At 26.1% G+C, this 72,089-nt stretch overlaps 2 protein-coding genes and 2 long non-coding RNA genes across 4 annotated transcripts; 3 read left to right on the forward strand and 1 right to left on the reverse strand.

The window, feature by feature from the left end:
• Nucleotides 1-5,578: 5,578 nt before the first annotated feature.
• Nucleotides 5,579-38,768, forward strand: LOC135927209 (uncharacterized). Its single transcript, XR_010571993.1, has 4 exons — nt 5,579-5,737; nt 36,118-36,262; nt 38,081-38,194; nt 38,447-38,768. It is a non-coding gene; the product is annotated as an uncharacterized LOC135927209 (long non-coding RNA).
• On the forward strand, nt 32,446-34,978 carry LOC135925802 (uncharacterized). The gene is made up of 3 exons (XM_065461293.1): nt 32,446-32,572; nt 32,617-32,681; nt 33,325-34,978. The coding sequence occupies exon 3, from the start codon at nt 33,815-33,817 to the stop codon at nt 34,976-34,978; it is 1,164 nt and encodes a 387-aa protein (XP_065317365.1). The 5' UTR covers nt 32,446-32,572; nt 32,617-32,681; nt 33,325-33,814.
• Nucleotides 38,769-39,166: 398 nt separating the features above from the next.
• LOC135927210 (uncharacterized) lies at nt 39,167-41,625 on the reverse strand. Its single transcript, XR_010571994.1, has 3 exons — nt 41,572-41,625; nt 39,804-39,895; nt 39,167-39,263 (listed from the first exon to the last, which is right to left on the reverse strand). It is a non-coding gene; the product is annotated as an uncharacterized LOC135927210 (long non-coding RNA).
• A 19,958-nt stretch (nt 41,626-61,583) lies between these two features.
• On the forward strand, nt 61,584-71,826 carry LOC135927395 (26S proteasome regulatory subunit 7). Its single transcript, XM_065463366.1, has 12 exons — nt 61,584-61,704; nt 61,751-61,788; nt 61,850-61,931; nt 62,064-62,225; nt 64,369-64,522; nt 65,151-65,223; nt 67,674-67,769; nt 69,482-69,646; nt 70,022-70,109; nt 70,366-70,568; nt 70,776-70,872; nt 71,642-71,826. The coding sequence occupies exons 1-12, from the start codon at nt 61,635-61,637 to the stop codon at nt 71,797-71,799; spliced, it is 1,386 nt and encodes a 461-aa protein (XP_065319438.1). The 5' UTR covers nt 61,584-61,634; the 3' UTR covers nt 71,800-71,826.
• The last annotated feature ends 263 nt before the right edge of the window (nt 71,827-72,089 follow it).

The raw sequence follows: 72,089 nt of genomic DNA on the forward strand, positions 1-72,089 counted from the left end.
GCAATTCTGTTACAGAGAGAAAGGTATTAACAAATGGGAACGTCCTTGAGCACAGAAAATATGAATTCTTTATTATTTTTGCATAATAACTATAATTAATATCAATAAATATTATTTTATAATACGATAAATATTTTGATCATAATTTAAATTGTAAATTCTTTTATAGGCTTTTTATATAATGTGATTTTTTGTAGTGGTGTAGTAGCGATGAAACTGATTCATTTTTTTTATTAGATACTTAAAAAATTTAAAGAATAGGCATATTTTAATTTCATATGGAGCCAGCGTGGTTAAAAATTTTTTATATGAGCGGGGGCAAGACGAAAGACATATGAAAATTATTTACAATTTTATTTTACTTTCTTTCTTTCTCCATGATTGAAATTGCCTTATATTATAACATTTCATCTATTTCGGGCAATCAATGAATAAATATTGCTTCAAGGTTATTGTCCATCACCTTTACTAAATTTAAAAAAAATATAATTAAGTGGCTGATAAATCTCCTTTAAATACTTTTTCAGTGTTTTTTTTAATAAAAATGAATATTAAAAATATTTTAGTAAATTAATTCATAAGCTGATATTTCTCAATTAAAAATTTATTTTTGATTTAAGGATATTTTAAAAAATTAGACTTATCTGGTAATGATGAGTTCAATATCAAAAATTATCACATGAATTTATGGGTATTTTATTAATAAACGAATATTTAAATTTTATATATTGAAACAATATAAAGAATATTTGCGCTTTTTTATGTAAACCATTATATAATTAATAAGTTACATTATAATACTGCCATATACATATTTAAAAAATAAATTTTTATTGAATATCAACTTCCCAACAATTTAGAGATATGCAATGTTTGAGTGTTGTGGACGACATTTTATTTCTCTTTTTGGTTACACATTCCACTGCCTTAAAATACATATAAATTATTCAAATATGATGTTTTACAAAAAAGAGTTATATATAATAGATGGCGCTAAATATTGTATAGATTATTATTACAATTTAACATCACATATATTCTTCAGAATTTGATAATATTAGGTAAACCTAATTAAGAACCAAAATAATATAAGTATGATGAACGTCCAATAATTATAATATAAAGAGAATATTACATAATTTAATAACACAAAAAATTTTGACTATGAATAATAATAAATTTATATATTATAATATAATTCACTAAATTAAAAAAATCAATAATGAATATATATGGCCACTTCCAAACACGACGTTTTTTCAAAGCGATAAATAACAAATTAAGCTTAATAGATGTGTGCTTCCAAACCAAACGATTTTTTCATGCATACGATTTTGCGATTATTTTAATAACAAACTAGCTTGAATTTTTTTAACGATTAAATGGCGTCTGATACAATTGAAATGAATAAGTAATTTTTTTATTCAATAAATTAAATGATTTTAGAGGAAATTTTCTATCTGAATTGATAAATTTTGTAGAAGATCATGACGATTTATGGAACCAATCTAATGATAATTATTCTAATAGATTATTAGTAGATGAACTATGGACTTTATGTGCTAAAAAGTAGAACAAGACTTTATATTGAAAATATTGACTATTTTATAATAATAATTTTTAATTAACAGACTTTTTAATTATGAATTTTAATAATTTATATCTTTATTTAAATAAAATTATTTTTTATCCTTTATTATTTACCAGGCTTGATTCATCCCCAAATGTCTGTAAATTAAAATGGAAGAATTTGAGGGATTCTTATTTAAAGAAAAAGAGAAAGAGAGAAGAAGTGCATTCAGGGGATGCTGCAAAAGCTAGCACTCCAAGGAAATGCTATGATTCACTATCATTTCTTACTACTTCCACCACACCAAGAAAGACACTAAATAATATCACAGATAATATAGAGAATGTAAGACCTGTAAAAAGGGCTAGAGTAACAAAAGACCCAATGGAAAGATATTTTGACAAAATGTTAGAAATTGATAATGACCCAGATAGATTATGGTGCCTGTCTTTGGTTGATAATGTAAAGAAGGTGCCAAATGAAGTTAAGGACGCCATGAAAATTAATGTGCAAACTCTTATTTATAATTATATAACTAATATTATAGTAGAAAATGTTGATGTTTAAATAGTTATGTATTATTTTATAAGTTTAAATTAAAATAAATGATTTATATACACATACATAAGTGATTTATATACACATACAAAAGTAATTTATTAATTTATATACACATACAAAAGTAATTTATTTATTTAATATATAATGATAAAATGTTAAATTAAACATATATTTAAGAATTAAAATAGTCTTTAAATAATTCTCTAATTTCTCTTGAATTAGAACTTGAAGCATTTAAAGATCTACTGATCCCTAAATTTTCAGTAATAGGTAAAATATTAGGTGTATATTCTATTTTATCATAATCAATAATAATATTAAGTAAAAGAGTAATTGTATATATAATTTTATCAGCATTTTCAACTGAACACTCTATAGCTTTAGAAAGTAGGGCAAATTTAGCAGTAGGTATGCCAAATGTGCATTCAATGCACATTCTAGCACTACTTAATTTATAATTATAATATTTTTCTTCTGGGCTGGTATTCTTCGTAGGATAAGGTTCCATAATGTCTCATAATAAAATATCTAGTTATAAGATTCATTTTTAAAAAATCAGCTGTAAAATATAAATCGTTGCTGTGGAAGTATAAAATATTGCGAAAAACGTTTTGAAAAAACGTCGTGTTTGGAAGTGGCCTATCGCGAAAAATATAATAATCTTATAAATTTTTACAATAATGAATACAATTAATATATATGTTGTATTTCTTAATAATATATTTATATTATTATATTCCAACATGAATAATAAATATTCAAAAAAATACATAATTAGTAAATGATTACGAAAAAAAATTTATAATAACAAAAGGACAATATTAAGGCATAGATCATAAAATAATGTAAAATACAAAAAAAATAAATGAAAAGCGAAACCAGCAAATATTCTTCAAAACCTCTTTCATTTCATCATCAGGAGAAATCGAATTAATAAAACAAACATAATTAGCCTTAAGAATGGTTATTTGCTATCCTCTGCCTTAACTAAAAACCTTGCGAAGCTCCCCAGAATTTTTTCTTATTAGGCGGCCAACGTCTTTAAAAATGTTTTTAGCCAAATCACCATATGTAGTTAAGGTGGAACAAATGATGGGTATGAATATGTAATTTGAGGAATAAGCACTATTTGCCGATCTTAAAATTTTGAGCTCTGCTCAGAGCGTCCTTGTTAAAATTAGAGGGGGAGTTAGTGTCCAGATAAGAGAAATCTATATTAAATACGTGTGACCCCATCAGGACGTCTACTATTGAAAAATAAACTCCATTAAGGTGATTTAATTGCATTTCAAGTGTCGAGTTTGCCGACCGGGATTACGATTGCAATGTAAAGGATGCAGTGCCATATTGTTATCATCCGTTAGACATTTGCTGCATTTATATGGTAACGAAAAGGGAATGTTGAGCCTGATACATAAAGCATAGCTGAGCTCATGGTTGTCCAATTCGAGTTTGAGATTGGTAGATGGAATAACATTTAAAAATTCATATACCCGATCTTTGATAAGTTCAATAAATGTGGATCTAGCCAATGGTGAGAGACTCGAAATAAGGTAATCAACGGAGTTTTTCACAAGTGGTAAATCCCAATCATTCTGCTTTACAGAGATCGGAAATAGAGTTGAGGTTGTAACGGATTTTGCCCATTCTATCTTAGCTGTATTCAAAAAAGGACCGTGAATCGATAGATATTGGTCAATTAATATAAGTGCCTGAATGTGGCTGGCAAGGCACATATTGAGATCGACAATGGAGATTCTATACCAAGGCCGCCATGTTTGGAAGGAAGTGTGGCTTGATGCCAAGCTTTGTCTGTAAATTTGATATTTAAGCAGTCGCTAGGGATGACTTTTATTCTGGTTTCGAATCTCACTAAATGCTCCCTCTCTAAAAATAATGGGTTAGATCGAAGGGCATAAAGGATTTTAGGGATGTTGAATAAATTCCGAATTTAAAAAAAAGGCCTTGTGAGCCGAAATACAAGGAAGAATGCGTTTTAAATTTTCAAAGATATCACCCATATCGCTAAAAAAAATTCATTGACTCCTAACCAATGGGAGAGCCCAAATGTGATAGATTTTTCAAGGGGCATGCTTAAAACCAAAAATGTTTTGCGGAATTGTATTAATATCGCAGTATTCAGTTTTGATTTGATTAATTACGAGTCCGAGGCTGTCAGTAGAAGTCTTGATAATATTGATGGGCTTTATTACCTCTGCAGATTCGCCAGAGATGACCCCATTATCAATATATCATAAGTGTAAGGGTAGCGTGCAGTCATTGTTTATTTTAGTAATCAAATCATGGATACCAAGGAAAAATAATATGGAGCCTAGGGGATCACCTTGCTGAATACCCTCGGATTATGATATGATGGCCATACGAAATGTGATGGTTTCTTATAAGACGAGAGAATACAGTTTGTAAAAAGTGGGAAATTGTGGGAAATTGTGAGATTATTACTTGTCTATGAATGCTATTGTAAGCATTTGTAAAATATTTTTACAAGATATTGGGCCGTTGTAGTATTTTGAGCATGCGATATATCTGCAGCTGCTTCACAGCCTGAGCTCGTACCAACCCCAAACAGCAACGGAAGAAGTGTATTAGATGTGCAGAAATTCTGCTAGCTATTATCTTGAACATAATCTTCTATATAAAGCATCAACAGCAATGGCCTAATATCACCATTCTTTTTTCTAAGGGCGACAAGATTGGCTCCAAAAAAAGGGCCCTTGCAAAATCTGGGACCTCACCATAAATGACCTTGTTGCATAATTGAGTTATTTTATCCAATAAAGAGGTTTGACTGTTGAGGATGGGAGTAGTTAAATCTTAAAGATATAAAGGTTTGATACCTTCAAATCCTGAACTAGTTTATCAATTTTATATGGGATGTGAATATTTGTAAAATCATCGTTGGTAAGATTTAGATTTTATAAAATTTGATTTTTGGTAAACTCATTATTACGCATTGCGTTTTATGAGTTATTTTTTATTTTATAATTTAGATTTATAAAATTTGATTATGGTAAAGTCATTACATTATGCATTGCAAAGTAATTTTTATTTTACATAAATTTTTTTTTAGTTTATGTTATATAACTTTATATTTTAATATACTTTTTTATTTTAGAAGTTTTAAGGCCATTTTTTAGTAAAGATGTTGTAAATTGGATAACGTGATTTTATATGTCATACAATTTTAGATAATGGATTTATGCTGTGTATATAAAAAAATAAATAATATAATATTTTTTATCAGCTTTTGTAAATAAAGAATCGTTTTAAAATCTTACATTTAAATTAAATTCTTTATATTGAGATATATCCCGATAAATTCCTATCAATTCTACCCCACTTGTCAACAGTTTATAATAATGATTCTCAGGCTGATTATGATTTTTATAAATTTTTTTTTAAAAAAATATATTTTTAGATTATGATAGTTCGAATTATTTTAATAGCTTCCCTAATAAAAGGGAAGCTAAATATAATATAATTCATTCGTTTTTGTAATAATTTTATGTTAATAATAGAATGAAAAATTTGTAAATATTTCTAAACTAATTCTGGAAATAATATTCAGGATAGAAACGGAACCACGTAATATTATTAAAATAAGAAATATTTTATTTTGAATAATTACTGTGAATATCAATTTTCGATTATTCCAATAAATTATCGTCATTTAATATATTAACAATTTTTCACATCGTTTGTATTTTTAATTTAACTAATAAAATGTATATTTTTAGCATATGATTTCATTAATAATTATTTATATAAAAAGGTAGAGTTTGTTAAAAAAAATAAATTCACCACCATATAACCAATATTAATTAAGAAATGTTTAAAAATATTATAAACTTTAGAAAAATATTTAAAATTGGAAATGAATAAATGTAAAAAAAAAATTTTTTATTTATAATTTAGACAAATTAGGGAGAAAAAGTGAAAAAAGTTATAATTTCGCCAATATTTAATCGTCTAAATAAATTTTGTTCCATTAATAAATGATTAAATTATTAAGAAATGGATATTTCATATAACTATGAAGTTTTGTTTTAATTAGATAATCCTAATTTAGTATAATAACTAGTTCTGTATACATTTCTAAAAATTCATTGAAAAATACCGAACGACCTTTAAAAAAGGGAATGCTCACGATCAAATTTCGTATCAAAAATAATAAGAACGCCATGCATCATTTTTTTTAAGCCAACTTTCGTTTTTACATCATTATTAATAACTAGTTAAAATGAATATTTCGAGGTTTATATAAAAATCTTAGAATATTAACAAAAAATTTGGACTCAAAATTGATTAAAAATCCTTGAAATCTCAAAAACCACTTTATCCAAAGTGAATTAAATTTTGTGTTGAGTTACTGAAATATCCATGTTTTTAAATACAATAAGATTTGTATGAACAAAAATTTCTCAAGATATGAATAATGATATAATTTCAATATAAATAGGAATTTTGGTAATGAAATCGTTTTAATTTGTTATTCACGGTGGATAAGAATCGAATAATTTATTATAAAAATGGCATATTTTTATTCATATATCACTGATAAAATTTCACACTTTAAAAAAAATCATTTAAATTATTCTAATTTAAATAAATCGTTAAGAAAATCATTCAAATCATAAATATCTAAATATAAAAAAAGCGATTATTTAAAACACAGCCTTATTTCTTATATGGATATTCTCAAGGGTTAAGAATATCTTATGTTAAATATACTTAATAAATAATAAAATATATAATTATATAACGAAAGAATATTATAGACCTTAATAAAGATTTTAATTACATTTTTTGTCATAACTTTTCTACAAATAAAAATAGAATTAAAATTAACAATATAATAAAAAGATTAAATGGATAATAAAATAAATTGTGTATATCTATCTAATAAGCAATTTATAAATATTAGATTTCCACTTTTAAATATTTTAAAATAAAATAAATAATCATATGATAGATGGCGTTAAATATTATACCTATAAAATTTCCAATTTCACAAAACTTAGATTCTCCAGAATTTGTCAATATTGGGTAAATCGAATTAAGAAATTCCCAATATAAGTAGGACAAACGTCCAATAATCAGATAATTTATTAATAAAAAAAATATATGACTATGATTAATAACTTAATTATATGTTATAATAATATTTTTATTAGTTTAAATAAAAGTATCCTGGTCACGGCACCACTTTTATAATAAATATTGTCGAACAAACTTACTAATAAATTCGATGTAATTTTTAGTTTTTCTCATTATAATTATTTTCATCTTTCAGCTAAATATTTCAATTTCATGATTAGAAAATTTCAGAGTTGTAAAATAGATCTAGATACAGATACATCGTCTAAAATAATATCTAGATACAGATATTTTAATCAAAAATCTATCTAGATATAGATAAGATACCACATATTTATATCTAGATTGTATCTAGATCCTTTAACAACTCTGGAAAATATTATCTATTTTTGATTATTAAAATAAATTATTATCTTTAAATATTACTAATTATTTACATTAGAGATCTGCAAAAGTAGGGCCGGGTCGGGCCTTAGAAATTTTTTAAAATATATATCTAAATTTATCAATTTTATGTTGAATTTTTTTATGTAAATAAAAATATGTGATTTTATTTATAGAAAGTAGATGCCACATAACATATATCGTTTATTTTGCGTAATTATAAAAATTAATTTTTATATTTAAATAAATTCGGGCCGGGCCAAACTTTATAAAATTATTTCTGGGATGGCCGGATTTTAAAAATTAGGCCCGATGCAGATCACTAATTCACATTATAAAAACTTATATCTAATATAATCCATGAAACAAAAATATTAATTTTAATTTAAGTACATTTCATTAAAAAAGTACTTGTTAAATATATATAAGTAACGTAAAATTTATCCTTTAAAGCCATATATTATACTTTCATATTTTGGTTAAAGTTTATGTCTTTCATATTTAGCTATAATTAATTCAAAATCAGTTGATAATTTATATTATCATTTGAGTATTTTAGTAATGAATTTCAAAATCAGCTGATAATTGTGAAATTATCATTTCGGGAATATAGTTCAGTGATATTTGTAAACATTTAAATTTATGCCTTTTGTATATAGCTATAAATTCAAAATCATCTGATAATTAATATTATCATTTTAGGATTATAGTACAATGTGATAATTGATGACCTTTAACTACAAATGATATTTAGAGTTTAACATAATTTGAGATCAAAATTTTAGTTATCGAATATTATCCCTTGCAAAAACATATGGCTTCTAATGATGTTTAATCTCCCCTCTTGTGGCAATTCATCATTCCTAACTTAAATAAGAATAAACTATCATGCGATTTTAATTCATATGTCAATGATTCCACACCTTAAAAATTCGTATATAAATCATATAAGCCTAATATAAATGTATTCGATTACAATACAGTTATATAGATAATTTGTAATCAATAATTATTTTGACAATTTTATCTCAATTACATTTCGACCTAGATCTTTTTATTTAGAAAATATAATTTAGTTTAAATTCAAAATCTTATGTTTTTAAATAAACTTAATAATTTTTAAAAAAATGTATAATTATGTAAAGAAAGAACAATATATTTATAAATCAATAAATAAAAAAAATAGATATAAACTATTCAAATATAATGTTATACAAAAAAAGAGTCATATATAATAGATGGAGCTAAATATTGTATAGATTATTATTACAATGTAACATTATATATATTCTTCAGAATTTGATAATATTAGGCAAACTTAATTAAGAACCAAAATAATATAAGTATGATAAACGTCCAATAATTATAATATAAAGAGAATTTTACATAATTTAATAACAAATAAAAATTGACTATGAATAGTAAAAAATTTATATGTTATAATTTAATTCACTAAAGTAACAAATGTATGATTTTCCTCTTCAAGGTCGCTTAAAATCATTTATTAGTAAATAAAGAATGAATGAATTAAGTATTTTTCTAAAATTACTTAAACCAAAGATTATTCTAAAAAAATTAATACCATTTGTTTAAAATTTAAATAATATATTAAAAAAATATATCATGTGATTTTTTCCTTAGCCTGATTAATAAAAAGGTATAAAAACCAAAATTAATAAAACACAAGATTTCAAATTATATGAGTAATGTTTGAAATTTTTAAAATATTTGTTTACTATATTTTAAAATATATATATATTCCAAATATGCAACTTTATTTATGACAATTATATTGAGTATGTTAGATTTGTTGGTAAATATGAGAAAATTTAAACAATGAGTTATATTAATTTCGAATCAATATAATTTGAGAAAATGATTAGTATAAATAATAAAGATAAATGAAAATAAAACATATTTAAATTTATGTATTACCAAATTTCCATTGATTTATTATTTTTCATTGGTTGTTGTATTTTGTTGGGTCTAATAGAACTCTAGATCTTTGAGTTTAATTGCTAATAAAGAAATACTTATTATATATTAATATTATATTATAAATTCTACTCCTTCACTACTCATACATTACATTAAAGCATTTATTATAAATAATAAAAAGTTAAAACTTTCAATGACATTTGTAAATACTAAAATTTATAATTTAATGCGAAGAATTACATTTTCATTGTAAAATAATATATATAATAATAAAATACTTGAAAGAAGATCACTATATATGTAAATAAGCTTGTTGATAAATTTGATTTGAATTTGAACATATAAATTTTAAAAGAAAAAGCTAGCAAAAGTAAAAATAGGTTCACTCTGATGTTGTTTATAAAATGCGAAAGATTTTTTGTTTTCAAACTCTAATCTTTTTTTAAAAAAAAACTAAATTAAATTAAATATATATATTTTTTAAAATTATAAATTTGCAAATTTATATTAATAAAAAACAATTTTAAAAATTAAAATTTCAGTGATTTATGGAAATTTGTGTTCACGCCCACTCACGCAGGGGAAAATTTTGGAAAGGCCCGTCACGCCTAATAATTTAAAATTTCTTCAAATTCAGGTCACGGTGGGTCACTGCGGAACTCTGTATATATCATGATACAGAGTTTCTTAAAATCATATTCCGAAATTCAGGTGTACTTGCTTAGCAAGCAAGAATTAAATCGACTAGCCACTCTTGATATTACCATCTTACGGCAGTTAGAATTTTTTTTATCAATATTTAAAAAATGCTCGGAAAATCTGAGTGCCGGTGGAGACAAAAATTATTACAGTTTTTCAACCCTATGAAGGGTATACAACAATAATAGAATCCTTAAAAATCAGGACTGGATGTCTTTTAAAAGAAAGATTCATCATGCAGCCCCTACATAAAGTAGGCTTAATTTTGGCAATTTCAAAAGCCTTAAGTTTTTATCAGAAGAAGAAAAAAACGATATATATAAAACTAGCATAAAAAATGCTAAATGTCATAAAATATGATATAAACAAGTCAATGCCAAAGCCAACTATTAGCTGTCATAATTCGTCCTACACTCACAAGAAACTTAATATTCTAAATGAAACATTTAGAGAATTTCTAGATGATACTGATGAACCCTTACCATCTATCGAAGAAAGCTGCTAGGATGAACTTAAAAGATTCATCGCTCAGAAGACAAATAATAATGATAGTATTTTGAAGTTTTGGAAGCATGAAAATTCGTTTCCTTTTTTGAAAAAATCAGCGAGTAAAATTTTATCCGCCCCTGCAAGTTCGGCATCTAGTGAAAGATTGTTTTCTGTAGCCAATCGCTTGTTGGAGGAAAGGCGTACTCAATTAAAATAAAAAAACATGGATATTATTCTTTTTTTTTGAATAAAAATTTCGATTTATAAATTGTATTTATTTTTTTGTTATGGAATTATAGAAATAAATAGAATAAATTCAAAAAAGAGTATAATTATAGGTTACCAATTTTGAAAAATTTAAAAACACCGTGAATTTTCGGGCGTGACTTGCGTGAATTAAAATATAGCCTTTCGTGAGCGGGTCGGGTCGGGTCAAAAATTTTTTAGTGGTAAGCGTGAGTGGGCGTGAATTTTTTTTATTACCACCGTGAGTGGGCGGGCCGTGAATAAAAAATTAGGCCCGCGCCCACCTCTAATAGGAAACCCGCTCATCATTTTTTTTCTTTCAAATAAGCCAACTTTCGTTTTACTTCATTATTAATAACATTAACAAGGATAATAATAAAGATTTTGAAGTTTATAGGAAAATCATAGCATATTAATAAAAATTTGAGCTAAAAAATGATTAAAATATTCTCGATATCTCAAAAAGCACTTCATCCTATGTAAACTAAATTCACTGTTGAGGTAGTAAAAAAATCCAGAAGATAAAATTTACAGGATTTTAATTAGTATCATTTTCTTTAAATACTATAAGATTCTTGATGAACCACATAAAAATTTCAGAAGAAATGCAAATGAAATAATTTCAATATAAATAGGAATTTTGGTAATGAAATCCTTTTAATTTGTTATTCATGATTAAAATAAAGATTAATATATTTTTTTGATGTTTTATTTTTAAATATAGTAACCTTATTTATTTAATAATTTTTAAAAATATATATAAAATCATGACAAATAAATTGATCACTGAGTTACATAAATATCTAAAATTTAATAAAATGGATTATTTAAAATACTCACTGGAGTTTACTATTAAAAAATAATTTAATAAGTGTCGCTTATTTCTTATATGCATATTCTCAAGGGTTAAGAATCGAATCTTATGTTATAAATATACTTGGTAATTAATAAAATATATAATTATATAAAGAAAGAACAATATATTTGACATTAATAATGCTAAAAAATATTTAGATTTGTATATTGTAAATATAATGATATTTAAATTTATATTTACAATATAGATAGCGCTTAATACTCTATAGATTAAAATTACAATTTAACGCAACTAAAATTCTTCGGAATTTGTTAATATTAGGTATACCTAATTAAAAATTATTCACAGTTTAAGTAGGACAAACATCCAATAATTACAGAAACGATAGTGTTTTAGATAATTTATTACTAAAATATATTAATGACTATGATCAATAACTAATTTATATATTATAATAATATTTTTTAATAGCTTTCCTAAAAAATTAAATAAACCTAGCAGGTATTCATGTTTTTTCCATTCAAATAAAAAAGATATATTTTTTCATACATTTTTCTCTTATTATAACATGTGTTTGCAGTAAAATCTGTTTCTTCAACAAAAAGATCCAAATCAAACTTCATCGATGTAATTCAATTGAACGAATAGAAATAAAGATCACAAATTTAGCAATTTTATCATATTTTTAATCATCTTTTGCATCCATTCTAAATTTCTCTCATTATATCTACATTTTAAAAATTCTGGTTTTCCAAAAATCCGCAAATCTTGAAAGTTAATAAAATATCAGTTCATCATCAGCTCCTTAAGAATAATGTTTCTTGATTGACATGAGCACTTTTTCAAAAAAATATCATTATAAAAATTACATTGATCTATATATACTCTGATATGTAAATACATTATAATCGAACAATATAATCTGAAAATACTCCACAAATAAAGCTTAAAGGAGTATATAAAAAAATGGAGAATTTTTAAAAAGTTACAAGACGATGTATCTATATCTAGATCCATTTAAAAAGTATCTTTTAACAACTCTGTAAATTATTATCAATTATTCACTTTAAAAAAAACTTCTATCATATAATCCATGAAACTAAAAATTAATTTTAATTTAAGTACATATCATACAAATTACTTCTTAAATGTAGATAAGTAACATAAAATTTCATAATATTAAAGTTTATGCCTTTATATATAGCTATAAATTATTCAAAATAAGTTGATAATTTATATTATCATTTGAGTATTTTAGCTATGAATTTCAAAATCAGCTGATAATTGTGATATTATCATTTCAGGATTATAGTTCAGTGATATTTGTAAACATTTAAGTTTGTGCCTTTTGTATATAGCTATAAATTAAAAATCAGCTAATGATTAATATTATCATTTAAGGATTATAGTAACAATGTGATAATTGATGACCTTTAAATAAAAGTGATATTTAGAGTTTAACATAATTAGAGATCAAAATTGATCAAAATTTTAGTTATCGAATATTATCCCTTGCAAAAACATATGGATTCTAATGATGATTCATGTCCCCTCTTGTGGCAAACTATCATTCCTCACTTAAATAAGGTAAACTATCTTTTCATGGTTTCTAACATTTGAATTCATAAATAATAATTATAAGGTAGTAAATAGATTTTGTCAAAAAAAATAAAATTTAAAATCATAAATGGAATTGTATTTTTTATCATTTATAATAATTTATTGACAAATATCCAAATTTCGTCAAAAATAATAAGAACGCCGCTCATAATTTTTATATATAAAAAACAAGTTAAAATAAAATTTAAGCATATTAATGATTAAAATATTCTTGATATCTCAAAAAGTACTCATCCAGAGTAAATTAAATTTTATGTTGTGAAAAAAATCCAGAAGATAAAATTTTCAGGATTTTAAATAGTAACTTTTTTAAATACTATGAGATTCGTATGAACCGCATAAAATTTCTCAAGAAATTTAAATGGTATTTCAATATAATTAAAAATTTTGATAATGAAATCGTTATTTTCATGATTAAAATAAAGATTAATACAATTTTTTAATTTTCTTTTTATATATGGGAACCTAATATTTATTAATTATTTTTAAAATCATATAAGATAGATGAATGTTTTTTTGAAAAATATTATAAAATCATGAAAAATAAATTAATGACTGAGATATAATACTTTAAAATTTTATCCATATTCATTTCTTATTGCGAATATTCTCGGTGAATCGAATTTATACAAATTTATTATAATGGCATATTTTATTCATAAATAACTGATAAAATTTCACACCTTAAAAAAATCATTTAAATCATTCTAATTTAAATAAATCGTTATAAAAATCATTCAAATCATAAATATCTAAACATAAAAAAATCGATTATTTAAAACACTGCCTTATTTCTTATATGGATATTCTCAAGGGTTAAGAATCGAATCTTATGTTTTAAATATACTTAATAATTAATAAAATATATAATTATATAAAGAAAGAACATTATATATGATATGACATTAATAAAGATTTTAATTTCATTTTTTGTCATAACTTTTCTACAAATAAAAATAGAATTAAAAGTAAAACAATATAATAAAAAATTTAAATGGATAATAAAATGAATTGTGTATAAAACCAGAACAAGGCAATATTAAGACTCTCAAAGAAATAAATATTGCTTAAAAATCTAATATTATATTTAAATGTAAGCAATATATTAACTGAATACTTCGCCTGATAGAAATCTTATCTCATGATATGCTTAATACAATCACCCTATATATTTAACAACACAAGAAGGAGTTATAGAATTATAACTTTAAAGAGAAGGCCACATATTTAAAGGCAAAATTCTGTTGCTGACTTAAATAAACAAATATCTTAAATAACAAACCTTCCTATCATCATTACCATGAAAGGAATCTGTCCAACTTGTCACAAACTAATAAATATAAAAAAAGATGACCATCTTTACAAACATGTTACTACAACCCTCCCTTGCTCAGGCTCTAACACACTTTGCACAAAACTTATAGAACCCCCAATCAATACCAAACACATTCAAGTAAATAACAAATCACTTGAAGAATTTATCTTTATTAATAAAACACTAACAATTAAGCACTTCCCAACTAGTGTTAACTACTAACACAGACCATCTCACCAAATTAATTGATAATATTAACTTAGATTTGTCACACACTAATCATTGGAATAATCTCTTCACTTTCCCTTTTAAATGTCTCTCAATCCCAAAAGATAAAAAATATATTTCACTACCTAACCTTATAAAAGACAGACTTAAAAATATGGATAACTTAACAATTCTAGAACACATCAAATATCCCAATATCCCTAATGAAAGTTTCAATAAAACCTATAATAAAATCTCCAAAAAAATAAATGAAGGCGACGTATGTGGTGCCCAAAAATTAATCTCCTCACAAACAAAAGCCCCTACTAATGGCCGACTCTTGCAAACCTAAAATCTCTTCGTCCACGAGTTTCTTATACTATTTTACCAAACCCTCCGCCCAATATCCCTCCTCTCACAATATCAAATCAAGATATACGCGACACTATAAGCGAATTTAATAAATTTTTAGCAGCATGTCCTGATGGTTATAAACCTTCCTACTTCCAAACATTCCTAAAATCTCCCAATTCAAATAGTTTTTTTTAACTCACTTACAACCTTCCTCAATAATATAATCACTAGAGATATCCCCACATTAGCTCATCAAATAATATTTGGAGCTAACTTCATTGCATTTGAAAACCCTAAAGGAGGTATCCGCTCAATTGCTATCGGTTCTTTCTTCAGACGCCTGATTACTAAAATTATCGCAAAAAAAATAAAAACCGATACTCATTCTCTGCTTGGCAATTACCAATTAGACTGCGGAACAAAAGGAGGCGTAGATATAGCCTCTCACTGTCTTCGAATCTACCTACAACATCCACCTATAAACTCCGTTCTTTGCAAAATTGATTTTAAGAACGCCTTCAATACTGTATCTCGTTCTTCGGCACTCAAATCCTTTTACGACAATTTCCCAATCCTCACACATCGTTGACATTTGCTATACCAATAGCACTTCCCTCATTTTCAATGGTTGCGTTATATACTCCGAAGAGGGTGTTCAACAGGGCGACCCCCTTGGCCCTATACTTTTCTGCTTGGCCATCCATAATATGATGAAAGATCTCAAATCTGATTTTGATTTAGACCTTAATCTATGGTACCTAGACGATGGCACTCTTTGCGGTAACCAACATCAAATAAGCTAAGCCCTTTACCACCTCGAAAGAGAATGCCCCAAAATAGGCCTAGAATTAAACAAAACCAAAACAGAAATCTGCATACTCAACCCCGAGATTCCCCTAGACTCATTTAAAGATTACAATATTATCGAAATCGAAGATATCCAACTCTTTGGCTCCCCACTACTTAATAATAAAATTTCGGAAAAAACTATCGATTAAACCTTCTCCGAGTTGCAAAACTTGAAAAGTTCATCAATCATATCCCATCGCACCAACTTTTTTATCTATTAAACAAGTGCCTATATTTATCTAAAATCTCCCACCTCTTCCACTCATCCTCTTCATTCACCTCCTCAGGTTTTTCACCCAACATAATATTCGCTTAAAGACCTTTATGGAAAGGATCCTTAATGTTCCATTCTCAGACTTTATTTGGCACCTTGCTCAATTACCCGCTAAACTTGGTGGTATCGACCTGATCCCCTTAGAATTACTCTCTCTATCTCTTTTTATCTCTAATCGCCTTTCGCTCAATTCCGCGATCTCATCTTTCATAACCCCCCAATGACGATCTCTTAACAGTAGCAATCGAAAGATGGATCTACTAACCCCAGAAGGTCAAACATTCCCAACCGAAATTTCTAATAAATCAATCTTGGAACCCCTTATAAAGAAACTGCAAAATAGTCTTAACCCTTCCGATATCAGAGATATACAACTTCTTCAACTAAACGATAAATATGGTGGGCATGAATGGCCGGGCCCTTCCAAGCCTGCCCTTGATAATCTCTTAACCAATGACCAACTGAGAGTTACCATAGGATTTGGACTTGGATGCTCGCTTACACATTCACACACTTGCCACTTTTGCAACCTACCCGTTCAACCAAACACAAGACACGGCCTAAAGTGCTCCCGCAGCCAAGGTCGCCACCTCAGGCATAAAGCTATAAATAAAATCACCCATAAAGCTCTTAATAAGGCTAAAATACCTAACATCATAGAACCAACAAACCTCTCTTTACAAGATGGTCTCCGACCTGATGGTTTTACCTGCACTTCATGGTCCAATGGGAAATCCCTAATTTGGGACGCAACCTGCGTCTCTTCCTTTCCCTCATCAATAAAAAAATTAATAAATACTCAATACTAAATAACTTTATTTTTCTACCCATAGTAATTTCAACAAATTTAAATTTCTCACAATTTAAATTTTATCACGTAAAATTTTTAACATTACAAACATAAAACGCGAATCAATTTTTCTTTAACTAAAACTCCAATTAGAAATTTTTAAACATAATTATACCTGTTTTTTAGGAACATTTATACTATAAGCTCTTTTTATAGAGCCATGATCGATATTTTTAAAATATAAATTCACTTTTATTTTTATTTTTATATTTTGTTTACATGTTTTAAAGATAAATGATTAATAAAAAAAAAAATTAAAAAAAAAAAATTAAGTAAATTAAAAATATTTAGATTTCTACTTTTAAATATTTTGCTATATAGAATAAAATAAATAATAATATGATAGATGGCGCTAAATAATATACCTATAAAATTTCCAATTTAACAAAACTTAGACTCTCCAGAATTTGTCAATATTGGGTAAATTGAATTAAGAAATTACCAATTTAAGTAGGACAAACTTCCAATAATTTTTTTAAAATTAGATTATTATATAATTTAATAATAGGAAAAATTTTGACTAAGATTATAAACTAATTAATATGTTATAACATTATTTTTATTAGTTTAAATAAAACTTCCCTTTGGATAATATACATTGTTAGTTAGAAACTTACTTCATAATACAGGAAATATTCCTTTCTTTTCAAATTAAAATTTTTATATAGAAATATTTTAAATTTGACAGCTGCATTAAAATCTGACGTTATAAATTTGAGAAAATCTAATCCATACTGAATTCGTAATGTGAGATTTTAAAAAAATTCCACGAGATTTGGAAATATTGAATAGCCGTGAGATTCTGAATATTTAAATGGTCCCCAATGTATTTGAAGCGATAAAAATCAAAATCTCATGAAATCACTTTCACACGGTATGAGCCGTGAGATTTTGATGGTGTGAGAATTCGAAATCTCACGGCAATCACTTTCACACGCTACAACGGCACCACTTTTAAAACAAAAATTGTCGTTTCGGGAATATAGTTCAGTGATATTTGTAAACATTTAAATTTATGCCTTTTGTATATAGCTATAAATTCAAAATCAGCTGATAATTAATATAATCATTTTAGGATTATAGTACAATGTGATAATTGATGACCTTTAAATACAAATGATATATAGAGTTTAACATAATTAGACATCAAAATTTTAGTTATCGAATATTATCCCTTGCAAAAACATATGGCTTTTAATGATGTTTCATGTCCCCTCTTGTGGCAATTCATCATTCCTTACTTAAATAAGGGTAAACTATATCTCTTCATGGTCTACCATTTGATTTCATAAATAAAAATTATATAAAAGATACATTTGATTTCATAAATAAAAATTATATAAAAGATAAATAAGTAGAGTTTGTCAAAAAAAAATAAAATAAAATAAATAAATCTTAAATAGAATGATTTTAACAAAAAAAAAATTATAATCTTTTATATTATTTATAATAATTAGTGCTGTGTAAACATTTCTAAAAATTCACTGACAAATATCGAACGCGTTCCCGTTACGTTCAAATTTCGTCAAAAATAATAGGAACCCCACTCATCATTTTTTTTCTTTCAAATAAGCCAACTTTTGTTTTACATCATTATTAATAACATTAACAAGTATTATAATTAAAATTTTGAAATTTATATGAAATTCTAAGCATTAATAAAAATTTGAGCTGAAAATTGATGAAAATATTCTCGATATCTCAAAAAGCACTTCATCCAAAGTAAACTAAATTTTGTTTAGAGCTAACTGAAAAAATCCAGAAGATAAAATTTACAGGATTTTAAGTAGTAACGTTTTTTAAATACTATAAGATTCTTATATGAACCACATAAAAATTTCTGAAGAAATGCAAATGAAATAATTTCAATATAAATAGGAATTTTGGTAATGAAATCCTTTTAATTTGTTATTTATGATTAAAATAAAGATTAATATATTTTTTTAAGTTTTTTTTTAAAATATGGGTACCTAATAATTTTTAATAATTTTTAAAATTATTTTAGATAGATTAATGGTTTTTTTTTGAAAATATAAAATCATGACAAATAAATTAATTACTGAGATATAACACTTTAACATTTGGATCCACATTCATTTCTTATTAAGAATATTCTCAGTTGGTTAACAATCGAATTAATATAAATTTATTATAAAATGGCATATTTTTTATTTAGAAAAAATCTTTTAAATCATTCTAATTTAAATAAATCGGCTTTAAAATTCATTTTTTTTAAAAAAATAAGATTATTTCTTTGCTATTACAATATATAATAAGTTTTGGGTTAATTTTTGTAATAATATTCTCAGGGTTATAAGAATCAAATTTAATATATAAATTAAATATAAATAATGTCTTATTTTTATTCATAAATCACTAAGAAAATTCAACATCTTTAAAATTAAGTCATTTAAAATCATAAATATCTAAAATAGATTATTTACTGGTATTTGCTATTAGAATAAAAAAAATTAGTATGTTCACCTTATTATATTGGTATTCTCAAGAGTTAAGAATCGAATTTGATATATAAATTTTATTATAAATTGGCATGCGATTTTAATTCATAGGTCAATGATAAAATTCTACACCTTAAAAAAATATTCGTATATAAATCATATAAGCGTAAGCCTAATATAAATGTATTCGATTACAATTACAGTTATATGGATAATTTGTAATCAATATTATCAATTTTATCTCAATTACATTTCAACCTAGATGTTTTTAATTATAAAATATAATTTAAATTTAAAATTAAACTTAATAATTTAAAAAATGTTTAATTATATAAAGCAAGAACAAAATATATATAAATCAATAAAAAAATACATATAAATTACCACTTTCAAATATATTATACAAAAAAGAGTATATATATAATAGATGGCGCTAAATATTATATAGATTTTTATTACTATTTAACATAACATATATTCTTCAGAATTTGATAATATTAATAAACCTAATTAAGAATCTGAAATAATAGGAATATGATTAAACGTCAAATAATTAAAAAATAAATAGAATATTACAAAATATAATAACAAAAATAATTTTGACTATTAATATTAATAAATTTATATGTTATAAATAAAATATCTCTCAGTTTTCACATATTGATGTAAATTAATAAGAATAAGATAACCAAAAATATCATAAAAATTTTTTCAAAGTAAAATATCTGTTTTCTAAAATATATAAAAAAAAATTAATTAATGATTAAAATTACTTTTTCAATAAAAACATATTATTAAAAAGAATAATTATCTAATTTTACATCTCTTGAAAATAAATACACATTTTTATTTTTCTCTTTAATTCAACATGCCCACCCTTCAAAAGCCCAGAAACCATATAATTATCGTTCTTTAAAAACATTGATTATTTCCTCGTCATTTATCGAATTTTATCTTTGAACATCATCGACTTTTAACTTCTTGAATCGTCTTCTTTCGACATGAGGATTATAAAAATTAATATATTTTGTTTATTTTATAATACATATAAATTTGGATTCAACAATCCTTTACAATTATTTTCTTTTTCTTAATGTTCAATTATAAAACAAATAATTGACCACAAACAAAATAAAAGAATACGAATAGGGATAAAAAATAATTTATAATTATCACTATTAAAATTACATACATAAATTTTAGTTATATCCATTCATACATAAATTTTAGTTATATCCATTAAGAAAATAATATGAACCACCAAAAAAAAATATTAAGACATGTCATATACAGGGTTGCATGTGTTTTATTTGGTGATATAATAAAAACAAAAACTATTAAGTGGCATAATAATTAATTATGAAGTTTTTAAAAAACATAAATACCTCATTTATGTATTAGGAAAAAAATAGTTTAAGTGAATATTTTTTCAAATTTTTACAATAATATTTTTTAAAAAAGTTACATAAGAATTTACCTATGAAATGTTTCTAGAATATCGTATGTAATTGGAAAATTAATTTTTTGGAAGATTTGGATGTATAAGTGGTAATATTGTATAAATCATCAACAAAAAATACTATGTATTTAATGATCTTTATTTCAGATTCTATGAACCTTAAATCTCAATATTGATCATAAAGACTTACACTAAAGAATTTAAACTTAAAATCCACCACTCACCTTCAAAAAAGGCGCTCAGAAGAACGAAATATAAAAATTATCAACCAAAGAATATTTTATTTTGTGTATATTATAATAATCTATAATTACAAATACATACACAATAATAATAATAATAATAATTTACATAATGATTTAATTCTGTAAGAAAATATTATATTTTAAAATTGCATTCTCGTTTAGTTTTGAGTGTTCCGAAATTGGCATCTTTATTTTTATATAAATAGAGAAAAGATAAAAATATATTTAAAATATTATATAAATTTATATTACCTTTAATTGATTGGTTGTCCCCGAAAACCAAGTTCCAAAAAATCATGCATATGATTATAAAAGTTTGTAAAATCGTACGGAATGTACTGATTTAATGGATGTGTCTTTTTTTTTGCATCCCTTTTTTTGAATTTGATATTGCTTCAATGGGCCCCCTATAAACTCTGGAAAAATTTCTTGCCTTAATTTGTTAACCGAGGCTATTGACATATCAATATGTCTGGCAATGTCCTTTATTTTCATTCTTTCCATTTCCGGCTGGGGCAACAATTTGGTTACTATGTCAATTTTCTCTTTATTCCAGCAATTATATTTTCTTTTTGGGTTTTGTATTGCCGGTGAGTTCATAGGGTTTATTATAGTAGAATTGGCACTTATAGCAGATTTCGAAAATGATGTGGAAAAGGAATGATTAGATAAAAAGGAATTATTATTATATAAGGAAGAATTTCTAAAACTATTATTGGTATTATTGGATAAAATATTATTAATATTAAACATTTTAAATTTAAAATATTATTTTTTTGTAATTAAAATGTTTTATGAAAAATTTTTATTATAATTGTTAAATTTTTTTCCTAATATATAAATGTGGTATTTTTGTTTTTTTAATCACTTCAAACTTATTATTATACCACTTAATAGTTTTTGTTTTTATTATAACACCAAATAAAACACATGCAACCCTGTAGCAAAATACAAAACTACAATTTATATATAGAATGCTACCACAATCATATTTTTATGTTACAATAAAAAAATATGAAGATGTGCCGATAGATAAAAAAATTTTAATTTATAATTATGACTATTAAACTATTAACAATATCATCACATCACATTCCATCCTTTTTTAAAACTCTTTTATTTTACATAATTCTTCACTATGTCAAAGTTTAAAATCTTTTATTGTCCACCGACTTTTATTTACGAGTTTTTTCTTTATCACAAAATATATTAAAAAAATTTTTTTAATTTTACATTGTTTCACAACAATGTCTCTTATAAAAAAAAATACATTTTTTTTTAAAAATTAATCTACACAAAAGTTTGTATTTCATTGAACTTTCTAATACCATGCCACATGGTATTATTCACGTGTATTTATTAAAGTCAACGTTTTTATTTTATCGATAACAATTTAATTCTTAAATTAAAATATTCTTCTCTATTACTTAAGATAAATAATACTTTTCTTCCCAGATGTTATTTTTATTAAAACTTTTATTACAATATATTATCACTTTTAATTATGCGTAACTCAATTTTATATTGGCACGAAAACACGAACACTGATTACTTTCTTTTTCAATCATTAAAATTTAATTCATTATATTTGAATCATCATTAATATCATTAATATTCATGCCTAAATTTTTTTCATAGTTTAAAAGTCTCTGAATCTCATTTATGTTTTTATTAAAAATCTCTCATTGATATTTCCCACTTGTTTGATTATAATAATCCTTTTTATTCAGATTGGTTAATTTACATTTTTTTATTTCATCAAAAATGACAATAAAAATTTCTAACATTAAAACTCCTTTTATTCGAGTTAAATTTCATTGTATAATCATCATTCCCATGATTATTATCTATTTTATTATATATATCCACAAATTCTTTAATAAAACTATATATATATTCTCTAAATATGATTTATCTATTTTTATATGACTCTCTTTCAAATCATATAGTCACTGTGACCCACTCACACTTTGGATACAATGTATGGCAATGTGTCCCATTTCTTCACATTTGAAACACATTCTATCATGGTCTGTATTGTAAGTCATTCACATTTATACTCTGAGGATTTTGTATACTTCGAACCACTGGATTTATTGTTCGTTGCGGAAATCCACCTTTGAAATTGGCTTCTTTCACCATGCAATTTCTTTTTATATGTCCTACAAAACCACATCTATGACACACTATGTCATTTTTTTCACTTGGTTTTGCAGTCACATTCTCATTAGTTTTTCGATCTCTTGAATAACAATTTTTACCGATATGCCCTTTTCTTCCACAAAGTTCACAACTTTCAATCACATTATTACTTTTGATTTTTAAGTTGGAAACTTCTCTGGACAAATTTTTCATATTTTCTCTCATTTCTCTAATTTCACGTAAAATTAGAGATTGTCTCAAAATATTATTGGTATTATTTGTATTATTATTTTTCAAAATTTCTACTGGTTTCTCAATTAAAACCTCAGAAATTTGCCTTTTAAATTCTATCACTATTGAATTTAATTTTTTATTTATATCCTCCGATATGTCAATATTTTGATGAAAATTAAATACTTAACCCGTATCTAATATTTTCTCATATTTTTCTTCAACATTTTTATTACCATTTAAATTTTTTAATTCTAACAAAATTAAATGTAAACTATTTTTGATATCTTCAGAAATATCTGGAGATTTCACTAAAACTTTAGGAATTAAATTTTCGGTATTTGTATTTTTTATATCATTTTCTCTATTTTTAAGAGATCTTCTTTTTATTTTCCTTATTACTTGTTTCATTATAATTAAGATTACATAAAACACAAAAAAAATTACTGCAGTAATGACTATATTGGTCACATCCACTTTATTAAAGTTTGAATTAAAAATTTTATTAAAATTACTATTAAAATTTGACATTTTATTAATATTATGCTTATTATAATTATCATTAAAATAAAAAGCCATTTTTTCATTAATTACCCAAAATTTAAAATTTTATCTCCTATATTTCTAATTTTAATCCAAAAATCTTACTATTGCGTTGTGTAATTTATAATAAAAAAAAATTTCTTACCTTTATATATATCCGGAATTACTATTATTTTGACGAACCCGGTCCTAGAAATTTTTTGCTTCCTTTATAATATCTAAAATTCTCTTAACAAAAATATTCACTATTTTATTTTATTTAAATTTTCTTATTTTTCCTTAATAAGTGTTCACGAATTTTGGTCAGTCGGTACCACTAAAATATCTCTCAAATCTCTCAAATTTTCATAATAAATAATTTAATTTCAAAAACTTCACTTTATTTTTCAACTAATAAATTCCAATAGTATAATCATAAAAATTTTTTCAAAGTAAAATATCTGTTTTCTAAAATATAAAAAAAAAATTAATTAATGATTAAAATTACTTTTTTATTAATAACATATTATTAAAAAGAATAATAATCTAATTGACATCTCTTGAAAATAAATAGACATTTTTATTTTTCTCTTTAATTCAACATTTGCAACAATAAATAATATTTATTTTTTTATATTCACTTTTTACGGCACCAATTTTAATTAAAAAAATGTCGAATAGATTATTAATTCGGCGTAATTTTTAGTTTTCTCCAATGACATATATTATACCTAGACTGATGATTCATTAAAAATGTACAAAAATGCAAATCAGCTGGAGACGCCATCTTGGTTACACTAATCCTTATTAAAATTTTAAACTAGAGCCTAATTTATTCCTGTATCTGATGCATACTTTATTAGAGAATTACCGGATCATCGAGATAATAAGGAAAACATATAATTACTATATGTGTTACCAAAATGGCGGGTCCGGCTGATTTGCTTTTAACGATGCTTAAAAATGCATTTAAATGAATGAATCGTCAGGTACTATATATGTTATTGGTTTTCTCATAGTAATTATTTTCATATTTGAATTAGTATCAATTTTATATGGGATGTGAATAATCTTTGGTTAGATTTAGATTTATAAATTATGATTTTTGGTAAAGTCCATTTTGAATTGCGTTTTATGAGTTATTTTTATTTTATAATTTTATATTTAGTGTCACACAGTTGGGAGTTTTTTGAATTGGGAGATTGGAACCGAAATATAAAATATAAATAAACATATATACTAAAATTATAGTTTTAAATCCTTTACTAAATACTAGTACCAAAAATTAATTAAAAATTATATAATTAATATAAAGAGAAAACATAACCAAAAAACAAAGTAAAAATATAAAAATAATAAAAATTATACGGGAAAAATTAAGTGAAGGTAAAAAAAAAAATTAAAAAAGTCGCGAATTATAAAAATTAACATCATCCGATTATAACATAAAATTTCGTCTCATTATAATGAACTTTACATCATCATTCAAAAATTTATATCAAACAAAACCAAATAACTTTTAAAACCATCATAATATAATACTCGGTTTATTAACAATATGACATATTCAAATTCAATTTTATATTAAAAAAAATTATTTTTCGTAAATAATATACAAATTTATAAGCAAATCTAAATAATGCAATGAATTTAGATTTATAAAATTTGATTATGGTAAAATCATTATACATTATGATTTGCATTTTATAAGTAATTTTTATTTTACATAAATTAATTTTTAGTTTATAATGCTGATTCACAACATGACTTATGATTTTTACAATTTTTTTAAAAAAAAAATAAATATTTTTAAATTATGATAGTTCGAATTATATTTTATCGGTATGACTAAATACTGCCATGCTAAACTGTCTTGCTAAACTGTCTTGCTAAAAAGCAATTAATCATAATCAATCATAATTTGATTATATAATATCTTTTAAAAAATATAAAAACATTTTTTTACATAAATTAATTTTTAATTAAGTAAAAAAATTGATATTAAATATCAAATAATTTAAAATTCTATTTTTACTTAATATTATTGGAAAAAAAATATATTTACTAGCTTATTACAACTTAAATTATATTTTTCAATTACAAAGTTTAACAAATTTATATCCATATGAGGACGTTAAATGCATAGATATGAAAATATATTCTTAGAAAACCAGAAATAAATATTGGATAGCGCTTTTTATTGTATTTGGGTGTAAATACATGTGAAAAACCTAAAAAAAATTTAAAAATAGAGGTTTCTTTGACATTTAATTAATGAGTAGGTTTAGAATCGAAAAATAGTAGAAAGTTTGTAAGGAACATATTGCTGATTGATCAAAATCTCTTCATTTTTGGTTTATACGTGTATATTTAGGTGTTAAACATTATCCTAAAAAATATTTTGAAAATATTATGATTTGACCGAATGCCGAGCTCAAAACTCATCCTGTCAAATCATGCGAATCACGATATTTTTAAAATATTTTTTGGGATAATGATTTGCACGTATTTACAGATAAATTAACCAAAAATGAACATTTTCCAAATAATATTACAACCAAATTTGGTAGATCGAATATTTAGTAAGTGGTCGGTTTTGAGCTCGCTATTCGGCCAAATCATAATATTTTCAAAAAATTATTTAGGATAATGCTTAACACCTTATTGTTCACTATTAAACCAAAAATGAAGAGATTTTCTATGTATAACGCCAGCAAGACAGTATTTCGGTTTCAAATCGGTTATCGGTCAAATCACGATATTAAAATATTTTTTGGGATAATGATTTGCACGTATTTACAGATAAATTAACCAAAAATGAAGAATTTTCCATGTAATATTACAACCAAATTTGGTAGATCGATTATTTAGTAAGTGGTCGGTTTTGAGCTAGCCATTCGATCAAATCTTAATATTTTCAAAAAATTAATTAGTAAACCAAAAATGAAGAATTTTCCATGTATAACGCCAGCAAGGCAGTATTTAGTCATTGGGCCAGTTTCAAATCGGGTTTCTGTCAAAGGGAAGCTAATTATAATATAATTCATTCGTTTTTTTTTCTTTTTAAATTTTTAAACTAAAATAACTTTATGTTAATAATAGAATAAAAGATTTGTGAGTAATATTTTAAACCAATTCTGGAAATAATATTCAGGATAGAAGCGGACCACGTAATATTATAATATTAAATACTTTTATTTTGAATAATTATTGTGAATATCAATTTTTTGATTTTTCCAATAAATTTTTGTCATTTAATATAAAATCAGTTATTCACATCACTTGTATTTTTTTTTTTAAAAAAACTTTAATTTAACTAATAAAATTTAGCACGTGATTTCATAAATAAATTATTTATATAAAAAGGTAGAATTTGTCAAAAAAAATAAATTTTAAAATCATAAAAAAAAATATTTTATCAAAAAAAATTTATAATCCTAATTTAGTTCAATTTAATAACTAGTGCTGTATACATTTCTAAAAATTCATTGAAAAACATCGGACCTTTAAAAAAAGGAATGCTCTCAAATTTCGTTTCAAAAATAATAAGAACGCCTTGCATCATTTTAAGCCAACTTTCGTTAAAGTTTTCATAGCATATTAACAAAAATTTGGGCAAAATTGATTAAAAATCCTTGAAATCTCAAAAACCACTTTATCCAAAGTAAATTAAATTTTGTGTTGAGTTACAGAAAAATTCACGTTTTAAAATACAATAAGATTTGTATGAACAAAAATTTCTCAAGATATGAATTATGTTATAATTTCAATATAAATAGGAATTTTGGTAATGAAATCGTTTTAATTTGTTATTCATGATTAGAATAAAAATTAATATATTTTTTTAATGTTTTTTTTAAAAAATATGGGAAACTAATATTTTAAATAATTTTTAAAAATTTAAAAATTTTATTTTTGATAATATTGATAAAGGTATTATAATTTTAAAAAAAATGATAAAACACTAAAATATGAAAACAACTAGGGGAGACCGGGGTAAAGCGATTGACGGGGTAACAATGTTAACGCGAATAACTTTTTAACCATTGAGTATAAAGACCTTAAATTTGGTGTGAAGATGTATTTTTATATCTAATTTCTTACCTGTGTTCATTCTTATTAATCTTAGATAACCATAGCTCTCATTGTTCAATTTCCGTTATAAACTATTGTCGCTCCAATGGGATTGTTATTCTAACACTTCCACCACATTGCTCGCATATACTCCAACCATTAGACAAAGCAGTTTATGGGCCATTGAAAAAGTTTTATAATGGAGCTATTGACACATGGATGAGAAATCATGTGGGGCAACAATTTCAGATTTATGATATTCCAGGAGTGTTAAAAAATGAAATACCAAGGGCAGTGACACCAAATAATATATTAAATGGGTTCTTAGCATGTGGCATATTTCCTTTAAACCCAAATATATTTACAGAACAAGATTATATCTGCTGTAATAATTCAAATGCTAGCTCAAATATTGAATTTGAAAATAATGATGAAAATATTACAGTGACTCAAAATCTTACAGTGACTCAAAATAATGATAGTGATTTATCTATATTATTGAACGAAAATGTTCCAGATGATATTGATGAACCCTATCATGATATGTTACCATCATGCTCAAAAAATTATAATAAAGTATTCAATCCTTCATCTATAATACCTATTCCAAAATTATTCAATATTTCATCGGATAAAATATCTAAAAAAAAGAATTCAGATATATTAACATCTACACCTTATAAAAAAAAATCATTAATTCAGAGAGAAAAAAAAGATATCAAAAAATAATTGTTTATGTGTTATTTGTAATAAAAACTATAAAAATAGTCGCGAGGGCGATGAATGGCTAAAATGTACAATGTGCCTTGAATGGGCACATTCTAAATGTGCTAATTATGATAATTATTTTACATGTCCTTATTGTATCGATTAGTTTTTAAATAAAAATCATAAATAAATCTTAAATTTGTCATATTTGTTAAATAAAACAATAAATATGTGTCAAATATTATTTTAACCACTTTACCCTAGTGCTTATCCATTTTACCCTGTACCCAGGGTAAAATGGCGAAAATGAGTAGTTTTACATAACAAATCATAGCTCCTAAAATATTATAGATAGAGGGCTACACTTTTTTTTTATCTTGTAGAAGAGGGATGGGGCTACACATTGATCTATAATTTGTTGTGTTTGACTCTTGTTTAAAATTTTTATGGTAAATAAGCAAAATGCCTCTCGTTTTACCCCGGTCTCCCCTATATAAAATTATTAAATAAAAATATATATTAATAGAATCGAAGGCTCTAAAAAGAGCTGAAAATGTACCTAAAAAACAAGTATAATTGTGTTTAAAAATTTCCAATTGAAGTTTTTGTTTATATTAGATAGATAAATGTTTTTTTTTTGAAAAATATTTATAAAATCATGACAAATAAATTTACTGTGATATAACAATTTATGGATCTAAACTCACCTCTAATGCTCTAGCGTTTTACGAATATTTTCAATGGTTAAGAATAGAATTTATATAAATTTTATTAAAATAATGACATATTTTTATTCATAAATCCCTGATAAAATTTCACACTTTAAAAAAAAAAAATCTTTTAAAACATTCTAATTTTTAAATAAATCGACTTTTTAAATTCATTTTTTTTAAAAAAAAAGGATTAATAAATAATAAGTTTTGCGTTATTTTTTGTGCTAATTTTCTCAAAGGATAAGAATCAAATGTAATATATAAATTAGTTTAAAAAAAAATGTCATATTTAAATTTATAAATCACCAATAAAATTCGACAAATAAAAATCATTTAAATCATAAATATCTAAACATCAAAAAAATCGATTATTTAAAAATACTCACTGGTGTTTGCAATTATAAATAAAAAAAATAAGTCTCACCTTATTTTTTATATGCATATTCCTCAAGGGTTAATGTATAATAATAATTGTGTATTTTTACATTATAAATATGTCGTTTTTTTTAAATTTATATGAAAAATCCATTTAAAAATTAATATAAATTAGATGGTAGTTCTAGAGTTCATAGAGAAATTGTTTGAAATTTACAGTTTTGGGTAGTCTACCCATGCTAGAATCCATTTCAGGTTAAATCGAATAAGTGTTTTAAATTGCTCTCGGTAAAGGATTCAAAATCAAGAGATTCCGAATCCCAATACGACACATATATATATATCAAACTTTATATAATATCCAATGTCGATCAAATAATGTTAGATTCCTAAATTATAATATTTAATTTTTTTATACGATATCTTACATCGATATAATGTCAATCACTATGCATTAGAGGGGAAAAAAGTAATCACGTGACAACCAACTCCTTCGTGTTGTGCTAATTTAAGTATCGAATTTGATATATAAATTTATCATAAGCTGGTATACAATTTTAATTCATAAGTCACACTGATAAAATTTCACACCGTAAAAAAAACAGATATAAATCGTAAGAGTCTAATTTTTTTAAAAAAATCGACTTTTTAAAAATATACACTGGTTTATTATAATGAAAAAATTTACTATATTACAGGTCTAAATTTTATTAGTTTTTATCAGTCAACATATACATAATTTTTTTGTTATTTAAAAAATAAGAGTTATATTTTTTTTAAATTTTCCAATGATTTCTTATGTTGAATTTGTGATGGCGGCTGGAATGATCCCCATTCTGATTCTCTCATACTAAAAAAAAAAATTAAAAGATGTCAATCATATTAAGTGATATAACAATAAGTAGAGGTCAATGGTTCGGATCTAGCGGTCCTGACCCCTTTCACGTTGCGTATTTTTTGGGATAGGTTCTAAATCGCTAAAACAAAAATCGCTAATAATTGGGAACCTGGCTTATATCTCCAAGAAAATTTTTAAAGTAAATTTGAAATTAATATTAATTGACACTAGGGGACTAAACACTTGTATTTAAATTGAAAATTTAAAAAAAAATCGCTAAAATGGAAGAAATATCAACCAAATTCCCAATTTGATTTCCCAAAACTGGGAATTTGGTTGATATTTCTTCCATTTTAGCGATTTTTTTTTAAATTTTCAATTTAAATACAAGTGTTTAGTCCCCTAGTGTCAATTAATATTAATTTCAAATTTACTTTAAAAATTTTCTTGGAGATATAAGCGAGGTTCCCAAATTAGCGATTTTGTTTTAGCGATTTAGAACGGTAACCTGTTTTTTCTTTAGGCCAGCGGAAACCGATTCAGACTCCAGTATTCATCATTCAGATGATAAATGATTATTTCTTAATATTAAAAAAAATGGCCACTTTGAAATTTGAAGACTATTATTTTGTAGTAGAAGTTTTAATGAGAAGGAGCAAAAAAATTTATAATGTCCAAACATAATTGACGTTTTTTTTTTATTCTTGCCGTAAAATATTTAAACATGAAAATAGCCATTGTTTGTTTCTTTTTCCCCTCCTATTTTTTTTTTTTTACAAAATAAACTAAAATAGGTGAGATCGGGGCTATCCGGCAGGTGGGGTAAAAAAGCCAACGGCTTTAGCTTTTTATCTTATGAGAGTTAATCTCAAATTTGTAAGATATGTATATTTCTATCTATACATGTTCATTTGGTAACAGAAGCTGGCTATTTAAAAATATTGATCAACAACGATTTTTTTTTAGTATATATTATGTATTGAAGAAAGAATATCTCCTCATATTTTAAGAAATTTGTCGCCACATTGCTCAATGCCTTGGATTAAACTTGGTTTGAAGTTTTCAAGTTCTTCTAGAAAGGTTTCTATAGCTATTTAAGCTCACTCACTACCAGGGTTTCGAACCGAACCGAACCGAACCGCCAAACCGGAATGAACCGTTATAATTTTCTGAACCGTAACCGTAACCGAACCGTTATAAAGAAACTATAAAAAGAGCGAACCGAACCGTTATAAATATTTTAAACCGGTTTAAACCGGTTCAAAACGGTTTTTAAAAATAATTAAAATTAAACATTGTTAATCTAAATTTGAAATTTGAATTTTCCTTGGGGAAATTTTTAAACTCTTTATTTCTTTTCAAATTGAATTTTTTTTACATGTCAATTAATACCACCATGTTTATTGTTTTTTCTTTTCACTTTAATAAATACTCAATTTAATAGAGATTAAGCGAATTACCAGTTAATTAGATAAGAATCTTAAAATCAAACAAGACTATTCTTTAAATTAACAAGTTTATTCTTATATATATATATATGTATATTAGTTATTAATTAGCTTATTAATACTTGCTAATAATTTGGGAAAAATCATAATTCTAACTAACATATAAAGAAAATCAGGTACTGATTACTTTTAATAAAATACCGTTTTATATTAATTTCTTATTAATTAATATTTTCATAATGAATGATTTATAATGACTTAAATGAATATTAGAATTCTGAAATTAAAAAAAAACATATGATTGTTAATTAATATTCCTATATTTTATGGTTAATTTATTTATTTATTTCCATTTACACTTTAGTGGATAATTTCTTGAAATAATAACTACTTACTGATTAACCTTCTAAATCTTATAGTACCAAATAAAATTTAAACACATGAAATTCAATTGGATAATTATAAAATATAAAGTATCCATTAAAGTTTTAATTTAATTAACTTTAATTTTTTAATAAAAGACAGTTGTTTTTGGAATTTTAAACAGCTTTTCTATTTCTTTTCTTCTTATTTTATATCTTATCTTTTTGCTTCCAAATTATTTATTAAAATGGTATTAGTAAGCTCCATTCACTTATTTAGTTTCATCTGTGTACAAGTTTGTTTTGTTAGTATTTTTGAGGAAAAAATCGGCATAATTATATGAAGGGTAGGCCTGCATATAATTCACATTTTTGGGGGAGATCTTGTCAGATAAGATAAATAAAAATTATACTGATTCTATTAAGAAATTTATTTATTCTATTTTTATAATAAAAGATTCTGATCTATTCATCATCATATAGCATATTAGTATCTATTAAATGGTTCGGGAAAAGTCAAATCCTGTGCGATCATATTTTAAATTAGATATTGTAAAAAATCAATCTACTTGTAAACTAGAAAACTGTGGTAAAGTTTTAACCGGGGACCATGCAGCAAATCTTGAACGACATATAGAAAGATTCCACGATAAGGAATTAAAATTATTAAAAAAAAAAAAGATAATTTGACTATTAAAAAAACAATAACAAAAAATGCAAATAATCATAATACAATTCAAAATGCTTTTACCAAAACTAATACAATACAAATTAATATTAATAAAGACACTTTAATCCGCTCCTGCACTGAGTTAATCACAGTTCATGGGAGACCAATAAAATCAATTGATGACAAAGCATTTAGAAATATTATAGATCCGATAATTGTAGGATTGGGTGGTAATTTAACCATCAATTCTGAAAATATACGCAATAATATTAAAAAAATGGCATTTGATTTTTCGCAAAATTTAAAAAAAGAAATATACCAAAAACTTATATCGTTAAAATTAGATATTGCAACTCGATATGATAGGTCCATACTGGGGATCAATATTCAATTTATAGATAATGGAGAAATAAAATTAAGAACGTTATACATGAAAGAGATAAAAGAAAGACATACATCAGAATATCTAAAAAAAATTATTCTAGATGTTCTAAACGAACATGAAATAAGAATTGATCAAATTTATACGATAACCACAGACAATGCAGCTAACATGATTAAATTAATTAAGCTGTTAATACATCATGATGAAGAAGATGATGAAGATGATATCCTTAATGATTATTTAGATAATGATAATTTAAATAACAATGATGATATAATTGTTAATGAAAATGAAGAACCTTTTTTTAATATTGAAAATATTAATCTTGTACCTCATACGAGATCCATGTTAATGGGCATTAGATGTGCCTCCCACACATTTCAATTAGCAATTAATGATTGCATAAAAAATTCAAATGAAATTGTTATTATTAATAAAGCAAGAAACATTTGCAAAAAAATAAGAAATCAGACTACAATGTCTATTTTGTCCAAATTAAATTTAAAAAAGCCACTAATAGATTGTTGCACAAGATGGAATTCAATCTATTTAATGTTGGAAAGATTATTAGAGTTAAAAAACTTTTGCCAAGAAATATCGGCCCAAAGTAATGATCGTGAAAAATGTTTGTCAGAGAATGAATGGAAAATAATTAGTGATATATTAAAAGCTTTATATCCATCTTATATTTTGACAAAATATATACAAAGTGAACAAATGACCATGGGCGATTTTTATGCAGCATGGATCAAATGTATCATGCAAACTAGCAAAATAGACACTTCATTTGCCAAACTTTTAGTTTGTACAATCAAAGCACGAGAGATTAATTTGAAAAATGAAGTTTTTTGCTCAGCTATATATCTCGACCCAAGATATAATGTATTTTTATCATTTGAAGAAAAAGATATCGCCAAAAAACATCTTTATAAAACTTGGAACTTAATCCAAAATTTAAATAATCAGAATATTGAAAATCTAGATACTATTCCTACGTGTTCACATTCGAAAGATAACTTAGATGATGATTTTGAAGATTTATTTGGGGAAATGTAAAGAATAGTATGCCAGAACTTTATAAGTTAGCTATGGTTGTGCTAGCAGTTCCAGCTACGCAGGTATCCGTAGAAAGAGCATTTTCTAGCCTTAAGTTTATACTCTCTGCCCAAAGAACTAAATTAAATCCTGAAATATTAGAAAATATTTTAGTTATCCGTTCCAATTCTCTTTTTAAAAATAAATAATATAAATTTCATTATATTTATGTGTTATTTTATTCCTCATTGTATTTGCGCATGTTTGTGTTTATCTTATTTATGAAATAAAAAGAATTGATTTGTCTAATTTATATTTACTAAGTTTAATAAAAATATCTATTAGATTATCATTCATGGTTTTAAATAAGAAATTATAAAAAGATTTTTCTCTAAAATTAATATATACATGGTTAATGATTAATTTTTTTTTAATTAAATTTATAAAAACCGGAACAAACCGAAAAGAACCGTTATAAATTATAAACCGAACCGAACCGATATGATTTTTTTTTTAAAAACCGAAATGGAACAAAACCTTTATAAAATTTTAAACTAAAAACCGGAACGAACCGAACCGTTATACTAAACGGTTCGAAACCCTGCTCACTACCCCCCTGGTGTTAAACGTCAGGAAGTAAAATAACGTGCATTGGAAAAAAAAATTTAAATCTAAAACGATAAAAAAAAAAATTAGAATTGTCTAATGCGCTGTAAAAGTCTACAGCATAATAAAACCACTAAGAATCTCAAGTTAAGATAGGAATTTTGTGCGTTGTTATAATGTCTTTATAACAATAAAAATTAATTCTATGTTTCGTGTGTTGAATTTGATATTTTCCGTCTCCACCAGAGTCATCGATAAATAGTAAAAAGTAAGAAAGTACTACTATTACTTAACCCTAAATAACGCCCACAATATGTTGAAGGAAGAAAGCCGCGATTTTTTTTTAAAATTTATATTTTTTTTAGTCTAACGATGTGGCTATCCAGATAATAATTAGTTTTGCTATCTAAAATAAAATTTTAAATATCGTGATAAGAGCAAAACACCTGCCGAATAGCCCCTGGTTTCCCCTACCCTATTCTATTTGGTTAAACAGTTTGAGTGTACATTAACTATTCAATTTATTTTTTGTAAAATTATATAATTAAATAAAGGTTTGGGCGGCAGCGTAAAAATTAAATCGTACCCTAGTAATCATGTAGAATGTTAAGAATATCCAAAATATGACGGTTTGTATCGCGGAGTATATGGACATGCCCAGTATGATTTCGTCAAAAACTTCCGCTTTGAGTTGGAACGGTAAAACTTTCCTTATTCTATCTTTTAAATCCAAATGATTTTATTTTGAGAAAAATTTTTTTTTTATTTTACAAACTACCTATTATTCATGTGCACGCGTATATCTTTGCGTTTCGCCATTTTCATCAAATTGTAGCTTAACTAGTTAAGGTCCGACTTATCTAATTTATATACCAAACTCGATTAATACTTTTGTGGGTCGTCCTAATCAACATTTTGTTACAGGTTTATATCTTTCTTTCTTTCTCTTTCTTTCTTTCTTTCTTTCTTTCTTTCTTTCTTTCTTTCTTTCTTTCTTTCTTTCTTTCTTTCTTTCTTTCTTTCTTTCTTTCTTTCTTTCTTTCTTTCTTTCTTTCTTTCTTTCTTTCTTTCTTTCTTTCTTTCTTTCTTTCTTTCTTTCTTTCTTTCTTTCTTTCTTTCTTTCTTTCTTTCTTTCTTTCTTTCTTTCTTTCTTTCTTTCTTTCTTTCTTTCTTTCTTTCTTTCTTTCTTTCTTTCTTTCTTTCTTTCTTTCTTTCTTTCTTTCATTCGTAAAATATTTTCGAACTTGTGTAATATGATATATATTATTTAAAAATGGTAATCAAAACTTTTGAAAAAAAATAATACATTTATAGTGGCGCTATTGGGATCGCGATTTAACAGCTGATCGATTTTTTTTTTAAAATTTATCTTTAATTCAATTCATAATAATAATAATCTCAAAAAATAATTTTTATACAAAAAAATTGATCTAATAAAAAACAGTTTTTAAAAAAAAACAAACAAAACTGTGAGTTGTTATACCACGATAGCAATCCCGCCGCGTTTATAAAAATATTTGCGCTGTAGTAATTACCTATATTATAAGATAGCTTCCGGCGAAGCAAGAGTAAGTAAACGACGGTGTAAAAAGTCAGTCCAATCGTAGTTATGTTTAGGAATATCAGGAAGGGCCTAAGAAAGATAATAATAATTTTATTTAAAAAAAACTTTCTTAACCATTTTAAATTGAGTTTTAAAAAAAAAACAACTATTTTTTGAATCAAATTCTTTATTTACACTTATACTTAGATGGAAAAAATTTATAGTTTTAAATTTTATTTTAAGATTCCATATGGCATCTATGGAACCTACCTAATATAAAAAATTTTGTTCTTAAAGAATAAAAAAAAATATTGTTCAGATTCTATATGTGTAAATCTACTAGCAATAGAAGTAATATCTTAAAAATTTAAAAGCCAAAAAATCTAAACATAAAAATTGAGGAAAAGGTAAAACGCAAAAAAAATAATTCAAGCAAAAGCCTTATAAACAGCTTGAGTATTAATATAATAAAATACGATTGAAAAAATTATATTAATTGTATTGTAATGTCAAAATTACGATAATTAAGCATTCCTAGTGGTTACAAAATAACGTACAAGTTGACGATGCCAAAGTAAAGTTTAATTTGCCTCGGGGGATTAAATATTTCTCGATTACAAAATAATATTTTGTCAGGCCCGCAACTCCTTAAACCCGACCTCAATACGCAGTGTCTAAATTACAGGAGGGAGGGGGGGGTGTAGGCTAATTGCCCTCCATATGTTTTAAAAGGGCGTAGTCTTCGAGGGTGATGCGCAAAAATCATTTTTTGGGTTAAGTTGATTTTTTTTAAAACTTGATTCCGATGGGGAAAGGTTGTGGAAGATGTATGTTTTAAGAATTGTGTCTAGGTTCCGGTTTTTTAATTTCGTTCGATTTCAATGCCATTCGTGAAATGTTATATAAAAGGTTGTCAGACGGTTTTTTTCTACCATATATATATATATATTTATTCTTTAAAAAAAATTTACCAGAAATTTCCGCTCTGAGAAACGCAGGTGTCCAACCAAACGCAATGATGGTCGTAGTTCACAACGCATTTATTGCAGCACCTGCAATGCTTAGTGTCAGGCGGACTTTTTATATAGGTTAATATTAATCGTATATAAAGTATAATTGTTTGTGTTTACTTGATCGATTTCGCGATGATTATGAAACAAAATTTTTAATTTAGGATTTTGGATTATAAAATTTAGTGGAAAATCTTTAAAAAATATATATTATTTTTTGAAAAAGGAAAGAAAGAAAGGAAAGAAAGAAAGGAAAGAAAGAAAGAAAGAAAGAAAGAAAAAAAATATGAATGAATGCATTTTAAAAGTTTTTTTTTTAAAAAAAACTAGATTATACACTTGAACTTGGCAAAGATGGCAAAAGTCATCTTCTATAATGTTGTAATGGTCATCTGTTTTGTTCCATCTCGGAACTTTCCTATTTGCCGGCAATTTTCGAACTAGATCAGGGGAAACGTCTTTGCTCGAAGCGATAAAGTAGGTTACCGTGAAAAGAATCGCGGAAGACATTCCTACCTTTTCTCCAATAGTTTTAGGAAATAATAATATTTTTTTTTGAGCAGTATATACCAATTAATTGAGTTTAAATTGTATTATGATGTATGCGCTCGTAATGTGTGTTCAACTTTAGTATACGCATTATAAGGTTATATAAAACAACTCATATAAATGGTATGCATTATATTAGGCCTGCTTTAGAAATATTGTTTTCTCTTTATTAATTTTCTTCATTTTTCGTTTATTTTTAAATGTTTTTCATTCTTAAATCCTTGTAAACAAAAAATAATGATTACTTATATATATATAAATTGCAAATTACCTTATCAAATAATATATATATATATATAAAAGTTTAAATCGTCTATAATCAAGTTTAGGACAGTTTGTAAGTAAATGCATTGGGAGTAAAAAAAAATAAAAATACAACTATAAATATAAATATAAATTCAAATCAGTTACTTACTATGTATATGGCAATTTGATCGGCTTGGTATATAGATTGAGGGCAAAATACCAACGCGAAAACTACTGAATGAACGGTTAACATGATGGCGATAGATATTTGGAAAGTGTTAGGTGGAAATTGGGCCCCATTTATTTTCCTGATGATGGGAGGTTCGTGGGTACAGAAAATTTCTTTCAAGCTCTTATTCGATTAATTTTAATTTATTAAATATAGTAATAATTTTTTTGTATAATAAAAATAGTCAGGTTAAGATCATTATTTAACCATAGGCGGATCCAGGATTTTCCTATGGTAGGTGAGAGGGGTGGGGCACGTTTAAGCCCTTTTATTTTAGACCTTTTAGCTATGTTGAAGTTTAATGAAAATGATTTTTGGTTTTTCAAATTTTTTTTTAGTGGTTGTTAAACGGCTCGTTTTGAGCTAGCCAGGAAAATATTGTCTAAGTCTCGAGATTCAGCTGATAGATATGGAGATCTTTGCGCCATCTATGAAGCGAAATCTTTAGGTTTGTGATTAATATTTTTCTCAGGAACACGCAAATTTCCGAAGAACTAATCAATTCTGGATTGATATTTTTTTTACTATTAAATTTTCTATAAATATGTCAGATCGCCTTAGCATTCGGTTAATTAATAAGAGTATGGGTTAGTGATATATTTAATATAATAAATTTTTAAAAAACAGTTTGTTTTTTTTGTTTTTTTTAAAAGAAATTCTTACATCTTTAAATGAATGTTTTTTGGGACTGCTACTCCACTCAATCTTCACGGTATTACTGATAGACATTGATCTCCCTTTCTTGGAGTTTTCGTCTAAACAAAAAAAGATTATTAAAACGCATTAGTATACATTTGTTCAACTGATCCAAATAAAATTTCCCAATTCCCTATTCTAAATTTTTTTTTCTTTTTAAAGAATTTCAACAGGAAATTTATATAAAATTCTTTAATTTATTTATGATCAGCTGATACAAAGGACGGAATTTTTGTAAGAGGTAGACTCGTAAATGATAGAATCAGAATTGCTTAGAAGTCTTAGGAATATTACTTTTGAAGTAGGTCGGGGAAAGAGTGTGATTGGTAAAAAAAAGAAGTGAAAAATTTTGAACAAAGTATTTAAGTAAATTCAGAAATTCTGAATTTATCTGTATATATTTTTTTTTAAATACTAAATGTCAGGAAATATTGCTGATATTATAAATGAAATATTCAATTCTCCACAAAGTCATCGCCTTAAATTATCAATGCCGATTACTTTTCATACGTTTTTAATGGAGTTTTTATTCTCATTTGAAAATTTGAAATAACAGACGCTAAATTTCCAAGGATGATTTGAGAATTCCTGCTTCCGACAATTATTATTCTTATTTAAAATCTTCCCCTATTTCGTTCTTGGAGATGATTGACCATTTAAAAAAATATATATATAATTAAAAGATAAGAATTTGATATGTGTCATATCTCTTACGTCGGTTAAATAGATGGGCCAAAAAGTTACACGCCATCATTTAGTCTGTAAATATAGCGATTTCATTAAACGCGACCAAATTTTTTTAAACCATTTTTTAAAGAAAGAAAGAAAGAAAGAAAGAAAGAAAGAAAGAAATCCTACGCTATATCTAAAGAAGCTCATAACTCTAACCTCTCCCAAGAAAAGTTAAGTTTTAGAAAATGCCGCTGGTAATTTTTATTTCACCAGAAAAACCGACGATTGAGAGGAGCCAAGCAGCCAGGCTCGCTGCCATCTTTTTATGATGCGGGGGCGGCGTATAGTTTGCCTTTAATTCGGCCCACTGTAAAAAGCCGATAAAATTTTGTAAAAAAACTGCCCAAATAGTCTTAGATTTCGGTGCATAAGGCTTTATACAGGCCTAAGCATATTTTGCCCTAGAATGGCAGGTGTTTTGCAATAGTGAAGTAAATTAGAGGAGAATTTAAAGAAACTCGATTCTTTAACGATATATTTTAGAAATCCGCACCTACCAATGGCGTATAATACTTAGAACGATTCATTTATTAAAGTTGAATACAAATCAGTTAGTGAGACGAGGCCATTTTTGGTTTTCCCTATTATATTTTTTGAGGGAATTTTTATTTATAAGATTTATAAAATTTTAATGTAAACAGTTATTATGGAAAAACCAGTAGCCTATCATCAGCCTGATTTGTATGGCAAGACATTTAAATTAATGAATCATCAGTCTATGTTTAAGAAAGAAAGAATAAAAGAAAGAAAGAAAGAAAGAAAGAAAGAAAGAAAGAAAGAAAGAAAGAAAGAAAGAAAGAAAGAAAGAAAGAAAGAAAGAAAGAAAGAAAGAAAGAAAGAAAGAAAGAAAGAAAGAAAGAAAGAAAGAAAGAAAGAAAGAAAGAAAGAAAGAAAGAAAGAAAGAAAGAAAGAGAGAGAGAAAGAACGAATAAAAGAAAGAAAGAAAGAGAATCAAACTACTAGCTTTTTTATGTAAATTTTTATTTGATAAAAAAATTGAAACTTGTTTCAGGAGTTGATTTAGGTGGCGTGCTTGATTCATCTTTAGGGATCGTTGGCAAGGATTTAGAAATTTTAATTTTATTACTCTTTGCTTTACCCGATAACTCATCGTTTGGAGGGTTTTTTAGATTTTTCATCAATAATCAAAATGAACATAATCTTCACGAATCTTCACTCAAAGAAGATGATTTTTTTATTTTATATCTTAAATGATCCTATGAGAATTACTATTTAAAATACTTTAACGATTTCTTTCCCTTACAATATTGTATCTATTACTTTAATATTTTTTTTTTATGTAATTAAAAATTATTCAAAATCAAATACAAAAAAATAAAATTTGAAAACAAAATCTTTAAGAAATAAAAAAAAGATTAAATAAAAATAAGAATTTAAGGCATATCATATCATTATTATATTATTATTTATTAATTAAGAATACAAATATCTTCTAGAATATTCTAAAAAATAATAAAATAGTTTTCATTTCTTTACTTATCTTCTCTAGAATAAGCGGTTCGCATTAGGGTTATAATAGATCCATACAGCTATGTTAGGGGAAAATATTCAATCACTAATCCTAAGGACAGATGGATTTGATTGCAGATAAAGATTTAGCCTGAATGAATGATGGAAACTATATTTAAACAGAGACGCAGATTGAGAAACAAGTGTTAAGCGTAAGGAAATGAATGCTAAGAATATGGATATAATTATTACAGAAAAAGTAAAGAACGCGAAAGATATGATATGATGCAGGAAAGATTGATAAATGGATCGATTTTAAGGAATATTATTCTAATATAATCTTTAGACAAGATAAATTACGATAATGAAAATTTGGGAAATAAATATAGCATCGCCATTTATGAAGCTAAAAATATACTATGAATAAAAAAAATAAATGATACATTAATATTAATTATTTTTGGACGTATAAATTTATTAGTAATTTTTCCATTAAAATATATAATCATAACATTTTTTTTGCTAGAGCCTAATGTTACGAAATTGAATTTAAATCACATGGGGAGTATCCATTATCACGGAAGGAGAAGGGGGGGGGGTGGGCTCGATTTCAATTTTAAGAATAATGACAGAATTGGTCAAAAAACTAGTATACTTAAAAATATCAGGGCCTGAACCGATTGAAAAATGTTGGAAATCATTAAACGGAGATCTTAATATTCGTTTATTACTGTAAGAAGAAGTGCTCGCAAGCAGTACGAAACTTTAAGAAGTAAAGGTCTAGAAAGGCCTCTTTGTGGCATGTGAAGCACGAAGGCTACCAATATAATAATAATTAAAATTCGTATATTATAAAACACCAATCTTTATTGGCAATTTTAGACCAGACAAAATGATTACAAGTAAATGCAAAAATCCATTTTTTTTATCAAACAAAAATACCGCGCTTTATATACACATGTATTATACATAATAAATTATTAAAATAAAATATTAATTCTGTCAATGAATGATAACACCAAAAAATGCTCATTTACAATAATAATCTGAATACTTAAGTAAATCTATCATTATCTAAAAATTTAAATAATTTTAGATATAAATGTAGGTAAACGGAGAAAATAATCATCTACTTATATTTACATAACTTACAACATTTGCTATTTATATTTTAATTTTCGATATAAAACAATGTGATATCGGTTTTTGAGGGAGGGAGGGGTTATTTCCAGTGAATATTGTCATATAGACGCATGGCAGGAGTTAGACAACAATTTCTGTCTCAAAGGTTTAAGGAGCATGGATAGGTCACGATTTATTAAACTGGGTTGATAATGTTTTAAGGCTAGACTGGGTGAAATAAAGGCTGAAAGAGTAAGTTATAGCGGAGATCGGATACAGATGCCATCTGGCTTTCTTAGGAATATGCCCTTACGCCAGGACGAATATGGTGGTAATTTAATATTCGATATATTTGCGAGGAGAACCCAATTTTGAGAGTTCCATGAGACACCAACGACTCGCTGCATTTGTAAATCTGTGCAGATATCAAGGCGTAAAGGATTTTGTGTGTATTAAAAATTAATTAGAAAAAAGGAGTGATCCTTAGAAAGGTAATTAAATAATTACTTAGTTTGGACAACTCGCTGAGTTTGTTTATTTTGAAATTTTTCTCCCCATGAGGGCTGCTCCGAGACGTGTCATCTCATCTATGTCGATGACGTGGTACGTAATGTCTGGTAGAATGAATATGGGATTTATGAAACATATATCATACTTTAAGGTGAATTTAAGATTATTGAGTGAAAGACCTGTAATATATAAAAATCTCTTGATTATGGGCCCTATAGACTAGATTGTGGAATGATTGCCAAAAACGTTGAAGTCACTCAGATACCAGAAATTTAAGGTGATACTAGAGGTAAATTGAATTTCCTGTATTATTTTGTGGATAATAATGCAAAAAGTGCGGATCTTAAGATGTCTCCTAATTATGTCCTCTTTGAGATTTGATTATATCCTATATCCTATATCCTATATTGCATATAAAACTAGTAGGACTTGAATAGTTTCTATAAAAATAAGTTGTATATTCTGGATATTTATAGCAGAACGAAGGGACAAAATTTTGTCGTTTTATAGTATTGAAAGTATTATAGAAATCAAGTTTTAAAACTATGTAATCGGGAAGAATACCATTTGCAATAGTTAGGTGAGTAAGATGAGCGGAAATTTCTGCATCCTGGAGCATCAAACTCTATTTGGAGCGGAAAAAGGAATGAGGAAAGAGATACTTTATAACGTGAAGCAATGATTTTTGAAAAGGCACTTCGAAAAAAGAACTGCCATGATTTTACGGAACCCTGTTCCCTTTTTTAATGCTATTAGACGATCTCCGAAAAGAATAGGAATTATGGGGGCTGGAAGAGGTCTATTGAGGATTATATTTAACAACCAGGTAAGGTTTGGTAAAAGTGCTTTGCATGGAATATTGTTGGTTTCATGATATCTTGCATGACGATGATATATATGCCATATAGGCCTCCAGTAGAGTCTTGAAATAATCTCACATTGAATGATGATCTCACAGGATTGTCTCAAGGATGTTAACTCCAGGAGCGATATTATTGTTGTTTTGAACTAAAAAATTCTGGGTCATCTGAGATGTGTTTTTATTAGAGTGGTCTCATTATTTGGAGCTAAGAAATCCTCAGAAGTTTCCTAGACCAAAGAACAGACTTTAGTGATGTAAGTTCATAAATGTGGACGGGCGAATCTAATATATTATTAGGACCGAAGAGGGATATTTAAGATTTAATAAATTTGGTTATTATATTTTTGTTACTTGGTATTTTAAGAGTGATATTAACAAAACTTAGTAGGTTTTTCAAATTTGAATGATTTTCGGGATTGATTACCGTAAAAGGATTCATTTATTGAAGGATTCAGCAAATGAGAGAGATGATTAGAAAGTTGGGTAGATTTAAGAATTCATGGGCCCAGTGAGTTTGATGTTTGATGTATATGCTTTGTCAATGGCAACTCTGGAAAAAGATTGACTCACTAAATTTAAATGGCTGAATGGAGGAAGGTCCACAGATCATGGCATCTAGAGGATGGAAGTTCATGTGCATGGACTTGAAACTAACTAACTTTGCTTATATTTATAGATTTATTGCATATGTGACATCTTCACACATTTGGATGACTAAATGATATTATTTGCCATTATAATATACTAATATACCCGTTTTTTACTTTAAATTCTTATAGATTGGAATTTTTAATTCAACCATAAAGGCTGGTTGTATCATTTTTAAGGGAAAGCTTTAGGGCTGGAAAATATACTATGATTTCTAAATTTCTATCGCTACTAAAAATTTTATATTAGCAATTAGATTATTTTAAAAATTCGGTTATAGACCATATATTCAAACCAACAAAGATTACGTTTTAAATAATAACCATTCAAAATGGAATAAGCATTTATATAATTACAGGTAAATTAATTTTATCCGAAATGAAGAAAATGTAAATCTTTTACATAGTTTGATGGTAAAGAGAACTTTATTTCTTATCAAATGGAAACATAATAAAGGATAAGACATTTATAAAATTCAATCTTATAAGTTAGATCTAATAACGTTAATGTAAAATTTATAATTTCAAGGGTTTATTATTTGCCTGATAAAAATTATAATCAAAAAATAATGTTCTTAATAATATCAAATAATGACATTTACATTTAGCTTTCAATTGCTTTAGTTTTAGTTTAATTTTAAAACATCCCATCTTAAAGCACAATGTAACATGTCTATACTAATCATTGATTCCACTATATTTGATTGAGATTATTAAAAATTATCAAAACAAATTATATTATATGTATTTTTTTAATATTTCAATATCGCCTTCAAAGTTATAAAATAATATGAACCAAGATTCAAATATGTTAAATCTGTAATGGCATAATGGTAATAATTTGCGTTACAATATTATCAACATAAATAAAATAATATATCACATTATTATTTGTCATAAGTCCATTAATTAACCTTCGAAACCAATGATGAATTGTATAATTATTATAATTTTGATAAATATTATTTCCTGTTCCAAATTACTACATTATGCAGATTTTCACCTAATTTAAATATATTTAATTTTAATAATATAAATATGTATATATAATATGTTGATATATAGTAGTAAATATAATATATAATAACTAAATATTAATTGGTATTTGAAAATAATTTGTATATTATAAAGAAAATTCGTTAATGCTTGATCTTTATATTTTGATTTAAAATTAATGTAGCACTGAAGTCGTAGGAAATATTGATAAAATGCCAATACTATTACGTTAATCGGCTCTAGTTTTTTATTTTTAAGCAAATTTAGTAAGAGGCCTTTGGCAATAACTAAGGGGAAAAGGTAGAGAAGCGGAGTGGATGATTCCTTCTAAAAAAAATTTTTCACTTGTATAACTATGATTTTGATATAAAAAATGTCTAAAACTCCATATTTTTGTAAGATAAAGAAAGATCTCTTGCATAGCTCCAAGACTATCCAGTCAAATTTATGATGAGATGAAAGACGCATATAAGAACAAACATCACTTCTCCCCTACACATAATAAAGATGTACATAAAAACGATGCGTAGAAAGACATTATCATTGTTATAAAGCCATGTCAACACCCGGATTATTTTTTAAACTCATAGCTGTTAAAACCGATGGCGTATAATAATACCTAGACTCGCGATGAATTCATTAAAAGTGCACAACGACGAAGGGGACGCCATTTTGGTTACCCATAATCGTTATTTAAAAATTTTAAACGAGAGGCCAATTAATTACTATGGGTCGAACGCAAACTTTATCAAAGAATTTGCCTGATCATCGAGATGATAAGGAAGCAAGTTATCAATAGTATAGTTTTTAACTTAAGAATAATTGCTATATAGGTTACCAAAATGTCGGGTCCAGCTGATTTACATTTAACGACGCTATCAAGATGCATTATTAATAAATGCATCGTCACTCTAGGTATTGTCACATGTCATTGCTGTTAACCTAGCTTATTCAGCATTTGTTTTCTTTGGCGGTATCCAAATTGTTCTTAATTTTTGTTTTATACCTAAATAGATTGTGAAAATTGGGCAAAAATGTTGTCATATATTGGAAATAAGTCACAATATATAATGTTAATATTACAACTGGTAACGGTAATCGTATATCAAATCGACTCACTACAAAATTTTGATTAACTTCTAATATACAGAAATTAAAACCAACTTTAAAAAAAAAAGAACCAATCTAGCTCCCTTATCTTGATGTAGGTCTAGTACGCCGCCGAGGGCCTATGGTTTATTAGAACCTAAATAGGCGAAAATTGATACAAAGTAAAATAAATACAGTAACTGTAAATAGTTATTTGTAACTAGTCAGCGTTAATTAAAAAAAAAATTTGGGTGATTTTGGACTTTGCATATTAAAAATTTTTTTTATCGTCTCCTTACTTATAGTTGCAATTTCTAATATTTCCACTTTTTTAAATTTATTGGTAAGACTGCCCTAAGACCAAATATATAATAAATGCGTTTTGTTTCAGTGGCGCGGTATTTAACGGGAGGGAGTTATTTATAAAACTATTATATAGCTATAAATTATAAATGAGGAGCGAAACGATGGAAACGTTACAGCTGTTTGCGCATATATATAAAAGGTGTAATAGCCGCGACAAAAGCAATAATTTCGATAAGCGTTAAATACTGCTCCGCTTGAACTAAACCGTTTTCTTATAAAAATTTATCCTTTGGCATATGGGCGCGAATTTGAGGTGAAGTAACATATATATATAATAATTTTATATTCATTTTTTATATATTTTGGCGCCAATTCGGAATAACCGTGAATGCAGGCCAATTCTTACCTTCTTAAATTTTAACGTTCTCATTGATAAGTACGGCTTTTATTTAGAAAAATTAAATGAGTGGCATTTCTTAAAAATCTAAATAACAGGCTGTTAAATAGGCGGCTAGTTAAAAAATAATGAGCGTCGACACGACCTACCAACTTTTATGCCTTCATATCCATTTTTTCGTAAATTATTTGCATAAGAAATCGATTTATAATGAATTATTATATTGAAATTATTTAAATTTATCAAAATATTTTACGAGAAATAATTGAAAATTATGATAATCTTTACTTAAATAATCAAAAAAAAATTCCAATGTATATTGAGACAGAATATTTCATGGTGTTATATTTTTTTCTGGACAAAATGAATTGTTAATTTTTAATGTTAGTCTAAAGTGTAAAAAAAAATGTAAATTAATATTATTAGGTTCAAAATATCTGACAGTTGCATTGACAGGTTGATGCGGGCCAATCCTACATAAAATTTTGTAGTCTCTGATTCTCCTCTTCTAAATAGGTTATTATTTTATATCATATTTCACATTATTCCCAACAATAGGTATCTTATTTTCTTTATTTGTCGAATTTTTGCTGGATGAATAAATGAAGATATATTAATTTGACTTTTCGCTATTTTTTTAAAAAACCATTTTATCCTTTGTCACTCAATCCCTTTATAAGTGGTTAAGAAATTTTCTACAGAAACTGAAAAAAAACCTTAGAATAATTTTAATTGATAGGTTATAATGCAGAATAGATAGTATAATTGTTTTATAAAATTTAGAGGTTAAATTTTTAATTAATTTTAAGCACACAATTAAAAATTAGTATTTTTTAGAAATGAGATCCTTCATTTTATAAAATATTAACTATATAAAGATATATTATAAATATTGACTAATTTTTACATTAATAGCTTTTAGGAATAAAAAAGTTAGGGGTGTTCCAGCCCAATCCAGGTGAAAAATTTTAATTTATGAGTGGTAATTAATCCAAAATAGAAACATAGAAGAAGAAAAAAAATGGGAAAATTAACTAAATGTAAAATTAATATGAAAATTAAACGCGTTTTTGTATTATATGGCATGAACATTTTCTAGTAATAAAAAATAAAAAAATATGTATTTTTTTCGAGAAATACCATTTAACTGTAGAAGATAAGGTTTTGCTGTTAAATTTTAAAAAATATAAAATTGTTACTTATTAATTCGTATTTTGCGCAACAATTTGATAGTTTAATATAAAACAAATATATATTATATTTTACCCTCATAAGATGTAATTATGATATACTGTGAGACTAAAAAATAATATTATGAAGTTTAACTTAGAATTTCCAATATATATACTATATTATACGATTTTGGGAGGAAAATTAGAAACAAACATGAACAATTTTAAAATTTTCAGGAACAGACAGAGGATATATCACAGGTTATTCAGTTAATTTATTTGGCATTCATTCTAGAAGATTTCTTTAGTGTTTAAGTATTTATTTTTTTTAAATTTACAATTCAATTATTTATAATAATAAGATTTTGAATCAGAACTCAGATGTCCAGATCGACTCTAACAACCGGAACTAGAGACTCTTATAATATCTTTTAGAAACTAGAATCAGGCCTTGTTTAAAAAATAATTCTGACCACAAACTCTGATTAATTATATATACCTGGTCCAGAGAACCATTCGATTTCCTCTTAATAGAAAGAAATAAAAGAGAAAAAATATATATAATTATTATTCGCTATAATTCATTGTGACATAAAGAGTATAATACAGAGGGATTTTATGCGAGAATATTTTTACTCGCCATAAAAGATTCACGTGAAATACAAGTTATTAAATGCAAAAACTTATTTATATTTATTAAATAATTACTACAAAAAGTATTTTATTTTTAGATTTGGGAAATTTAAAGAGTCGGTCCAGGCTCTGTTTATTGAAACACACAAAGGTTTTCTAGGTTATAATAGAAAATGTTTGAGGGGAAGATTTGATGTTCTTATATCAAAAAAAGTTTATGAGAATTAAACATCGTGTTATAATTCTCCCAAATTTAATATATAAATGTGTAAGAGATATAGTATATGTTAGTACACATATATTGTATATACCTATTTATATATTCAATAATTTATGTTCATCGATATCTATTTTTTTAATTTCTAAGTAAAACTTTCCTCCGGCATATCCAATTTTAAGGTTTTTAGGTTGAATTTATATCATAGATTTAATTAAAATTATTATCATAAATTCTAAACGATTCGTAATTTTTCTTTTTATTAAATATATAAAAAAATTATTTATTCTTTTAATTTCGTAAAATAATTGGATCATTTTAATAATTTATCTAAATTCATCACGCATATAAGGCATACCCGGAAGAGGGTGGAAGTGCAAGGGAAGATTTCCTTCCTTCCTTTAAATTGCCTGTTCTCATTTATATCATTCTAGATAGTAAAAATATTCCCCTCACCTATATATCTTATTTTCTCCAGTAAGGTGTGCATAATGAATCACTAGAAATTTGAAAGGAAGAAAAATTATTAACTTTTAAACTACTACGTATTTCTTAAATTTTTTTGAAAAAGACATCTAGAAGAAAAAAAAAGAGGTGAAATTGAAACAAAATCAAAGGTTTACAATAAAGAGAACCTAAAAACCTCCAATAGAATTATGGGGGAAAATACATAGTCAGAAATATGAAGCGATGATGCATTGCGAGAGGTTGTTTCAAAATTCTAATGTAATAATAGTTTTATAATGGTTCAGTTCCAACTACTTATAGTATGCTCAACAAATGTAAAACATGTGTGTGTGTGCCAATAGTGAAGGCTAAGTATTTTCATAATTATAATTGATATTAACACCATTACCTATATGTATTTTCAAGATGCCATTTATGGGCTCTAGATTCGAATAATATATTGCAACTATTTTAGTGTCGTTAAAAGTTTATTTTTTGAAAAGTAATTAGTTATAGTTACAAAGTTACATTCTTAAATAGGTATAATTATTAACAGTTCCTTTTTTTTTGAATAATATAAGCTATTGATTATTATTTTACAATACTAATATTTTTATTTCCAAGAGAGAGAAAAAAAAATACTAAATTATAATATACCTAGTTCCTTAGTTCTGGTATCTTAAAAAGTAGTTGATTTAAAGAAGATATAAATATGTGTAAATATTTAATAAAATAACTTGTATAATCAAGATTTTGAAACTAGAAACTGGAAACCGTAGAAACTAAAACAGATCTAGTTAACCAGAACCTTGACAGCTCTTGTAAAATTAATAAGAACGAGGACTAATTAAAAAATTTCCAGGAACTAGTTACAAATTGGTTATGGAAACCGTGTTAACTTCAATAACCAATAAACCCTCTTTTATATTTTTTAAATCTTCTGAAGCATAGACGCAAATCTCCCTTAGTTAAAACATTTATTATTTTGTGTTTAATTTATATATATATATTATTATAGTTAGGTTTCGATTAGCTTCTGTTGCCTAAGTCAAGTATAAATGCCTCTATCATTTGCGGATATATATTTTTGCTGGGTATCCAGCAAGGATTCATTTTATTCCTGGAATCAACTAGGTATGTAGTAGATCAGAAGGCAATTCCATCTATTAATTATAATTTATGATAAAAAAAAAATGGGTCTTGATATTTAAGGCAAAATTGTTTATATTTTAACGTGGTAAACCGTTTTAATATTTAACTAAAATATTGCGCGTTCATAAATTTTTTTAGTAAATAAAAATATATTTATACACCATATTAAAGTAGAATTAGGCGTATTTGATACATAAAATTAGTCCTGACCTTCCCCCCCCCCCAATAATAGCTTCTCCATCGAGAGGTATCGCTTGGCTTGTTGCCTATTCAATATGTCTTAATTATCGATTGATAAGGTGCACTAATATATACAAAAAACAAATATGGAGGGGGGGGGATTTAAACGAGAACCCCGAACTAAAGTAGACTTTTTATTTCTAATTCGGAATAATAACTCTTGTTCCAAGATTATAAACTCTGTTTATGTAATATATCAATATTTCATAAAATTATTACTCGAAGGATCTACCAGAAAAGTTAATTATGTAAATTTAATTTTTCAGTAAAATAAACGTATATTTATATATATATAATGAATTTACCCGTTTTATCCCTTACTATCATAGGTTCAAATTCTAGGTATAAAAATTGTAAGACATGTTATATATTTAGTCATTCGCAAAAATTTTAGAGGAGTATTTCCATATAACCCTACGTTCACGGTTATCGCGAACGCGTATGAAAGGTATTTTATCATACTTCGTCGCAAATTCGTGCTAGCTGTGAATTTGCGATGATGGATTTCGAATAGGTATTTTGATTCATTTTGTAAAAAATATTTAAAATTTTAAGGTTACATTTATCCCTCATCCATCGATTTACAAAGCCTTATGTTAATATTTTTTTGTAACACAACTCAAAACTCCAAAATTTGGATTTAAGTTTGTGTATAAAAACATGATTTAATTATTTACCTTCTGTATAATTTCTTTCTTCAACTAATTTTTAAATAATTGTAATGTAATTAATCTACTTCTCAAATTATATTGTTACCCAGGTTAAGTGTAAGGTTTACATTGCCCAATTCTAACGAATTAACGAATTTCAGTTTTATAATATTTTTGGATAATAATTAATTTTTTTATCGTTATCTCTTATAATTTACTTATATCTATCCATAAACCTGAACCTTAAAGATATATTTATATTTATGTGTATAATTTTTATTTTACATGATACAATATTATGTGAAATTTATGTGGAATTTAATTGTAATCATATAAAATAGATACTTTGGATGAAATGATCACTATTATTTAAGGTATCTTTTTAGAGATAAAAAATATATACATAATTTTTATTTTTAAAAAAAAATATTAAAAAGGCCTACCATTATCTACGTTCATTTCTATATTTTTAAAAAGAGTACTTTTGTTATTAATTATTATTATTATAAGTATTAGGCGTACCATTTAAGAGTACATCATGCAGTATTGCTATTATTTATTGAAGAAATATTTTTTTAAAAAAATTGATTGATAGCATGATATTATTGAATCATTTGCAATTTATTTTTACAAATATAGACCAGTAATGAATAATTAATGTACGACGTCTTTTGCATTAATTTATAAAATCCTTCAATAACATTATCACGACTCTACAATAGGGGTAAAAATGCCTAACTATTTTAGATGATAAAGTAGAGCGCTGCTCTAAGGAAAATAATAAATTTTGTTTTACTAAATTACCACTCTCACAAATGCTTGCACAATAGTTGATTCGTGATCTGCTTATCATCAGTAATTTAGCGACAATTATCAGTTTTCCCTTATTGTGATTTTTATATGTATTCATATGTATTTGAAAGGGCATGAAAAAAAATTAAGCGATTTTTTTTCCATAGTAACGAAACGAGTAACCTTTAGAGTGTAACTCCTCATTCATAATTAGCTAGAATTCGTAGCGTATAATACAAGATACGCTGCATTCTTGTATTCACAGCAGAATTCGCGCTAACTATGAACTCTAAGTGTGAGCTCATGTTTAACTTATTGATTATGGAAAATATAAGGATTTTTTTATTCATTCTTGTACTTAATTTAAATAATAATACAATATTCTTTTTAAAAAAAACGTGTTATAATATCTAACTTTAAGGTAATGGATGAATATTTTTAGCCACATTATAACCTACTTTCCATCATACGTCAACAAAAAAATTTTTAAGTGGTATATGTGACATTTTTTTTAATATGACATTCTTTAAAATGATTCTATTACTTCACGAATTTTTTTTTGGGAGAGTTCTAGAGGATTATAAAATTTCCGTTTAATTTAATTTTTACTTACTGTAAGCCCAGTAGATTATCCACCAATCATTTTGCAATTAATTTATCTCAAACCCGATTTTATCGTGGCTGTAATGCAAGGGTAAGAAGAAAATTTTGAATTGTTCCTCATATGATATTTAACTTATTTAAGGATGCTACAGACTGGAATATGATACAAATAAATTTAAATTATATTAATTTCATTAAAATAAGGTGGGTATCTTATTATTAGCGAGTTTCAAAAGAGCCCCATTATTATATTGACCAAGTCGGTTATGTTAGGAACAGAAGAGTTCCCAATTTACCCCAGAGATAATGGTTCTTAGAAGTAAAATATCTAATATTAAACGTCGGTCTCCATTAATTCTATCCTTATTATTGGCCCCCGATATCATATTTTCTAATAGATCACGTGAATTTAATTATTCTAAGTGTCTAAGTAAAAAGTAGATTTAAAATAATAACTACAACTTACTAACATATCTAATTCGACATGCATAATAGCTTATTTAATTCTCGCGTTCCTGCAAAATGAAGGAAATTAATATATTTTGTTTTATTAAGTACTTTTTCTTACACACAAGATTCCCACTATTATAAAGTAATTATTATTTTTTTTTATTAATAATTTTTGTTACTAGCGACGATATAAAAATTTTCATACCCTGAGCAGGCCTACAAATTCTCATTTCAACTAAACAGTAATTTTATGAATTGTAAAGAAAGTAGAATAATTAACGGTATAATATTTGCAAAGGTATTTTTTGATCTTTATTTTAGTGGGTTCAAAAAACTTATGTCGCCTTCGTTAAACTTAACGATAGAAAACACTGGAAATTTAAATAATGCAAGACGTAAATTTCTATAATTGATAGGCAGGCACGCCGGGTGCAATCCTTTTGTTTTAAAGTTTAAGTTTTATATAAATTATATCAAAATATAACCTATGCCAGTCTAAGTCATTTATAACAAGATTTCTTTTTAAAAATTCTACCGTAATTTATTTGACAATTCCTCAGTCTAGAATTAGAGTGCTCCAACTCGAAATTTTCAATATTTTTGAAATTAGAAGTGGGTAATAACTTATTTATTCCCCTTTTACATATTTTAAACTTTAATGTTGATTTTTCTCATTTTAAAACATTTGCCGCAACTCCAATTCTAGTCCGACGAAACATTATTCAATTTATGTTTAAAAGTAACTTATTCCTGTATTCCATTTATAAAATAACTAATCTATTTCATTAATACGTAAGTATTTTTTTTGTAAAACTTAGTTACATGGAGGTTTTTTAAAAAGTCGAATTATCATCCCGCGTTGTCTAGACCTTAGCACGCCCTGCATTTAGTAATAAATATTCATTATAATAGGAACCACCTTTAAATTCTGTAGAGTTCTCATAAAATGTTACCGAGAAAATTGGCAAAATTTAGATAAATATAATTTATTAATATTCCTGAGAAAAGGTTAAAAATTAAAAGAAAAATCCTAAAAAAAAAGATTTTATTTTGAAGAAGGGTTCAATTGTCCTGATTTATAACCCGCAAATCAATAGTTGGAAAATCATGTTTATTCAATATTAAAGAGCTAAAAAAAAGTGGTTTGGTGGAAGAACTCGTGGTTATAAAAACACTAGGTGCAATAGGTCTAAGCTAAAAAAACTGATGAATAGCGGTAGCTTTAGCTGGCTACTTTTTTTTAGAGAATAGCGATATCGGTAGCTCGTTACTAATTTAGAAAGTAGCGAAGTAGCTATCTAAAAATTATTAAAATATATTTTTTATTAAATCTAAAATTATAATCTTTTTATTTAATTTAATTTTGAAATTGAAATTTATATTTTAAAATATACATTACAAATCTAGTCAGCATTATAAATCTAGTTATTTTTGCCAACCATGGTTAGAGTCTATGCTAATAGCCATTGAGAAAGAGTCAAAACTTTATTTTTATTTTCTATTATACAAATATATATAATGAATGATTTATTGCTTGATTAGCCATAATTTTAATTGGCTTAATTTAACAACACAATCTATAATATTAATATATATATAGTTTTAATATAAAATTCAAAATTAATATATTATTAATTACCTTGTGTATAATAATTATATTTTTAAAATCTTAATTTATCATAATTTAATGTTATTTTAATAAATTTTTTTAAATGAATCTAAATCTCAGATAAATTTAAATTTTGAAAATTAAAAAGGTATTCTTCTTATTTTATAATTAATACAATCGCTTATATAAATTAGATTTCCAGATCTCGATGATCATAATGTAATAGATGCTATCGTTCATCCTAGTTTCAAATTAAATTGGCCATACATTAAATAGACTAAATCTAAAGGGCAACTTGATAGGCTGATGGTAACGTTCAAAAATGCCATGCCTAACCACGATACTAATACTATAGCAAGATCGAAACCGCGGCCTTCCATAGACGATTTTTTTGAAATAAATAATAATAATAATAAAATGAACCTCCAGATGCTTTTTTTAAATCTAAAAGTACTCATTTAAATATCTGATGATTTTTTTCATATAAAAAGTGAGTTTATTAAATTTAATACTGCTTTGCCCTCAAGTGCTAGTGCTGAACGATTATAGTATGGCAAAGCTTATACTTTCTGATCGCCGCTCTAGACTTGGGGATGACAGTACCAAAATGTTATTATTAAAGTGCAATATTAAATAAATTATATATATATATATACATATATGTAACAAATTATAGTCATGTTTTTATACCAATATTTTATTTGTGGAAATAAAGTTATGTAAAAAAATATTTTAAAAAAAAATCAAAATACCGTAAAAAGTAGCTAATAGCGCGCTACTCATTTGAAAACGATAGCGGGCGATAGCGCGCTACTTTTAAAAGTAGCGTTTAACAAACACTGTTAGAGGGTATAAAGCAGAGGATCCGAACTGAACCTAAACTGGACCCTTACGCTGGTATATTAACCGTTACTATATATCGAACCCGAAACTTAGACTAAAACTCGATTCTTTAAAATGATATCTGTTATAAATTTTAATTTAGTGTTGTTAAATGGCTCGTAGCCTCGAGATTTCGATATTTTATGTATAGACCTTTGTTCCTTCTAAGAACAAAATCTTCATAGCCGTTTTTAAAAATCGGCTCAAAACGAGTCTTAACAAAACTAATTCAATATGCTGTGTTAGAAATCGAATGTTAAAATGTTATTTTTTTAAAAATTGCTATCACAATTTTTTTATAAATTTCAAAATTAGATCTTAGAAAAAAAATATAAAAACTTAAAACTAAATTTTTTTAAAAAAAATTTCGTATTATTATTTACTTTCGTGATAGGAAGAATAATTATAAGGTTATAAATGGTATATAAAAAGTAAAACGTATAAATATAATACTTTACAAACTATCCAAAATAATGAAAAATATTTTAATTTTTACCTGGTTCCATTTCCATAACTAATAATTAAAGTTTTAAAGAAAAAAAATTCAATTTATAGATGAATGTTTCTTAAAATATAATGGTTTTAAACTTTGAATACATCCTAAGGTTATAGCCGATAGAAAAGCGAAAATGCTATTCATTTATTTTAAAAAATTATATTTTTTTTTGAAAATAAAAAATTTAATAAAATAAAGGGTAGAAAAAACAAATATTTTCTTAAACGAAAAAATATATTTATTTATATTAGTTGTAAAATATAATGATTTTTATAAAAAAAAAAATTTGCCAAAATAGGGGTCAAACTTTTTGAATTTAATCATAATATTTGTTTTATAATTATAGGAGAAAAAAAAAACAAAAAAGGTGTTTAAAAAACAACGAAAAAAATGGATATCCAAGTGAAAGTTTAAGATATAACAAGAGGGGAGAGGGTAACGTACCTTTATACACTCCACCTTCCCATCGGAAATTGCTGGTTAGGGTACTCATATTTTTCAAATTTTTTTCCTCTCTTATAATTTGTTTATGTTAATACTACGATGATTATAGCAGAGAACTCTCACCTTTGACCCCCTTTAAAAAAATTTAAAAAGTTGATAAACAGAAAAAAAAATATATGCTATGAACCTTATTTTATAAATGTTATTATAGATACTTTTTTTTTTAAAAAAAATTTTTAGATTATTTGAAAAATTAATTTGATAAAAAAAAAATTTAGAAGAATTTTCGAATAATAATAATAATAATAATTTTTTATATTTATATTAGTTAACACCAAATATGAAGATTAATGTATACAATTAGTTTTGTTAAAGGCCTCGTTTCTTGCCGGTTTTTAAAAAACGGTTAAAACTCAATATTTTATTAGGAAAATATTATGCAAACCTTTAAGATTTTGCTCGTAGGTGGCACAAAAGGTTTAAACAAAGAAAGAAAGAAAGAAAGAAAGAAAGAAATAAGCCCAAATTTTATCCGAAGTATCAGAAGTACTCTTAATTTAATTTAGTCATTAATGCCAATCGAACCCATATAATTTAAGATGATTTAGAAAATATTTATATTTCGGATAATAAAAATATTCCTCCTAACTAGGAATTCTTACATTTTATCCGTAAAATCTGTTCGTCATATTTTCTTCTGGGGTTTTGATTGATGTCAGTTAACAAGCAAATAATTCGTATATTCTTTATTATTGATCGTTTTTTGAATAAAAGAGGCATCCATGTTGCGGCGAACTACACGTGTATCCTGGCCAACCCCTCTCCGCGACCGACTAAGCTTTAAACCATTACCGAGAATTTCTTATTCCAAATTCATTAAATTCGCTTTCAGCTTTCACCTTCCCAAATCCCCTTCAAATTTGAAGATTATGATATTTTTTAGTGCCTTATAATCGTAAAAACGATGGGAAACCAATGATGTCTTGCCTTGACATCCGTCATCTCGCCTCTCCAGCACAGGGTTCTATTTCAATTTAGAAAAAGTAGAGGGTGGGGGGGGAGGCGATGGTGTCCTTAGTGATGGAAGGAACAAAATAATTTCTTATTTTTTGGAATTGAATAAATCTGTGCCCTGCATTACAATCCTGTTTAGATTAATAGATACATGTTTATAAAAGTAAACAGTTACATTTGCGCAGTTACATTTAAAAAATATACAGTTACTAGTAACAATTTTTAAAATATAACTAATTGCGGTTATTTTTTTAGCAAAAATGTGTAAATAGTTACAGATAACAACACTATTAATTATGAAACACAAATATAATTGTAAAAATTTTAATTTTTATGGGAATGATATGATATATTATTTAATTAAATTTTTTTTACTATTAAAAAAGTATCCTATTAGTTTAAAAAAAAGGTAAAAACATTCCGTGATCCGAACCCGCCCCAGGTCCATATTACCCCGGGTTCAATGAGTTGTCTTAAAATCGGTCTCTGTTTGATCTGTGGTTTAAAAAATCCCAGCCAAACAATTGCTTAAAATTATATATCATGCAATAAATTTAGTTACCCAGTTTTATAAATAAGGGACGAGATTTTACAAATTATAAAGACTTTACTTAGACATATATATTTGGATAATAAAATTTGGAGTTTAAAGGTGTGTTGGTGAATTTTATGAGTTATTAAATGACATTTTATTGGTTAAAGTTTTTTTTATATATATTATATAATTTTCACAGATGGAAAGCTAACTTTTTTGAGGGAACCTAGGGTCATATTTTGTACGTATTTATGATGGAGTTAACGTCCACGGGAAACTGAAGATTGTAAGCATACGATTTGATTAAATATTTATCAAAAATTATGAAGTATGAGCAAGGCACGTCGATAAAATATAAGAATCAATCATTTTATTAAAATATAAACACCTTAGTAATGTTGCCGACATGTTTCAAGATTATAAAAATTTAATATTTTATAAACAATATTTTTTCCATATGCATATCTTAATTGCTTATGTTTTAAAATTAAAGGTAGCAATATATTTTTTTAAAAAACCCGGTTAATATTGCATTTAAAAGGAAATAAGTATGGAAAGTTAGTTTCAGCCGATGATTTATAGGGTTTAAAAAATGATTTATTTGATCAAAAATCAATGATATCGAAAGGATCACCGAAAAAATTTAATTGGGCCATTCCACGTCAAATCGATCACAATTCGGCCGGCCCCTTTTAAAATTGTTAGAAATTTTGGGAGTTATTTAGAGAGTTAAGAAAATGAGAAAGCTGTTTATTTTAGCTCGGTAGCACACCTGGTGGCCGAGATATAGGGGCTCAAAGGTCCAAAAAAGAGCCCCATTTTAAATTTTTTAAAATGCTTATATCTCAAAAACTTTTTATAGTAAAAAAAATATATATTATATCTTTGTAGGTAAAAAGAATCGCTAAAGAGCTATCTAAAAACAATAAAAATTGGCGCCAAGGATTACCTATTTTGCTTTACCTGTGTTTTTAAGCAAAAAAGGGAGTTTGTTTTCAAATTTTTTTTATTGATTTTATTTAGACACCTTTGCTAAATATATATACGTTGTCAAAACCTTGGCGACGCTATAGACTCCAAAAATTGATGTAAAAAATAGATGGCGCTTTATGAAATTATAGATTATGGTCAAAATTTTGCTGCTAACTTATCTATAACCGGATATTTTTACTTTTTATACTAAAAAATTTTGAATTTCTATTAAATATACTAATTAAACTGAGGAACAGAGTGTGTAAATGCCCATTAGACACTTAATACTGTAACAAATTTCCAATAATAAATATCTTTCATATGATTTTTTTAATTTTTAAGGTCATCGAATTTTTCATCATTAGATGAAGATAATGGTATAATTTTAGTCGTTAAAACTTTTTTTTACTTATTTTTTTCCTTCGAATATTTCTTTTCACATTCTCTTTATGGGGCTCCTATTGATTGTAGGCATATTAATGTTATCAATAGCCTCATGATTAATTATATGAGGGGTGGAATCAATATCTACATTGTCATTTAAAGTATAAGGAATGTTTGCTAATTTTTGTCGGCATGATGAGCATATTAACATATCTAAATTAAATGGTAAATTTTTAAGGGTCATCCAGAGTAGAATCTTTCTTAGATTCTCGCAATAATAAGCATGTCTCTGTAGATTAAATGGGATGCAACATTTTAATATTTGGTACGTTTATCTGTGATATAGATAGAATAAAATTTTAATTAATCTGCACCTAGAATAAATGTTTTTGCACTTCTCCAAATCCCGAATATTATTGGTAGACAGACGATAAAATAAAAAGCTGCAGACGGGTTGAATTATTTAAAATTAATCTGAACGGACAAGTTAAAAATATTACGCAGAAAGAGAGATCGTTTTAAACAGTTTAAACAATATTGTATTGATATTCTCTTTTAGATTTTACAGTTATTTCAGCTCCTATAAAATAAAAATAGAATTTTATAGAGATAGAAATATATTTACTTATTTAAGTTAACTTAAAATTTACATAACTATGAAATATACCTGACAAAATTATTTTTAATCGTAAAGGTAAATTTTTTTATAAAAAAACATATGAAAATAATCTAACCAATAAAGTGCTTATATGATATAGGTGACAAAGGGGCTTCGGCTAGTAAATCATAAATAAATGTTAATCAATGTTCACTTTTGATGCTTAGAATATCAATTATTTTAGAGTTTAAATTTTCATATCAATTTTTTTATTACCTATGGGAGAGTTTTATTCTATCGATTTATGATAGATGTCAATCTCAACATTTTAACATTCTCAATTTTAGGATTTCAGAATTATAGCAAATCTTTACATCATGCCAGATTATTTAGGAGAAGATCAAAGAAAAATTAAAAAAGAAGAAATTGAAGACAAACCAGTTCAATGTACATTCCTTCTGTTTTTGTTCTATACATTAATATATATTTATAGCACTTGATGAGACAGATATAGATATTTTGAAAAGCTATGTAAGTCACATGTTTAACTAACTTGTTTCTCTAATTGTATTATTTAATATTTTCTATATAGGGGTCTGGACCATATGATACCTCAATTAAAAGTGTGGAAGATGAAACAACTGCTATTTTGAAAAGAATAAATGATTTATCAGGTTTTTTATCATTTCCAGTTTTTTAAGAATAAATTTAACTCATATGGTAAACCTCGATATATATCATATATATATATACTTATTGCAAGATATTTTGAATACATATATGTAAATAATTTTTCAATAATACAGGTATAAAAGAATCAGATACAGGGCTGGCTCCCCCTGCTTTATGGGATTTAAATGCAGATAAGCAAGTATTGCAATCAGAGCAACCTTTACAAGTGGCCAGATGTGTAAAAATTATTCAACCTAGTTCAGGAGTTCCTGATACATCCACTTCAGGACCTGAAGGTTAGATTTATTAAAAAAAATTTCCACTTTTTTTTTATCTAAAGGGTGTTTTTATTTTAGTATAATTATTTACATGCTTCATTATTATAATGTCTAATCCATCTGGAAATTTGTAATTTAAAATAGCATTTCTAAAGTATTCAATAAGGTATGGTTCCAATCAATTAAATATAATTAATTTTCATTTTAATAATATAAAAGTTATAATTCTCTAATGTTCTAACTTTATGATAAAATGTCAGCAGTTTTATTTTATACATTATAACAAATTCATACAGGGAACCAAAATTAAGTTTATTTTTAATGTTTAAAAAAATTGAATTATTTTATTAAGCTGCTGTTTTTAATCAATTAACTTAAGATTTTGGCTAAAAGTAAATTAGCCAGGCTTGGAAAAGGCTGTACATCTATTATCTGGATTAGGTAATAATATTTTTGCTAAAATCTTGATTGACATTTTTAAAAATCAGCAAAATTGAGCTTTAATGACTACATTTATCCATAAACATTCACCACATTTTAAAGAGATCAAAAAAAACATAATTCTTAATAATTCATAAAAGCTTTTATTTGAATGGCAAATATTCATTTTATGGCAGCTATTCAAATATAGATGGTATATAAATTCCATTTAAATATTGGTATCAGTTATCAGATCAGTTTTGTAGTGATATAGTATGGGATTAATGAAAAATTTATTGATCAGCACAACATTACCCAACAACTGATAAAATTTATAGTGCTGTGAAAGATACTACAGGTAATCTGTAAAACATGCATGAAAGAGGTCCACAATAATCATAACGTAAATAAGGGTGGCTTGGATATAGGCAATGAATCTAGGTAAAAGTGAAGAAGTTTAATATCTGGAATGTTAAACACAGATTCTGAAGGGTCAGATATGCATGGAAGTAGTTCAAGTTATGCCACCTTTCTATAATTGAAAGTGTTAATCTTTTCTACCAATAAAAATGTATACCTTGTAGAGAAACATTGGTATAAGAAACTATAGTCTACATTGACAAAGCTTGTGTAATTAAGTGACACGTTAAGCTAAATTGGAGAGCATAGAGATAGGAATGATTAGATGGTTATGTGGGGTATCTTGGTCTAAAAAAAAAATTAGAGGAAAAAATTGCGAGAAAGGATTGTAGTGGTTGTGAGAAGAAATAGATCTAGTTTGTGGTACATTGAATGATGGGTGATTGGATTGAAAGATGCATTTTTAAGTAATTTAAGACCTCCAAGAAACCCAAAGATTACTTGGGTGAAAGATAATGGATGATATGAGAATACTTGATCTTACAAATATTGATGCCATGGTTGGACCATAAAAAGTAAAGAAGGCCTGTAAACCTGTGAAGAGGATATATATTTAACTTAATCACTTATTCGCTATTTTATTAACCTTAGCTGGCTAATAAATGACTCATATTATATATATATATTTATATCAATACATTACCTCCATCCCCTTCACCATATAAGCTTAAGCAAAATATGAAATTAAACATTTTCCTTCCCAATCATCTGGCTGAAATTCCTTTGCCAAAATCTTTCCTCATTTAAAATCTTCTTATTTTTTTTAAAATAAATAGATTTTAATGATTTTTTTAACTATAAAATGATAGTTAAATATATAAATATAAATATTTATATTAAAAATTTATCGAGGCTCATGCCTAACAAGAATACATTCTAATGTGACAGGCACGGGCCTGAAGATTAATTGAAAATTTGAGCTATGTTGGATATGGAAAATGAATGTCATTAGTTTTTCTTCTTCTTTGTTACCTCATTTATTAAATACTGACAATTTACTTCATTGAAATGTTTGTATTATTTTAAATATTATTATATATATATTTACTTCTTTATCCTTCTCCTAGTGTTGCTAAACGACTCGTTTTGAGCCCATTTTTAAAAACGGCTAACTCACTATTTCAATCAGAATAATTAAGCGCAAACCTGAAGATTTTGTTTGTAGAAGGAACAAAGGTTTGGACATCTATTAGCGAAATCTCAAAGCGTGGGCTTCATTTTTCCGGCTAAAATGTTGAGTTAGCCGTTTTTAAAAATCAATGAGTCGTTTAACAACACTACTCTCTCCCTTTCTATATACGTATACATATTATGGTTATAGCCATGGATTCCACCACGACTCCCGTCTCCGCTAACAGTAACTCGGATTCAGGAAACGCCAAGTATATCATAAACGTGAAACAGTTCGCCAAATTCGTGGTAGATTTAGCCGACACGGTAGCCCCTACGGATATAGAGGAAGGAATGAGAGTCGGGTAATTTAAAAAAAATATATATATAATTTTTGTTGCACTTGATTTATGATTTGTACATGGAAATCACGTACAAAGCTTAGAGATGATTTTTCTTAGAAATTCAAGCTTTATAAATAGATTTTCTTAAATCCAGGATCTTGCCGAAATTATTTTTAAAAAATGTGTCGCTATTTTAGTTTGAGTGTATGTAAGAATTAGGAAATACGTTGAAAATGTTTTTCGTTAATATACACATTACGTTCATAGAGACTTATTTCGTTACATGCTCTAAACTACATTTTAAAATCGTTCTCAAAATACAAAGAGTTTAAACTAGTAGCTTTTAGATAGATTTAGCTAAAATAGAATTTAAAATTTTATTGAACTTATACGTATAAATAGATTTTTGACTAAATATTTATTTATTCCAATTAATATACAATAGAATATAATAAAAAACATAGGTTTTCCCTTTTTTTTGCTTTATTTAATTGATACTAATTTTGTAAAATACATTCAACCAATCGGACCTTCCCTCAATACTTTTTTTGCTCTTTTTAATTGAACGATTTGCTTTACCTTTACATCTAAATTAATCACTTCATCTTTACATATTTATTTTATTTTTTTCTACGATAATATACTGCAGAGTTGATAGGAACAAATATCAGATACAAATTCCCTTGCCTCCAAAGATTGATCCCACAGTTACGATGATGCAAGTTCTTAATTTTTTACAAAATAAGATTAAGCACCGATTCAACTTTTATTGTTGGTGCATGGTATTTATATTTCATATAAAATATACTCATTTATTTAGTGATACATTTACGTTGGACGTGCATAAATTAAATACTATATTTTTTAGTTATATTGACACAAACATTAAATATAATAAATTTAGTTATATCGACATTTACCACCGACTTATGAATATTAAATATTATCTTTTCTTTAGTCTATGATATTTAAGTCAATTTTTCCTTATTTTTTATTCTCTCTTTACAAAATTTTATATTTAATATTAAACTGTTAAAATTTTATATATTAATTTAAGGTTTTAAAAATGTCAAAGCATAATACAGAAATATGTGATATAACAAAATATATTGCCCCGATTCCAGATATCTAGCCAATATTGCCCACCAATTTTTAATTAATTTTAAACATTTTGTTCCTTACAGTAGAACGAAAAAGTAAGCCAAAAGTTTGGGACCAAATACACGGGCACCCCGAACGATAAGTTTGGAGGAGGGTTTAATAACAATCCATATTTTTAAATTATTAGGGGGTGGGTCTTTGGGGACACAGTTTTGATAACGCTTTTACAATTGTCCTAAAATCATCAAAAAAGGAAAATAAATGAAAACGGGGTGTTTTGGCAAAACAGCTGGAACAGCACTTTGCAGCCAGTTATTCAATTTTATCACAAACAAACAAAATGGAAAGGAAACGGGAAGTTTGGCAAGGAACGGCCGGTGCCATCTGTAGCTCTTAAATCAAACTGAGTTTTTTTAATGGTACTCATATTTAATACGTAAAGTTTTACTTTAAATCAAAACTTTCACGACAAAAGATGAGTAAAATTATCATGATCCTAGTATTTGATTTTAGTTATCATTTATAGGAATAAAATATATGTATATAACAATTTTCGCGTCTAGAGTTTAGACCAAACAATTATCTCAGTCTGTATCGCAACTATAAAAAAACGAAATGTGTTTTTTTCAGTCATCATACTATTCTTTAGACGTTAAATCATTCTTTTTTGGCCAGTGGTTGGAAATGTATTTCACCATATGATAAAAAAACTTGTTTTATATAATAAAAAAAACGAAATATATATCGTCAATGTGTTTTTTTCAGTCAATATGTTATTCTTTCGACGTAAATCATTCTTTTTTGAACCAGTGGGTAGAAATGCATTCCATCATGTGTTAGAAAACTTGTTTTTTTTTAGAAAAAAAAATGAACTTTTGAATTTATTATGAAAATAGATTAGTTTTTTTAAATAGATATTTTTTATGTTTAAATTATAAATAACTCACAATTGTTCAGAAATTGAAATATATTACCGATAAAATTAGATTCCCAAATTTTATAAAAAACTGGCTTGAAAAAATCAACACATAAATGTTATACGTTAGCGTCAATGTGTCTTATACCGACAATTGGATATTTTTTCAACTTTAAATAATTTTTTTGAGCGCGTTTTTTTTTTAAAATTCCTATTTTCCGGAAATACATTCTAACATGTTTGGAAATACGTGTCTTATGAATTTAGACAATTTTGCTGTTTAACCTTTGAGTCATTATTATTTATATGGAAAATCTAATTATAAATTATATTAAGCTTAAAAGTTCGTGGAAAAATTGTCTTAAATTCTTAGGGTAGGTATTCCAAACATGGCGGAAATACATTTCCGGTAAAGTCAGATTTTTGGTGTGCCATTTTTACAATTTGTTAGGATAAGTCATAATGAATTTCAAAATGTATTTTTGACCATAAAATATAAAAAAAATCGAAAGTTTATTCAACTAAACTTTGTAGTAGGGTACGAATATTTTTTTGTATCGGCGAATAAAACTAACGACTAATAATAACCATAAATATCCGGCTTGAACCGGTATTCGGTTAGTGCATCTCTCGTCATTATTCTTGTCTTTGATCAATAGAAAGGGTGCGAGTTAAAGAATCTTCTGGTTTGCCGTTGTTCGAAATTTATTATCGTTTGTATGATAGTTTAATTATTTTATTTTTTTAAATTGTGAATAAAGAATGTATGTTTTGTAAATTTAATTTGGAAATATTTAATAAATTTATCAAATATCCCATCATACCTTGATTTATGGAATGAGATTGATTCCCCCACCTTTTCCTTTATTCAAGCACGCCTTAGAAAGTACTCGATCTTTAAAGCTTAATACGAACCATTCATTTTTATATTTCGATTAGATGTAACGTAAATATATAATTTGATTTCGCCATTTTAGTATAATGGGATCGGACAATTTTAAAATGGCCGTTAAAGATATTATATCAAAAAATAGAAAATGAACGATTTAAAACAAAATGACTATAATAGGGGACTTAATCCTCTTTTTATTTGGGTTCAAGCTTCAAAATAATAATAATCATTCGTTTTATTACGCCATTTTTTTATGATTCGAGGTGGAAGAGAAACCGGACGTGACGTATTCCGATGTCGGTGGTTGCAAAGAACAAATCGAGAAACTGAGGGAAGTCGTCGAAACGCCATTGCTACAGGTACGAATCCCATATGTTTTAAAAAAATTTTGATTCCATAATATATATCACACACGAAAAATGTAAATGCTAAAATTCTTTTAAGATGCTCTATAAAAAAAATAGTAGGTCTAGGCTTTGATAAGCTGAGGTTACCTTTCTAACAGACCTTAAATATATGACTTAATAAATAATAAGTATGGTGTATATGTCGTAGTATATTAACCCGCGTTTTTAACATCATTTTATAGCCCATATTATTTTTTTAAATCTGTAAAGATTAGGTTATACCTAATTTGTATCAAATAACGTACCTAAAAAACGAATATAAATAAAAAGAAAATTAATAGACTGAAACGGTAATGATTTATGTAATATAAACATATGGGTAAGAAGTTAGTAAGCAGTAAGGTCTGTGCCGATCTACAAATTATTACCGATCCGATCCGATATTTATATTAATTTTTATTTATCATCTATCTTTGAATTGATATGATAAATCAATATTTTTCCAGTTCACCTAAGATAAAGTGTATTTTGTATTTTTTTTATTATTCTCCAAAAGTTATTCATCTCATTTAAAATATTTGCGAATATTTATGAGTTTGAATGTAGTGCCGTTAAACAGCTCCAATTTATTTGTCATCTAAAAAGAGCTAAATATAGATTTTGGCCACAGTATTATTACCTACAATGGAAGTCCAATCATTTCTTGCCATCTGTGGGCAAAATCAATAAACTCGAATGTAGTGTTGTTAAATCACTAAAATTTTGTCAACTACAAAACAATTTAGCCAAGTTTTAATGCTAACAAAAAATAATCTTAATCATCAAGTTGAGATTCAACTTAGAGTTCTAAGCTAATTTTTTTTAGGTTAAAAGATTGGCTAGGTCCTAACGTAATTGGCCAAAGTCAGGTTATTAAACATCACTACTTGATTGATTTAGTTTTGGCCAAAATCTTGAGTTAACGTTTTAAATAAGATTGGCTAATGGAGTCATTTAGCAACAGCTGGATGTGACTAATTAGATATTTTAAAAATCGTTTTTCTCGTAGCGAATGATGTAACAAAAAAATGGCGTAAAATTTTTAAACTATTTTTTTTTAACACCATTACAAAACAAATTGGAATTTATTTATATATTAAAAATAATTTTATATACAATCCAATGACATATAATAATAGCTAGACTGACGATGCATTCGTTAAAAGGTGTACATCAATGAAAACAGCTGGGGACGCCATTGTTTCCCATATTATTATTAAAAAATATAAACGACAGGCCGATATAATCACATGTTTGACGCAAACTTTTATTAAAGAATTTCCTGATCATCGCGATTATAAGGAAGCAAATTATCGATTTAATAGTAGTTTCTAACATGAGAATAATTACTATATGGGTTACCAAAATGGCAGCTCCAGCTAATTTGCATTCAACGACGCTTTCAAGTGCATTATTATGAATGCATCATCAATCTAAGTATCATTATTATTTGTCATATTGTACGCTAAGTGCAGATATCTATTTTATGTTGTTGTTTTATTTTACTTTGAAGCGCTAATTATTAATTGCGCAATGCCTTTTAGGTTAACAAAATAAATATGGAATTAATAGTAGCTAAAACATTTTTTTGTGAACTGTAGGATTTTTGGTCTTAGAAATTTGCTAAAAAAAATCCCAATGACATTGAAAAAAAAACTTCTATATGTTATGTTTGATATTTATAGCCCGAAAAATTTGTCAAGCTCGGCATAGAGCCCCCCAAAGGCGTTCTCCTCTTTGGTCCGCCTGGCACTGGCAAAACCTTGTGCGCGCGAGCCGTCGCGAATAGGACGGATGCCTGCTTTATCAGGGTTATTGGATCGGAACTCGTTCAAAAATATGTTGGGGAGGTTAAATAAATTATATATATTTTCTAAAAAAACACCATGATTTGGGATGAAATTTTTAATGGGGAAGGAAAGGTGTATAAATTCTGAGAGATAAGGGAAATTTAAAAGCAATCAACGATTTTTTAGCCATACATTATTATTGCGAGGTTCAGTTTTAGGTTTTGGAATAAGATGATTTGGTCTGCATGAAATTATTATTTTGTTCCCTTAAAATAGTCAAATATCATTTTGGAATTCTCTAATATTATTTAGGTCGCTAGTTCTCGATACGTTTATCACTAGCACGTCTTTGCAAAATTATTAAGAAATTTATTCTTTAATATACTAATTAAATTATATTTAAGATAATGATAAAAATCATAATTATTACACCAGGGCGCTAGAATGGTCAGGGAATTGTTCGAAATGGCTAGAACTAAAAAGGCGTGCATCATATTTTTTGACGAAATCGATGCCATAGGAGGTTGCGAAAAAATCCAAATATTATTTCTTCTTTTCATTTCTTTTTTTGTCTTATCGCTTTATTAAGGGCGTTGTTTTTTTTATTTTTTTAATAAATATTATTCGCTTAAAATCATAGCAAATGGTTTTTAATTTATTCTTGATTTGCCTTTATATTATAATTATAATCTAGGTAATAAAAAAAAATTGATCTTATAAATAACTGATTATACGAATGTGATCGAACATTATCAACCTTTCATTTTATTTATTGACAGGAGCCCGTTTTGATGACGGCGCTGGAGGAGACAACGAAGTCCAAAGAACCATGCTGGAACTTATAAACCAATTAGACGGGTTTGACCCTAGGGGTAATATAAAGGTTCTCATGGCTACCAACAGACCCGACACCCTGGATCCGGCCCTTGTTAGACCTGGTAGGCTGGATAGGAAAGTGGAATTCGGACTGCCCGATCTTGCCGTGAGTTTTTTAAACGCCCATATAATTATAGCTTTAATAAAATGCCAGAAAATAGGATTGAAACATGAGTTTGGGTGGTTAGGGAAAAGAGGGAAAAAGCTACGCCCTCTATTAAATTGTTCGGGAGAGAGAAGGGGGGGGCTTTTATTTGTTTTTTTTTCGTAGAAGGAAAATTGAATAAAAAAAAATAATTAATTTTATTTGTAGGGTAGGACCCATATATTTAAAATACACGCGCGATCGATGAGCACGGAAAGGGATATTCGGTTTGAATTACTAGCGAGACTATGTCCCAATAGCACTGGTAAAAAAAATTTTATAATTTTATTTTCGATATATTTGGAAAAATTCGTCTAAAAAATCAAGATACATGTCAGTGGTCTGCAATACCTGGGGTCATATAAGGTCTGAACCCTTTTATTTTCGAGCAGGCTATAATACTGACCCCCTCAGATTTTTTTAAAATTTTCACTAGAGTTTGCATATATTATAACTTAAAAAAAAAAAAGGGAATTTTGGCATTCAAAATCCAAACAGCGCCTAAAATAGGCTATGAAAGTTTAAAATTGGTGGGACAAATAATTTAATCACTCCCCATAGATTATAAATAGTTTGATTATTTTGGTGTTCAATAACATAAGGCCTTGTATTTAAAAAAATTAAATAATCAGATCGGACCGGGCATCCTATGTAAAAAATTTTCCGGGTTAGGCAAAAGCTGAATTCCCACCTGGCGGGCCTGAAAATTTTGCCATTTGCAGACCACTGACACCTGTCACCGAAATAATAATACCTTAAAATTAGGAAACATAGTCTCATAATAATAAAACTTTTATTTTTATATGCACCTTTTGCCACATATGGGTTCCTTTTTTTTAAAGAAAGTATGTGAAGTATGAACCTATATTGAAATCGTAAAATGGCGTAACTATTGATGACGTAATTCAATCTAATGATTTTTGTTCATATTTATATCCTCGAAATAAATAAATAAACACCCAAATAGTGTTACAAAACAAAGACAAAACACAAACTAAACTTTTAACAAAAAATCATATATTTTTTTTATTTAGGAGCCGAACTCAGGAGCGTTTGCACGGAATCCGGTATGTTCGCTATAAGGGCTAGAAGGAAAATGGCGACGGAAAAAGATTTTTTGGAAGCGATTAATAAAGTTATCAAGGGTTACGCCAAATTTAGTAGTACTCCTAGATACATGACTTATAATTGATTATTCCTTCGTTATTATGTAATGTATTCATGTACTATTGTTTCTTTTTTACATTTTATCGATAAAACCATTATAATATTTATATATATTTTAAAAATATTATTTTAAACGATTCACGATTACAAATTTAATCATAATAATTCTAAAAAATTCAAATTATTTCGTTTATTGAATATTTTTTTTATATGGCCTTGGAAATAAGGAGATTCTTACATGCGTATCTGTCTGAGAAATAAAATTTCCCCAAATTTTTTAAAAATTACATAATCCCGCCAAAAATAATTCTTGAC

Source organism: Gordionus sp. m RMFG-2023, chromosome 3 (genome assembly GCF_954871325.1).
Source record: "Gordionus sp. m RMFG-2023 chromosome 3, tfGorSpeb1-WG-v2, whole genome shotgun sequence".
Classification (NCBI taxonomy): Eukaryota; Metazoa; Nematomorpha; class Gordioida; order Chordodea; family Parachordodidae; genus Gordionus; species Gordionus sp. m RMFG-2023.

Excerpts from the sequence above, each read along its gene's own strand:
- LOC135925802 (XM_065461293.1), top strand. The coding sequence starts at position 33,815 with ATGGCATTTGATTTTTCGCAAAATTTAAAAAAAGAAATATACCAAAAA.
- LOC135927395 (XM_065463366.1), top strand. The coding sequence starts at position 61,635 with ATGCCAGATTATTTAGGAGAAGATCAAAGAAAAATTAAAAAAGAAGAA. Across the intron at positions 70,569-70,775 it reads TCGGACTGCCCGATCTTGCC|GGTAGGACCCATATATTTAA; the intron begins GTGAGTTTTTTA and ends TTTTATTTGTAG. Across the intron at positions 70,873-71,641 it reads ACTATGTCCCAATAGCACTG|GAGCCGAACTCAGGAGCGTT; the intron begins GTAAAAAAAATT and ends TTTTTTATTTAG.